Genomic DNA, 71,805 nt, shown 5'->3' on the forward strand with positions numbered 1-71,805 from the left:
TGTGATCAACTTCTGGCAGATGTGATCATAGAGTTGCACTGGAGGTCCTGGAGATTCCTAGAAAGGTGTTCTCTGAGGTAAAAAGAATAGTGTTTTTTATTTGCGGTTTTTCCACATTCACGGGGGGTCCTTCACTTCTAAACCTAGTGAATGTGGAGGGACCACTGTAGTTTAGTTTAGGAATATAGGCCCGATGCAGGAGGGCACTTTGTGGCGTGGCGGTGGTGATACTAGGGGTTAGGGATCACACACCAACCCTAGTATGGACTGTTGGCGTACTAATAGCGGTGTCTCATGTACACGGGTGCTGCCATTGCAACATAAGTGCTGTGCAGCGTCTGCACTGCACCGCACATCACTTACGTAGCATGTTTGTCAGTGGCGCACTCGCGACATCACTCCGATGCCAAAAAAGAACCCGGAAATACCGGGTTCTTTTTACTCTGGAGGAAAGCCACACAGTTTGGTGGCAGTGGCTTCTCTCCAGAGGGAAATAGGCCGCCAGGAGGCTGCCCCTTTGGGGCAGTCTGTACCATGCCATAGTTATAGATTTCATGGAGGGTTATAGTTTTATATGTTAAGTGTGTAATTGAGTGTTTTTTAACCTTGTTTATTCTTTCTGTTTTTTAAACTCATTAAAAAGATGTGTTTAGGTTTTAAGATGAAAATATGTTGGTATTTTCAGTCCGAGCCTTCCTGCCCCCCTCTGCAGGAATGCAGCCCAAAATAACGTATCTGAAATTTAATCCAGCCCTTTGTCTGAGGGAGATTCTCCACCCACATGAGTGGGAATAATGTGGCTCTCCAGACATTGTTACACTGCAGTTGCCATCTTCCTCAGTATTGGTTATGCTAGCTAGGGCTGCTGGGACTTGCAGTTCAAAAACATTCAGAGGGCTGCATTTCTGTGTCTGCTCTAAACCATACTTAACCAGCTCTATCTGCTTGTCTCTTAGTACAATGGATCCTTGTTATACGCTGGGGTTTGGTTCCAAGATCCCCCGTGTATAACAAAATCCGTGTATGCTCAAGTCCCATTAAGTATAATGACATAGCAAAATGGTGTCCCTAATAAAAAATGGAACAACAAGGTAAATTTATACTTTTTTGGAACATTTTCAAACCGTGTATGCTTGAATCCGTGTATAAAAAATCCGTGTATAAGAAGGGCCGGCTGTATGTCTGAACTTGGACGTACTGATGAAACAAATGGAATAATTTATTGCTTGGATGCTTATTAGCTGTGTGGGCGTGAAGTATGGTCATAGACACCCAGTATAGCAATTGTAGCTAAGATAATAAGGTCTGGTTCTGCTCAGATGTTTCCTGGAAAATCCTAACATGTGCCTCTTTGAGCTCAGTCAAAGAAGCTATGGGTGTAAATGTGATGAACAGATAAGAAGTATATTGCCACAGGCCTACTATTGGAACCAACTAAAATAATGATAGTAAAAGATTGATTTTAAAACCATATTTCCCTAAGTGGAAAGTTGTTCCATTTGCTGCTCCATTTTGTTGAAATTGTGGCCATCTGTGGCAAGATTACTGGACTTTACATTCTGTTGATACTTAACCCTCACCCCTAAAACTTAGTAAAGCATTGGTTTCTCTTTTTTATCTCTGTAGGTGTGTTAAACCAGGGTAAGGATTCAGTGCTAAGTTTAATCCAGTTTCTGATCCAGTTCAAGCCAAGAAGAGTCTTCATCCTTTTTAATAGTAACTAATACCAATAGAGAGAAGCATGGTAATACATAATAATGCTAGAGATAAGTGTTTCCTCTGGCTCTTACTGAGCCTTTTGACTTTGGTTCTAACATTGGGAACCTATTAACATTGATATATTGTATAAGTGTAGTAATTTTCGTCAAAAAATTGACCCAAAAACTCTGGGTTGACTTATCCGTGGGTCAGTGTAAGTACTGTATTTTTATTGAAAAAAGGAACCATCCCCTTCTCTGAGTAGAGTGGCAAAAGGTGAAAACTTAGTCTGTCCCAGGAGCACCCAAACAAAGCACTAATCCCCCTCTACTCTCTCCAGCAGCGGTGCTTCTGGCCTTGTTGAATGCCAAGACAGAAAAATGATGGCAGTAGCAGCTCTTTGGTGCTTCCCCTCAAGGGAATGCCAAGAGGAATTGGGTTTTGACAGATTTAAATAAGATATTTGTGTATGTCTGTCAGCTTTTCTGAGTAAAATCAGGCAAAATTACCACATTAAGTTAAAGGCTATAATCACCGCTTTGTCTTTTCATTCTTTTTGATACGTGCTCATTTTCTTGGCACTGCCTTAAGTTTTACCCTTGACTTATACACGGGTCATATCAAAATCCATACTTTTGACTCCAGAACCTGCCCTCATTTCATACATGAGATTGAGATATAGTCGAGTATATACATTACAGTACTTAAATGTGCAACTCAGGCCTTCACTGGATACAGCATCAAAGCAAAAAACATAGTCCTAAAAAGCCCAAACCAACATGTAATCACTGGGCCCCAAAAATACAAGTGAACAGGCAAATATTCAACTTGATGCCAAAAAGAGACCAATAGTGATACCAATCAGGCCTCCAAACGAAATGCAATTTAGCTTCTTCAGCCCTGTATGAAAAGCATGGGGTATTTGGGCCTATGTGTTGGAGAGTTGGATAAGGGGATGTAAGGGTCCTCTTGAAGAAGAGTAATAGTGGAGATGCCATGTTACAGTGGATCAGGGTTAAAACTAGCTAGAGACTTTCAGTTGTAGGTCTTAACACTCTCCTCACTATTTCTTCCTACTGCCCACTTTTGAGTTAGTCTCCAGTGTGGGAATTACAAAGGGTGCTAGAAATCTCTTGTCCATTATCTTCTTAATTAGAGCAGTACGTGTATCCTCTTAATTAGAGTAGTGAATATAAGTGATACATCAGTACGCAAAGGGATCTTGGAGCACCTATGAGATTAACTGAAAGAAAGAAGCTGGTAGCATAAGCTTTGATAGACTTGAGCCTACTTCTTCAGATACATGCTCATGTAAGTGATACATGTATTCTTTTCCATGTGTACACCCACATCTAAGAATTTGGCAGCCATAGAATGCTCCAGATGTGTTGGAGTATAATGCTCACAGCTCCTAACCAGCATAGGCATTGTGCACTGTAGTCCAAAAATGTAAAGGGTACCAGGATTGGGAAAGCCTTAAAAGAGACTGCTAGAATTTCAGTGTTGAGGGGGAGCACTGCAGTAAGTCCAAAGTGCAGTGAATATACAGATGCAAGAGGGATGCCCACCAGAGAGGAAAGGAGAGTTGCATTTAATGAATGCATTCTGAACTGGCTGGCAAAAACCAACTGTAAGAAGGGAGGAAAGGGATACAACAGGCTACTTATGTTCAAAAGAGAGCACCCTCAAACTTCTCTCCCTTTCTCTACAGGAGATCTGACCCTTGACCCTGAGACAGCCCATCCCAACCTAGTGATCTCTGAGGACCGAAAGAGTGTCAAGTTTGTCGAACAGCGCCTACGAGATCTTCCCGACAGCCCAAGGCGCTTCACCATATACCCCTGTGTCTTGGCAACAGAAGGATTTACCTCAGGCCGGCACTACTGGGAGGTAGAAGTGGGAGAAAAGACCCATTGGGCCCTGGGGGTTTGCAGTGACTCAGTAAGCCGTAAAGGGGAAATGACCTCTCTGCCAGAGACTGGTTATTGGCGGGTGAGGCTATTCAATGGGGACAAGTATGCTGCCACCACTACTCCCTTTACCCCACTCAACATCACCAATAAGCCCAAGCGAGTAGGTGTCTTCCTGGACTATGAGGCTGGCAAGCTTTCCTTCTACAATGTGACGGACCGTTCCCATATTTACACATTTACTGACACCTTCACTGAGAAGCTTTGGCCTTTTTTCTACCCAGGGATCCGTGCTGGCCGTAAAAACGCTGCCCCCCTCATTATTCGGCCACCCACGGACTGGGAGTGACAAGGGGACCATGTTCTGTTAGGATCAGCCCTCAGACACACAAAGTGGAGTTTTAACAGCTTGGCTTCTCAATGAAGGGGAAGCAGCAGGAAGCAGTAACTGGGGATTCGAGCCGCATCATCCCTGACCAGGCGAGATGAAGCAGCACAGAGGCATTGGAAAACCACACTGTTTTATTTTAGGCTTGGTTTTTGATTCAAGGAACATGCCAGTGGAGAAGGAAAACAGAGATGTTTGTTACAGCAAACAAAGATGTTTGTGTTTGTCAAATATACAGGAGAGACAGTGAAAAGCATATGTCCTTCTGTAATCCCAAACCTCTGAGTGGGGTTTTATATACAATATACAACTGCCCTGGTGGTTCTTTTTTTCCTTTTTTTAAAGCTATTGTCTTTGCATTGGCTGTGGGCAGAGCTGCTCAAAAATGTGTATGAATTAAAGGGCAATTTTATGTTCTGTTAAACAGGGCAGGTGTATGTTACATGGGCAGTTGAAGAATGTAATGTTACTGTGAAGGGCTTAGAATGAATTCATCATCTTGCATGTAGAGAGCATGGAGGAAAAATCTCATTTTCACTGTAACTTGTTTTTAATTGGCAACTTGGGCTGTACACAGACAGCACCCCACTGTAATCTTGTTAGAGGGTTGTATCATACCAGTGTAAGACACTAAAGGAGGCCATGCTCAGAACATCTCATCTGAAGCACCTCAGTGTGCTGTTTTGTGACTGTTGCTTTTGAGGCAGTGAGACAAATGCCTCATTGCAGTTGTCCCAATTGTAGAGCCATGACCAGCAACGATGTGGTTGGAAATCCAATATGTTAGTCCCCAATGGAGTTGTCTAGTAGGGTTCAGTCAAGAAAAATACACATCTCCGAACCCCTTTATTCACCTTCCTACATTGGCAGAAGGGCTGAACCCAAATGTGGGTGCAATGGTGCCTTTCATATAACCTCAACCCTCAGGCAAAATCAACAGCAACCCTACTTCCAACACAAAGAGACTTAATGCTGGTTTGGGAAGAGAGAACAGGGTCGGGAAGAAATGTTTCCTGCCCCAAAGTGGAGGGAAGTCTGACTGGCTTCACTATGGTATGATGTGAACCTGCTGGTTCAGTAGTCCCTGTGTAGCTAATGTTGCCTTAAGAAAACAACAATTTTGGTTTGTGGGGTGGAGGACAAGGAGCAAAGGAAGTGGTGCTGAAGATTGGGAAGAAAAGCAGTTGCAATTGAATGGCAAACAATATTTTGAAAAGGGGTGGATGGGTGGGTATGTATTTTAACTTTTATACCCTATCACCATTTCTTTGGCCCTGAAAGATATAATCAGTGAAAATTCATTGCAGTTTCTTCAGGGGAGGTCCAATGTATGATCTGGTTTAAAGACCACTAGTGTGTCCATTTTAATTAGCAAAGTTCTGTTCAGGCTGAGGGAAATGGAAATAAAGTGGAAGGAAAAAGAGGTTCTTAACCAGTTTTGAATTAACTGCATTGGTTGTATCTGTTTACAAAGATACTAATATGTCAAAAGACCTTGTAGATTCCTGCGTAGGTATTGAAAGGGTTAGTTACGAATTACCAGCCAACTGAGATTCTGAGTCTTTTGTGTTTAGAATTCCATTTTTAATAGAGTTCTCTTTATTTTTATAACCTTGATTTTCTTACAAAGCTGGTATAAACACTTCCTGCTACTAGATAGCCATTTTACTTGAGGTGTGTTCCCTTGGTCAGGACTGATACCAAAGGTTTCATGTTTGGAAGGCCCTGAAAGAGGCATCAATTTACTTTCTGAGGCTGTGAAGTACACAAGGGTTAGATCCTGATGTGCAGAAAGGTGTCTGACTCCTGGTAAATTTCAGAAGAGAGTCTGCTCCTTGCTAATCACCTGAGCTGAATTAAATGGAAGATGGGGAAATAGGGATGTGTGTAGTTGGAGCTCTTCTTCAGTAGCTGAAGCAGAGTTAAAGGTATGTGTATATGTAATTAGGATATACTTGAATGTAAGATATACATGATGAGTAAGAATTCCACCACCTTTTGAACATGGTGGTGGAAATCCCAACAGGATAATTTCAGTCCATCTAGGATAACCTCAGTCTGATACCTTCTGGATGTGTTTTGACTACAGTCCCCATCATCCCTATCCAGCATGACCATTCGCCATCTAGAAGTCACTAGATTAGAAATGGCTGCTTTAAGGGTTGACTTCAAGATTCAGTCTCAGGTTAGTTATTGGCTTTCCACTGATACACTGGTGGCTCTCATCTGAATTGCCATGACCACTAGACAAATGAGAATCCAGCCCATTAGGCCCAGCTTGCCTCTGCCTTCAAAATAGTGATTACTTCAAGTTGCACGATTGAATTGTGTGTGTGTGCGTGCATCTGTATGTGTGTGTCTGTTAATACAGTTGAGGAAGGTTGGTTTGAGTGCTTTGGATCCTTAAGCCTGGGTGGGCTGGGAGATTTTCAGCAATCCACAGCTTAGAGCAAATCACTCATGTTGTGGCTTGTAAAGTTATAAATAAAATATCCTGTTTTCATTGACAACAGTGTGTGTGTGTGACTTCCTCACCAATACCTGGCACCGTGAAAAGTGGGGGGATTCCGCTTAAAATTGCTGAGGCTAAGGGAGAAATCATGTGACTTTCAGAATATTGTTCAGCTGCAGATTTAACAGACTTAAGCAGCATAAAAACAGGGAGAAATGCTGAGAGTTGGAGCCCAGAAATACCTGGAAGTTCACACAGTTCTCCTACCCGTTCTAGGTTAAGGGCAAGAGAAATCTGCCCCTCTAGATGATCTGGTCTATAATTCCCATTATACCTTAGTGTTGGTCATAGTGGATGGGTTTTTTAGAATTGAAGTTTAAAATATCTGAACCCCAAAGTTTTCTGTAAGCTTGCTTTAGACACAGGTTTTCTGGGAATGTATCACATACTGGGGTGGAATGTGTGTGAATGCAACCTGCTAACATGTATTTTGCACAAATTAAATGGCCAAGTGCAGTCATGTTTCATGACAAAACAACTACATGGGTAATGGTTTAAATGGAGTTAAAATGCAGAAGGAAGACCAGTACTTTTGGGAAAACAAGACCCTAAAGAAATCCTAAATCAGCTCATTGTAACTGAGATGTCCTATGGAAGGGTGAAGACTTGCCTATCTGAAGAAAAGAGTGCAAACTCTGACAAAACAAATGCTAAATCTGTACAAAAGAACACCAAGAAGGAATTTGAATAGCCTATTGCTTATAGACTAAAGAATGAATTAAAATGAAAATGCATCAGAAATAGGAAACAAACAGAAAAGCAGTGGAGTTGTTCTTGTGACTGATGTAAAAGAATTGTCAACGTGAAGCAGGTAGACAAGGAAGCTGAAGGAAATTCTCTGCATCAGTTTATGGCCCCTGTTACAGACTGCCAAAATAAAGCTGCTTCGGGTCTCTTTGGAGGTATTCTATTTAAATGATGCATGCATCCTAAGAATCTGGAAGCTGCACCAAAAGCTGCACTCCGGTGCTTAGGAATGGAGTGTGGCTTTGGTGCGACCTCCGGACTCTTAGGACCCATGCATCATTTAAATAGCATACCTCCAAAGAGACCCGAAGCAGCTTTATTTTGGCAGTCTGTAACAGGGCATGTTTAAAAAAAGATGGAGTATCAAAATATAAAGTATCATTGCAATTCATTGTGTACTTTCAAGTCATTTTGGACCTTTGGCAACCTGAAGGTGAACCTGTCACGGGGTTTTCTGGAGCTCAGTGTGACTCACGCAAGGCTACCCAGTGGGTTTCCATGGCTTAACACAGAATCGAACCCTATTGAGTCTTGGTCCAATGCTCAAACCAATGCACCATACTGGCTGTTTATCTTTACAATTACCTCTAATGTATCACAGAGATACATTCCAAAAATAGCATGAGTGATAATGGCATTACCTGGCTTGGTATAATGAGTATTCACAATGGAAGAATGAAAGAAGATAACATCCCACGTGTTGTGCAGTGGTCAAAACCGAATTTAAAAAATAAAAATGTTCACCATAACACAGCACATGGGACTTTGTTTGAGTAATGGGCTCTAGTTATTTCAAAAATTACTTTGAAAAAAATAAAACAGTTTTTATTGAAATTCACATATAGCACATAAAACAAAAGAAAAGAAAAGAAGAAAACAAGGAAACACAACTAAAACAATTTCTACAGTAACCAAAAGAACTACTGAAACTCACAAAGTCTCTGTGAATCAAGATCAACTTGAAGGCAGTTAGCAACAACAACAAAAGTATATCTACAAATTGTGCAATTAAAAAGGGATGTGAAAGCCTAATTATATAGACTATCTTGACATACTTCTTTAACCCTAAAGAGATTTGGGACTCATAACAGCATTTTGAAAAACATGGCTAAATATGGCTGGCAGTGAAAATATTGAGTTCAGCATTGGGGATTATTAGGAAAGGACCTGCAAAAATTACAGCATGTTGTCATTATGTAAAACAGGTAGGCAACCTTTTTGAGCCGGGGGCCGGGTTGCTGTCCCTCAGACAACTGGGGGGCCCGAAGCCGGGGGGTGGAGCTTCCACCCTCTGGGGGCGTGGCTGCATGCCAGAGGTGGAGCTTCCACCCTCTGGGGTGGAGCTGCAGGCCAGGGGCGGAGCTTCCACTGAAGCCCCGTGGGGAGGAGGAGGTGTGTGCCTGCCCTCTCCTCCTCGGTCCCTTCCTTCGGCCGAACAGGCTCCAAGGGGCCCTTTCGGCCGAAGGGGAGGGAGGCCGAAGGGAAGGGCTTGGGCACCCGTCCCAGGCCCTTCCCTTCGGCTCTTCCCTTCGGCAGAAAGGGCTCCAAGGGCCATGGAGGAGCCCAGGAGGCGGCACGCCGCTTCTGCGGGCCCCTTCTCAGCCCGTGCGGCCCCAGGCCTCCCTCCAGAGGGAGAGGCCTGGGGCCACAAGGGCCCGGGGGGAGCCCGTGGAGGCAGGAGGCCACTTCTGCGGGCCCCTTCGTGCGGCCCAGGAGGAGGTGGAGGAGGAGGCGGTGGCCTTGGCGGCGGTGGCGGCAACAGCAGCAGGACCGGGCTGGGGCCGGTCCTGCCGCCTCTGTGGGCCGCATCCGGCCCACGGGCCGGGGGTTGCCGACCCCTGATGTAAAACAAGTACATCACACTCAAAATATTGAGTAGCATGTGATACCAGCTCATTATAGTACGGCAGAAAATGGTCAGCTCCTGTGGAAAACTTGGTTATCACTGTGCCAGGAATTTACTCAGCTTTCATTTTATTCAGCTTTCGTCATCTTAATAAAATACTCCTATGAATTACAGTTCTTCTCTAATAGGGCCCATTTTTTCAGTCAGCTAAAAAATCCAAGTAACTTCAACAACATCCCACTGTCACCCAATCCACGTTCTGTTCCATTTTAATTTTCTTCTCTGCTCCTAACATCACTGGTTGCCATTCAATTCAGCAGCTCTTCTGGTGCTATGGATCATCTACCATTCAGGTTTTCAACAATATCTTGCTATGTGAAGTTGAAGTTACTATCTTTTTGGTTCAAATGCTTGGGGCTGGCTAGTAGTGTGAGACGGACACCGAGATTGTAATGGCAACCACCTTGTCCTCATAAAATGAATGAGTTTAGCCTGATGTGTTCATTAAATCTACCTCTGTAGAACATTAAACGGTTGGGTGCCTTGCATGTACCTTCTGTTTGAACTTCAATAGATTCAATACATGCTTGACTGAAATATACCTCCATTCTTTATAGTCTCTGTAGAAGGCTGAGAGTTATCAAAAATTTTTACAGCATGTGATGGCACTTTTAAAAGCTACCCTGAGAGTAGAGGGGGTCAGTGCTTCCAGGACAGGTTATATTCTTGCTTTTCACCATGGGATGGTTAATATGGTCCCTCTTTTAAAGAAGAGAAGATACAGTACTTACATTGACCTGTGGATAAGTCGACTCAGGTTTTTTGGGTCAATTTTTTGACCGAAATTTCTAGACTTACACATGAGTAAATACAGTATTAGGTAATGTCTCCTGGCCTAACTCCCTCTAACTGCTCTGCCGTTGAGGACACAAGTATGACATTTCCAGCGCTCTCCCACCAGTGTGCATGGCTGTGATGAGGAATTGCAACAGGGGTCCTTCTGATTGTCACAGCCTTGCTCTCTAATGCAGTGGTTCCCCATCTTTTTTATGTCCCACACTCCTAAGAAATGTTTGATTAATGTCCGCACCCCCTAAAAAGGTAGTATCACATGTGAAGTCTAATTTCTAATTTTAGAAGCACATACAATATAAGTGGTAAACAAAATGAATATAAAAAAAAACTTTTAACGCCACATAAAATGCAAATATAAATTGAGCTATTAGATTCTAATTTATTCAGAAGCAATTGAGTGGTGACTTGTGACTCTTCACTCAAGGACACAAACCACTTGTTGCACACCTTGAAATGAATCTCTGCACTAATGGGACATGGCTAGTAACATCCTCCTCTTTTGCCAATTTCAATCAGCAACTGAACCAATCGCCATTGCCCAATTTGGCTGCTGACTGCTATTATTATTATTATTTATATCCCGCCTCTCTATCAGAGATAATCGAGGCAGTTTTAAGGTGGGCTGGGAATGATTTACAGCCATGGCAATAGTGCCACAATCATGACTACATAGCATTATTGAATATGGTGCAGTTACAGATCCATAATTCTGGGTTATAAACCAATAACTGCAATGTCAAAGACCAGCTGTAGAAAATGTGTGTTAATAGCCGGGGGCAAAATCAAGACAAGTAAGTAATGAGACATCTTAGGTATGCAAAAGGTAACCTGCTGGTAGTAGTAGATGTTATGACATAATATATTTATATATAAATATATGAGTGGGCTAGAGAGAGACAGTATGGTGGAGAGGTTTTAGTGTTGGACTACGACTCTGGAGACCAGGGTTCGAATCCCAGCTCAGCCATGTAAACCCACTGGGTGACCTTGGGCAAGTCACACTCTCTTAGCCTTAGAGGATAGCAATGGCAAACCCTCTCTGAAGAAACAGGGTTGCCTTAGGGTCACCATAAGTTCGAAACAGCTTGAAGGTACACAAAAAGAATGCTTAAAACACTTTAGATGCATTATCTCAGTGCTTGCCTCTGTGTTAGGTTCACTATGGGAAATACTAACCTTTCTCATAATCTGTATCAGAGACCTTTGATGGCAGGCATGGGACTGAAGAACTCAGGTCTCTTTCACACTTAACATTTATAGCATTTTTGTACCACGTTTAATGGCCATGGCTCCATCCCATGGATGAGCTCCAATATATGCAAGATCAAACCAGAATGACCAGTTTCCCTGCAGCTGCTGCCTGTGTTAAATTGCCATAACGAATAAGATATTCTTTCCAAAGTGTGGAGTGTGCTGTCATGAATACAAACTGGTATATGTGTGTTGAGCCCAAGCAAAGAATTCATTATGGAGAAGACAACAACAACTCTGTCATGGCCTGGGCTTTCTCCTTTGTGGCCTCAGCTCTGCTTTGCATAGGACTGGTGGGTAAGTTTTCATTATCATTGTGATTGATAATTATTGTAGTAATTAACTTATCAGCTATAGTAAGTCATTGCTAACTTTGAAATGGCTCCACCTTTCCTTTCTCTCTCTCTTCCATCCTCCTATCTGAAGAATGGAGAATGGGAGAAGATTTAGAGATGAGAGATAGCTAGTGTGGTGTAGTAGACAGAATATTGGACTAGGACTGCAGAAGAGCAGAGTTTGAATCCCCACCCATTCACGGAAACCTACTGGGTGACCCTTGGCAAGTCATATACTCTCAGCCTCAGAGGAAGGCAATGTCAACCAACAAATCTTGCCAAGAAAAAAACAAAAGTTGTCTTTGGGTTGCCATGGGTCAGAAACATCTTGAAGGTACACCACCATGATAGCCATCTTTACATATTTATAAGGATGTAATATAGAAGGTGGTAGTGAAGTTTTCCGCTGCTCCAGAGATTAGCACAGGAACCAATGGATTCAAATCAGAAGAAAGATTCCACCTAAATATAAGGAAGAACTGCTTGATCGTAAAGGTTGTTTGACAGCAGAAATGACTGCATAGGAGGAGGATAAACACACACACACTTTTTTGGAGGTCTTTAAAAACAGTTATCTTTTGGAAGTGCTTTCGCTATGCATTCGTACACAGAGACTTTGGTTCTCTTGTTCAGCAGAGTCTTCCAACTATGATTCTATAATCCAGAAAAAGACAAAGGAAGTCTTTTTGATAGACACAGGTATTCCCCTGGGCCAGCTGCTAGGGAGGGAAAATCAAGCACACTAAGCAACATCCTCAAAAGACATGGCTGCCACTTTAACTGCCCTGGTTCAGTGCTATGGAATCCTGAGCTTTGTAGTTTGTTGTGGCACCAGAGCTCTCTGACACAGAAGGCTAAATGTCCCACAAAACTGCAATTCCCAGAATTCCATAGCATTGAGCCATGGCAGTTAAAGTGGAATATTTCTGTTAGAATCCCCATTCAGTCATGGAAATCCACAGGCTGACCTTGGGCAATTCACACACTCTCAGCCTCAGAGGAAGGCAATGTCAACTCCTACAGCCTAGGCTAAGAGTCCACCCAGGTATTTGTTTTAACAAAGGACATGGGACTTAGCAGCTTTCTTTCCTGATGTTATTGGATCCTATATAAGCTGTAACCAGCACAGCTAGAATAATCATAGAATCTTATTGCTGGAAGGATCCGCAAGGGCTATTTGGTCCAAACTCCCATCATGTGAGAATTATCAGGGATGACAGGAGATGCAGTCTATCTTTTATCTGGAAGCCTACATGTCATGTGCCAATGACTTAACAAAAGATTGAGGTATGTGGAAGGGGGGATTGTCTTCACATACCTGGGCAGGAAGGTTCGCTCTATGACAGAGGGAGTTTCTAGCTGGTCTCAGTTGAAGTTTCCCAGTGCTTGGATGGAACATGCTACCATAAATGTATTCACCAATGGCACTGCCATCAAGTCAACTTTGACTTATGGCAACCCTATGAATGAGAGACCTCTAAGTCACCCTGTTATCAAAAGCCCTGCTCAGATTTTGCAAACTCAGGTGGTGACTGGAGACCTTCATAAAACACTCTGCTGTCTTTCCCTTCCACAGTGTCTAACAAGGAAGGGTGAACTGTGTTTATCGTTAGAATTAAATTCCTCCCTCTCCCCCTCTCCTCCTGAAGATCAGTGGAGTAATTCAAATTGCCTTGATTGAGATGCACAGAACTAAAATGAATGACTGAGGCACTGTTACTCTTATTACTTGAGCTAAAAAAAGTCCTGAATATCGAATTTCTCATTGAAGTACAGTCCTCCCTGCATTCTCATGGTCTTTGGACTTGCCTCCCGTGCTTATGCGCAAGGGATGAACGAAGGGGGAATTAATGGGGCATGCCCCTGTGCCTATATTCAAGCCAATAGGGCTTGAATATAAAAACAAAACTCCATTTTTGCAAGGGGGTCTGGGACGGCTCCCTCACGAAAAAGGAGGGGCAACTGTAGTGCCCACCTTGTTACTTCTGCAAATTAAGTAGCTGCAAATTCTCACACCTCAGTGGAACAGGGTCAAATTTTAGAGTTCATAAATACTTGAGTTGAGCAGAAAACCAAAAATTCCGTATGCAGTGGACCAGTGTCACATCCCTCATGTTGAGTGCTTTCCCACCTAGGCGTCTCATTTTTTGGCACTATCTCTTGTTGCATTTTCAATTGTCTCATCATAGGGTTTTCACACTAAAAGGCTTCAGGAGTAATTTACCATTCACCCCTTCTGCAAAGTACTAGCATGTTTTCTATGATGCCACTGCCATTGTGTCTAACTGATCCTCTGCCAGTGTCATCCTCCACTATTGCTGCTGCCCAGTAGCTGTTTGACACATTTCATCTGGCTCCTCAGCAAAAGCCTGTCTGACATGGCAAGCCCTACCAGCAGCACTGGTGCCATCACCCATAGCCTCTTGCCTCACAGGAGGAAGCAACACCAGCACCACACAAATGTAGTGCCATGGTGAAAATGACATATTAGTCTTACTTTTTCAGTAGTGAAGTTACATTTTTAAAATTACATTACAGGAGGGAAGGACTGTATTAGAAGGAGGGCTGTGTAATATTTGACAGTCATCTTTAAAAAGCAATTTTAGGTATTTATAGAGTCATACTGAATGGAACTGGTCAGTTTCTAGTCCATCCTCTCATCAGTGCTAACCTGTTGTCGTTTTAAGTAACAATAAAGGAAAAGTAATATACAAAGTGACACAAGTTACTTTTAAAGTATGATCATGGCTGATCATTTTTCCCGGTTCCATAATATGTTTCACAATGAATTCCTTTTTTTCGAAGTACCATTCCAAGCCTCACGCTTTTTTTTTTTTTAGTGAGTCTGAGATGCAAGCAGTGCCTCATGGAAATTCACAATATGGGGTGTGTCACTGGCATCAGCAGCTGCAAGGCCCAAGAATCATGTCTGGCTCTCATTATTCGTGTGAGTAAGTGCAACAAGACTCGGGCTCTTGTTTCATGTTCCTCCTTTTTGCAGCTCAGATCAGGTGAGGGGGATGATGGAATTTGAAATCCCACATTTGAAAGACACCAAACTGGAGAACGTTCCAGTCTGAACTAGAGTTGCTGGTGATAACTTTTACCTCAGTACTTAAAGAAACACCTCTCTCTACATATGTCTGCCTGAGAATTGAGATCTATTGGAGGGGCCCTCCTCTGTGTCCCACTAGTGGGGGAAATACATTGTGGAACAGCATGGGAGAAGGCCTTCTCTGCAGTGCCTTCCCTCCGTTGTGGAATTTTCTCACTTGGAAGTATGGCACCAATGTTGGGATCATTTCCATGCCAACTCAAAACCCGGATTTTTATTAAAGCTCATTGGCCTAACTGATTATGCTGCACACACCTTACAGTTGTACTATAGTGGGTCCTTGGTATCCTCTGTGGTTTGGTTCCAGGATCGACTGTAGATACCAAAATCAATGGATGTTCAAGTGCAATTATATACAATGACATAGCAAAATTGTGTCCATTATAGAAAATGGCAAAATCACGGTTTTGCGAAATCAACCGACTTTATTTCAAATGGTTTTAACCAGTTTTAAATTGTTGGCATTTAATTTATAAACTATTTAATATATTTTCAGCCTTTTTAAACTATTCTTATTATTTATTGTTTCAAATTTATTTATATTGTACGTCTCCCTGAGATCTTTGGATAGAGGGCTGGATATAAATATATCAGTAAAGAAAGCAATTTAAAAAAAGATGGTCAAGGTGAGAGATACAGTGTTAGAAAATGAAGGGGTTGCTCTGATGGCGCTCTCTTTCCTTCTCTCTCCTTCCTTAAAGAAAAAGCAGTGAAGTACCGTGTCTATGGCTGCACCACACCTGGCTCTCATCGCTGTGGAATGACAAAGATGCTCATTGGCCACACAGTCAGTGTCAAGTGCTGCTCAGGGAGGAAATTTTGCAACAGAGAACTCCGTTCTTGATAACCATTGGCAAAATGAACTATAAAACGTGTGCATTTCTTTTCTTTGGGAAAAATCTGTAATACACCCTTCATCTTTGGGGGCTTTGCCTCCCCCTTTCTATGTCTGCTTCCACATTTTTACAGTGGGCCCTTGTTATCTGCTGGAGTTTGGTTCCAGGACCTTCCCATGGATACCAAAATCCATGGATGCTGAAGTCCCATTAAATACAATGGCATAGTTAAATGGTGTCCCTTATGGTAGCACACAGTAAGTTCTGGTTTTTGGAATTTATTTTTTAAAATTGCATATTTTTCAAATGGATGGTGCAGTCTGTGGATAAAGAATCCATGGATATGGGGGGCTAACTGTACCATTTAAGTTTTGTGAGTTTTGTAGTTTTATACCAGTGTTCTTGAGTTCCTGATGGGGTGGAACAGAAAGATTGTTCTCCTAATGGGTCAAGGACCAAGGGTATAGTTATACGGAAAGGGGGGCAAAATGAGGGCATTACTCACACTCAGATATAAATTCTGCATCCCAAATAAGATTTCCCTTCAGCTCCCAAATTTCTAGCGTGAAACTTGAGCTGAGCATTTAGAAATATGGTTTTCAGCCAAACAAAGAAAAGGTAAACCAACGTAATGCAAACACAATTAATATAACAGTTCTATTGGCCATGCTGCCTGGAACTTCTGGCAGTTGAAGTCAAAGATGTCTGGAGGGCCAAAGTTTGGGAACAGCTGATCTACACTGTAGAAATAATGCAGTTTGACACCACTTTAAGTGCTGTCACTCCATCATGTGGAATCCTTGGATTTGTGGTTTTGCAAAGTCTTTAGCCTTTTCTGCCAAAGAATGCTCATGCCTCACAATACTACGAACCCCAGGATACTGTTGGATGGAGCCATGGTAATTAAACTGATGTCAAACTGCATTATTTCTACAGTGTAGGTGCACCTTCAGAAAGATTATTCAAACATTTGGAAAGGCTGCAACCACTACTGAAGAGACCTTCTCTGGTCTGGATCTAGATGTATGGCACCATTACTGTCTATTTGTAAATACGCTATTCCTGGGCAAGGTGACTGACAAATTCTTGGGCCTGATGAAGGCATTCCTGGATTATCACATGGCTAATCTTGAACAAGGTGCAGGAAAGTGTGGCCCATGAGCTGCATGGGATCTTTGAGGTCCCTGCCACTCCTCTAAACCAGCCCAATTTTATTTTTTAATAAGTAAGATTTTTGAATGAATCCCTTCCCCAGCTACCCAAACACAGAAAAAATGTGTTCTCAGATGTATTTAGCTTCCCCCCAGCACCCTCTCCAAACCCCTTTTTCAGTTAAAACTGACCCCCAAACCTGGCCTATGCTAGATGTGGTTACACTCCACCTGAAGATACAGATTTGCTGTTTTGGTGTACTTCTGCACTCATCTTTCAACCTCAATGCCAAGCCTCTGCAGACAGCTGCAAACACCTCTGCAAAGCCTTGTTGTGATCCTGTCAGTTGTCTGTCCCAGCACAACCCATGACCAGGTAAGGACTGGACATGTGTCACTACTACTTCCATTCCTTCTCTCCAGCGCCTCAGAAATGGCTGTGTTTGCAGCATGGGTTATGTGTGTGAGAGGCGGAGAATGTTCAAAGGTAGAATTTGGGAGGGAACTTGGGGTCTTCGCGATCATGCAAAGGCCATAAACATGAATTGGACTATTTACAATGTTGCCTCTCTTTTCCTTGTGTGCCTTGAAGTCATTTCTGACTTATGACTACCCTACATTGAACCTATCACAAGGTTTTCTGGGGCTGAGTGTTTGACACACCCAAGGTCACCCAGTGGGTTTTCATGAGCAAACGGGCAATTGAACCTGATCTCCAGTTATAGCCTAGTCGCACAAACCACATCACACTGGCTGTTGTGTAGCCCTTCCTAAATACTCTTGAAGGCTAAGCAGGGTTAGTCCTGGTTAGTACTTGGATGGGGGACCACCAATGCATATCAGGTGCTCTAGGCTATATTTCAGAGGAAGGAAAGGACAAACCCAAGTTCCTTGCCTAAGAAAACCATATGTAATCCATGGGGTCACAAGTTAACAAGCAACTTGAAGGCCACATACACATGATGTCATGAATCAGGCTTCTGACATCATAATTAATGAATAGGATGCTAGCCATGTTATTTTAAGGGTCTTTTAAGAAAGTGCTGCATTTTTATTTTTAATTTACTGCTCTGTAGGAATTCCTTGGATATCCCTAGCACTCTTCCAAAGTTTTTTTTAAAATTTAGGCCATGTTTTGCTGAGGTATCCTGTGGTTTGAAGAAAACAAATTTCCTCTTGACTTTAAAAATATTTTATACACATACACACACTCTAATAGACTGACAGTGCAAACATGATGTGCAGATGATCCCATGGTCATGTGGCTGCACAGAACGCAGTTACCTTTCCACCAAAATGGTACCTATTTACCTACTTGCATTTTTACATGCTTTCGAACTGCTAGGCTGGCAGAAAGTGGGACCCATGACGGAAGGTCATCCCATCACATGGCACTAGGGCCTCGAACTGCCAACCTTGCAGTCATCTGAATCAGCACATCCCTCTTAATATCATAAAGATACCAAATTCCATCTGATCTTGGTGGCTAAGCACTGTCAGCCCTGGTTAGGGCTTGGGGTGGGAGACTGTAAATCAGTGATTCCCAACCTTCCTAATGCCGCAACCCTTTAATACAGTTCCTCATGTTGTGGTGGCCCAAACCCACAAAATCATTTTCATTGCTACTTCATAACTGTAATTAAACAGGTGTTTTCCAATGGTCTTAGGCAACCCCCATGAAAGAGTCATTTGACCCCCAAAGGGGTCCCGACCCACAGGTTGGGAACCACTGCTGTAAATGAATACCAGGTGTTATAGGCTATATTTCAGATGAACAAACTGGCAAAGCTACCTCTGAGTATTCCTTGTCTAAGAAAACTGAAATCCACTGGGATGCCATAAGCTGACACTCATGTAAGATTATACCTTAGCCACTTGTTTAGTAACAGAGAGATGTTCAACTTTCAAAGCATGAACCAGCAAGTTTCCAATTTACAAGCAACACTCCTAACTCACACTAATAGTTTCAGAGCCTTCCCAGGCTAAACTGCAAAGGGGATGGCTTGGCACACATTGATGCCTTCATCCGCTAGGTGGTCTTTGTTGTTATACTAGCTACTGAAAGTCCACTATTCAGCTCAACATCTTAGATTCATCAGCTCTAGCTTAATGCTATGGAAGTAACGTCAACCTACTCTGGGCAATGGGAGGAAAGGTCCTTCATCCTTGGCAGAAGAGTACAGGTGAACAAGGGAAAAAACCCTATGAATCAGGTCAGGCTCCAAGCGTTTCTACCCAGTGACCACGAGGAAGAAGGCTTTCACAGTGGTGGACCATATTTTCTAACAGCTTCCTCAGAGGAGTTTATTAGACAAGGGAAATTGGAAGTATAATCCAATGGCAATCATGGGGTTTAACGTTATTGCGTGATAGACCACCACATGCAAATTCGGGCAATGGGAAGTCAGTCCGAGTGCAATCATGGGGTTTCATGTTATTGTGTGATAGACTACCACACGCAAATTTGGGCAATGGCAAGCTATTTTCGGGCAATGGGAAGCCAGTTCAAACGCAATTCGCATTCACGTAAATTCACTGAAGTAGCGAATTCATGTGAATGCGTTCTGGCCCCACTTTCTTTTCATTTGAAATTAAGAGAAATTCCTCATGTGTGATAAAGTCCAGAGACTCACTTGGTGCCATCTTCATGGGTTTTTTTTTTTCAGTGCCAGGTGAATTTTAAGGTTGTTTTTGTTTATGTGCTACTGTGTTCTAGTGGTTTGAGCATTGGACTCTGGAGATCAGGATTCAAATCCCTCCTCAACCATGGAAACTCACTTGACGACCTTGGGCAAGCCACACTGAAGGCAATGAGGAACCTTATCCAAATTTACCTTGCAAAGAAAATCCTATGAGAAAATCCTATGCTCTGAGTTGAATTGAAAACACATAACAATTGCCTTGGTATAGACTATAGTGTCTGTATCTTGTATTTATTCCAGGCTGAGAAAGGGCCAGTGTAAACTTCAAAAAAAGAATTTAGGAAATTGTTTTTAATTGTCCAGGACAGCACAGGAGGACTATTCCTATTTAAAAAATTTATTTAAGGAACCACTACACAGGAGAGCAGAAGATGTTAGAAGTACAGCGCTGAGCGAAAAACAAGCTACCATGCAAAAATTTGATTTTCAGATATCTTTTCCTGTTTGACATGGTAATAAGTTAAGCTAAGATTGAACTCTGATAATCACTCCAAAGTATACACCCTCTGCCCTGAAACAATATAATGAGAGTATTGTTTTAAAATTTGCTTCTAAGCAATTATTTATTGAAATCTGACACAGGATAAAATACTGTAGCAATGTGAGCCCAGGAACATTGAATATTCAAAGCCATAGGAAGAAGATATCATATAGGTAGGTGATCACTTGATTTCTCAGCTGAGCCACAAAGCTCCCCTCCACATAGCCTCTTCCAGTCTTGTCATTCCACCCTTCCCCTTGTGAAGAACCTGGCCCACCAAGCCCACCATGAAGCTTTTACTCTGTAGTGGATCTCCGCACTCATATTTTCTCTGTATATGTTGATTTCGTTCTGCCCATCACCGGAAAGAAAGGTCAGATTTTTCCCTCCACATGAGACCACCATTTTGGCATTGTCCTGCACGGTCTTTGGCTCTTGAGGCAACTCATCTAAGGCCATGTTGAGGCAGCTCTCCATCTCCTCCGAGCCATTCTGAGACTGCAGATCCACCAGTACATCTAGGATGCTGGTGATATTGAGTGGGAAGGTGTGGCACCCAAGCCTTGCCAGATGGACCTCTGGGCTGGCCTCATGATCAAATACATAATGCACCTTCTCATTGATCCAGACAACTTCAATGAGGTTTTGGCCCTTTCCGGAGAGAAACTCCTGCCTTGTTCCATTACAATGAACAACCATCCTGGCATTCTTCTTTACTATGTCCGGCTCCTGAGAGAACTGTTGAACAGCTTTATTCAAGCAGCTCCTCATGGTTCCACCGAGCGGTTCTTGCTGCTCAGCTTCCAGCAGGGTCGCAAGAGTAAGATTCTTTGGTACAATCAAGATGGCCCCAGTTCTGTTTGCCACATCTTCAATCTTGTTGACAGCCACTGGGTATTGCTGAAGGGACTGAGTGCGAGATTTGTATAAGTAACACAACAGACCCCCTATAAAAATAAGGATTCCAAGAAGAGTGAGAACAAAAATCAAGGCCCATGTTCTTCTTTTGACCTGGGGCTTGGTGGCCTCTGTCATTGTGGACTTATGGGAAAAACAGGGCACACCATATCCTATGCCCTTCTCTAAGGTACGGTATAAAGCTACTGAGCTTTGTGGCAGGATTCCCCAGAGTCTCTCGCTGTATGAGGGGTTCTGAACAGGGATGAGGACATTGTGGCCTCCATCATCCAGAAGAGGCTCAAGAAGGTTGCTGTCATCTCTCATCTTGGTGACCACTGTCAATTAAAAAAGCAGCTTAGAATTAGTGACTCCTGGGTCAGGCACCCCTTAGCACACACTCTAGAACTTCATTATTAGTTGATCTTGCAACCAAACAGGCACTGAAAAATACTTCTGCAGAATTTAGACATAATTAGATCAATCCTTTCTTGCCCAGCACTAAGATTACTCATTGAGACAGCCTGTTTTAAGTTTCACTGTAACCTAAAAAAATTATCTAACTGCTGAGACTAAATATATCCCAAGAATGTTTTTACTAGTCTTTTTAGATTAGTTAATGCCTTCTCCAGTTTGTTGTTGCTGTGTGCCTTCAAGACATTTCCAACTTATGAAACCCCAAGGTGAACCTATCATGGGGGTTTCTTGGCAAGATTTGTTCGGGGGGGGGGGGGTTTGCCCTTGCCTTCTCCTGAGGCTGAGAGAGTGTGATTTGCCCAAGGTGTCACCCAGTGGGTTTCATGGCTGAGCTGGGAATCGAACCCTGGTCTCCAGAGTTGTAGTCCAATGCTCAAACCACTACCCTACAAGTGAACACATATTTAAATCTAATGTGATTTAGTTGGACTACACTAGTCATGACTAACAATCGGATATAGACCACTGTCTCCCATTGACAGCAGACTGAAACTAAATGTTTTTGTCAAGTTCTACGTCCTTTACCACCTTCCCCATTCTTGAAGTAAAATGGCAGAAGCTAATCAATAATAATAATGATAATGATGTATGACAGAGTGGTATAGTGGGTTTAAGCGTTAAACTGTTACTCTAGAGAACAGGGTTGATTCTCTGCTTGGCCATGGAAACCCACAAAGTGACCCTGGGCAAGTCACACTCCCTCAGTCTCAGAGGATGGCAGTGGCAAACCTCCTCTGACCAAATCCTGCTAAGAAAACCCCATGAGAGGGTTGCCATAAGTCGAAAACAACTTGGAAGGCACACAACAACAACAAATGGTTCTAGCTGCTGCTAAATATTATCTAAGCTAGTTACCTTTTCCTTTCTCACATTCTTGGAGCAGAAGAGAATCCATAGGAAATTAATGTATCATACCCACTAAATAGTTTCATGCCCATATTTCAATACATAAAATAGAAAAACTGGAAAAAAACAGGGGTTAGGATCAGTGGCAATAGAGTTGAAATGCCTATACTTTTGATCAACAGGGGCTATGTTGTCACAATCTGTCACAATCATACAACCTCCCTGGCCTCTGCAATTATTGTGAGCTATCTCTGTTGTAATACAAAGTTTATTTTGAGAGTGCCTCTAAGGCCTTGAATGGGCAATAAAAGACTTGTCAGTTTTACGAAACCACAGATAGCCAAAAGGGGCCCATGAGAACACAATAAAATCCAAAATCCACAGGCAGTTGTAGTCAGACTTGTTTGCAGAGCTGTAGATGCACTTTAATGGCTTTAATGGTGCATTGTTTTGCTTGGGGTGAGGTAGGGGGTGATAATACCCTGCCTTTTAACAAAATTTTAAATGGTTTTAATTTTACAGATTGTTTAGTTGCTTTTTTAGAATAGCTTTTATATCTTTTTACATTCTTTCATCTTTTCTATCTGCTCTAGTTTTAATGTTTTGTAAGCTACCTACAGTCCCCATACAGGGAAAAGAGCAGAGTATAAATGAATCAACATCAGGTCAAATTTTTACACTTTTACATTTCTTTCTACACTTTCACATTTTAGATTTTTACCCTTTCACATAAACTAGCACTACTCTGTGGAAATTAGATGCACTATTATAAAATCAAGTAGAGACCAACATGGTATAATGGTCTGAGCATTGGAGTATGACTTCAGAGACCAGGATTCGATTCCCCGCTTGGCCATGTAAACCCACTGGGTGACGCTGGGCAAGTCACAGTCTCTCAGCCTCAGAGGATGGCCATGGCAAACCCCCTCTGAAGAAACCTGCCAAGAAACTTCTATGATAGGGTTGCCTTTAAGTCAGAAACAACTTGACAAGATGTCATAACCACAAAGGAGGACGAGGGGTAGGACAGTCAAGAAAAATGTAGAACATTACCAAATGAAGCCTAAAACACTAATATAAAGAGATCTTGCAGCACCTTTGAGACTAAGCCCTTATCTCTTTACATAATGATTTTCCAAACTAGGTCCAAAACACACTGCAGAAATAATCCAGTTTGAGACCACTTTAACTGCCCTACCTCAGTGCTAGGGAAATCTGGGAACTGTAGTGTTTGTGAGACATTTAGTCTTCCCTAAGAGCTCTGGTGCCACTATTAAACTACAGTTCTCAGGCTTCCCTAGCACTGAGATAGGGCACTTAAAGCAGTCTGAAATTCGATTAGTCCTGCAGTGTGTTTTGGACCTAACACGGCTATTATCTTTGAATTCTACTAACATAAATGTAAAACAATACTTCTTATCCTTGCTCCAAATCAGGGATGCCCAAACTTTATTCTTCCAGGTGTTTCCGACTTCAACACCCAGAAGCCCCAGCCAATTTGGCCAACAGTCAGGAATTCTGGAAGCTGAAGTCCAAAACATCTGGCGAACTGAAGTTAAGGAACTGCTGCTCCAAATGGAGGACATTTTGGAATGCCTCTTGGACAGAAGGTTGAAATTATGAACCTGTCCTGGAAAAGGAGGGCCTGGCTATCAGGAACCAAAAGGTCTCCACCATCACCGCAAACAAGCACCTGTGTGCATGTCAATATTGAAAGGAGAGGAAAAACCAGCTGTGCTCACCTGGCATTTTGCAGAAAGCCACACTCCACTATCCTTCCTCCCTCTTTTCCTTGCTTTAGAGGCAATGCCTTTTCCTTTCTGCTTGTTGCTGTCTATGATGCCTATGATGACAAGTGATGAGCAAATAAAGAACCCTTAGGCCAAGTCACACAAGCCTAGGAAGCAGGGAAGCCTCCAAGGAGGAGGCCAGGGAGGCTTATGCCAACCCTATCCTGGGCTTTTCTTGGCCTGACTTGGTTCAGAGGGGGTTTGTCCTTGCCTTTCCCTGAGGCTGAGAGAGTGTGACTTCTTGCCCAAGGTGTCACCCAGTGGGTTTCCATGGCCCAGCAGGGATCCGAACCCTGGTCTCCAGAGTCCTAGTCCAAGACTCAAACCACTACACCACGCTGGCTTGTTTTATCTAGTACTACCACTAACACTACGGCTACTAGTAATAATAACAATAACAACAACAATAATAATAGTAACAATAATAGTTGCAGCAAATCCTTCCACTCTCAATTACAAAACAGCACGTCTCGTTTCATATTTATTTTCCACGTACTCTGTCATTCCTGTCCTTGTTATTTAAACCAGATTATGTTTAAAAAACATAAAACACTGCTATTTTTAAAAACTAGTTATTCTCATACACACACACACACACACATCTGACTATTATTATTTTCCAGCCACTTTGCATTCTATTTTTCTATGTGTGTGTGAGTGTAACTATTTTCCAACCTCTTTGTCTTCTATTATATATATATATATTATTTTCCAACCTCTTTGTGTTCCATTTTCCCATATATATATATATATATATATATATTAAGTATTTCCCAACCTCTTTGTGTTCCACTTTTCCATGTGTATATATATATATATATATATGGAAATAAAAATATATATTGTAGCATTTTTGAGACCAATTGGAAAGGATGCCTCTGAAGAAGTAAGGCTCGAGTCTAAGGAAGCTCATGCTCCCAACTTTTCCTCTTTCAGTTCTACCAAATGCCTCTGGCTAGAGAAGTGGGCTCAAGTTTAGCAAAGCTCATGCTCCCAACTTCTTTATCTCAGTGAGTCTCAAAAGGGCTGCAAGATCCCTTGGCATCCTGATTCCCCAACACGGCTGTATCTTTGAAATCTATTTTGAAAACAGATTTATTTTGAAGGAGGGATCCCATCGTAATGGGATCCCTCCTCAGAGTCATGCAAAGAAGCTTTCTTTACCTGTGTGTCACTGAGAGCTGCAACCTCTACCTGCCTCCTTCCTTTTCCTCCTTTGCAGCTCCAAATGCAGGACCCGCCTCTTTTGCACGCAGGTCCCTTTGTTGCCTCATGCTAGAGGCCAAAATTACTCCCAGCCAATGGGAAGCCAGCCCCAAAGCACTCCCAGCCAATGGGAAGCAGCTCCAGTAATTGCTTTCGTTTCTCAGCAAGGGATGCGTCATGCAAAGCAAGCAGTCAGCTGCAATCTTGGAATTCTCTTAAATCTTTCCCCCATCTGCCTTCAGAGGCATTCCTCAGTTTTGTATCCTTTCACAGCATTTCCTGAGCTGTGATTGTCTGGCACCAACCAATCTTGCCCAGCTCCCCCCTTCACACCACAACTTGTGTGTAGGTGTTACTAGCTGTAGTAATTATTGGGAGTCAGAGAGTCTCTCCTCCTTTTCAAGGGAATAATGGAGGGGGGGGGGGGTCACCTCTTTTTCCAGTGTTTTTCAAGAGGTTTGGGAATTAATTTCAAGAGTAACAAATTTCAGCTGAGCATCCTTATAATTGGATTGGGCACATGAGGTGTGTCCTTTTCAGTATATGACATGTGCTTCCCCTTGGACTTCTTATTTCAGAGGTGGGTTTCCAATATCATATCTATGCAAATGATACTCAGATTTTCCAGAGTTTTGATTCAATGTTTGGAAGTCCATCAGACTGCCTTTGGAATGTTTCTAGGTGGATGACCACTCATCATCTTAAGCTGAATATGGACAAAACAGAGATCCTAATGTTTTAGCCTGACCACCCAGTAGCCCCACTTTCATGCCCTTCGTTGTGTTTACAGGGTTACACACTGGTCCCTGTCTTAGTTGCCAACAACATTGGAGTCCTGCTGGATGACTGTCCCTATGCCCCTTTATTGGGGCAACTGCTGTGGCATGTAACTTTCATCATCTGAACATCCGTAGGATTTGTAGGTTTTTGACTGTCCAGGCTGCCCATTTGCTTGTCCAGGCCTTGGTTATTTCACACCTGGATTGTATGTATCATTGAAAAATGTAAGATTTTCAGACAAAGGATTATTATTGGCAGTTCCACCAAGACATATGGCTCTGTCAAGGCTGTGAGCCTTGCAGGATCTGGCTCCGCATTTGTGGAACAGCCTTCCTTTGCATCTCTGGCTGCAGGAGGATCTGCTCTGCTTCCTTAAAGGGCTGAAGATCTTCCTCTTCAGACTTTATCACATGGGGGGGGGGGGGGGAGAATCGGGGGATTCAAAAGGCATTATCCAGAGAAAGCTGCACAATTTTTGGTGCGGCTTCCGGACTCTTAGGACACATGCATCATTTAAACAGCATACCTCCAAAGTGACCCGAAGCAGCTTTATTTTGGCCTGTCTGTATGGGGCCTATATTGAATATTTCTCACCTTGGACTATTCTGGAAATTGCATTCCAACAATTTCTGGAAGGCCACATTTCTCCCACCCGTGCTATATATTTAAAGTAGGGGTCCTGTGGTCCTTCAGATGTCATTGGACTCCTAACTGCATAGCCATATGTGGAGACTTTCAGATCCCCACCCCTGCTAAATATCCTAGCAATGAATTTGCTCTCAAAGGCTGCATCTGCACTGCAGAAATAATCCAGTTTGATACCACTTTAGCTGCCATGGCTTGATGCTATGGAATTATAGATTTGTAGTGTGAGATATTCAACCTTCTCTGTCAGAGAACTCTGGTGCCACAAGAAATTACAAACCGCAGGATTCCATCGCGCTGAGCAACTGCTGTTAAAGTGGTGTCTAACTGGATTATTTTTGCAGTGTGGATACAAGCTAAGCGTAGTAGATCTTTACATATCCAAAGGATCATCATCTATACACAAGATAGAGGGGGAAGGAAATTCACAAAATTTGAAGAATTTTTTAAAAATAGAAAAAGAACAAGTGAGGAGTGCCCCACAATAAGCATTGGACCTACCTAGTGACCATGGAAAGAACTCTAACTGTTGAGAGAAAATTGAAAACTAACCAGTGATGGTGGGAGTAGTATGGAGGCCCCTTGTAAGCAATTTCTCTATAGTAACATATCTGATCAAAACATTGGTGGATCCTTGAAAAATGCTTTCTGTTGTGCTACAAAGACAAAAAGACAGGTCTGTCACTTGCATGGCCATTTATTTTTTGACATCTGAACATGAAAACACGGGCATAATAATTTGCAACTGACAAGTGCTATACATGCCCTGAGAGGAAATAAAATACATTTAGATTATTATAGAAAGTTCCATGTGTCCTTTCCCACATATACAACCCCTCCAAAATACTCAGTCTGGCATAGGAAATAAGTTGGATCTACAGGACTAAGTACACCATACCTGAAGCTTTACCAAACTAACTCACACTGGGCACATAAATCATATATTTCCAGTCCAATTCCCACACAAAATGAAATTTGAGCAAGGAGGCATTTGTGTTTGTCCATCTCTCATCCATTTTGGTAGAACAATTGCAGGATATTAATGCAGAATTGTTTCTTATCATTTCCATTATCTTTTTCAACCCCAGTTGGTTTCATTCTCAACTTGGCAGAGTTCTTGGGTGAACTGAGTGAAGATACCTATTTCTTGTTCCATGGCTTGGAGTTTTCCTTCAATGGTGGACAGAGTCTTCTGCAGGTTATCCACAAGACCCTTCAACATGTCCTGGTTCCCCAATACCATTTGTAGGGTTTCTTGGTTCTTCAGGACAGCACCTGCCCATAACAAGATACACATTTAGAGCTGCATCTTTTCCCCTGAAGTGCACTTTTCCACCCACCCCTCCATTCACAGCAAAGCAAATTACACAAAGACAATGAGTGACACAAAGAGAGTGATTGACTCAAAACCATGCTAATAAACTCATAGCTGAATGGGAATTTGAACCTTAGCCTCTCCAGTCCTAAAGTCTTCAAATATAATTCAAAGGAATGTGAAATGTTTATTGCAATCAAATATAATTATAAGAATGTGTATGATTTATTGCAATCAAATATAATGCAAAGGAGTGTGAAAGATTTAACATCTCACCTCTTTCTAATTTGAATAAATAGGCTCTTGCTGAAGAAGGGAATCTCTATTCCACTCCCAAAAGTTTCCCCATCTACCCTACAAAGGGACCTGGCCTACACAGACTCCCCACCAGCATCATACAATTTATCCTCCAATCTCCACTGGGAAGACCAGCAAGAGGCAAGGGAATTCTTGCTGTTATCATTGGTCAATGATCTGATACAAAAGGGAATCATTACTGTTATTCCAATCACTGATCAGAGATAACAACAGGATGTTGACAAGCTGGAGCATGGCCAAAATGGTGAAAGGTCTGGTAACATGTCCTAAGAGAGGTGGCTTAGGGAGCTGGGTATGTTTATCCTGGGAAAGAGAAATTTAAGAGGGGACATGATAGCCATGTTTAAAAATTGGAAAAGATTTCATACTGAGGATGGAGCAACCTTTGTTTTCTGCTACTCCAGAGACTAGGACATGGAGCAATGGATTCAAAGCACAGGAACAGAGATTCCATCTATACGTCAGGAAGAACGTGCTGACAGACAGTAGAATATGCTCCTTGGAGTGTGGTGGAGTCTCCTTTATTTATTTATTTATTTTTATTTTTATTTTTTTATATTTTTTGAGGTTTTAAACACAGGCTGTATTGCCATCTGTCAGGAGTGTTTTGATTGTGTATTCCTGCATGGCAGGGGGTTGGATTGGATGGCACTTGTGGACATGGAAGTAAAGGCAATCATGACATTCATTAGTAAAAAAAATTAACATTAAAAGCACCAAAATCACAAGACCAGGGCTAGGTTGGTAACATGGTGCCTTATGTGATCAAATCCATTAATGTATATTTTTTGTCACCATGCCACACAAAAGCATTTATTTTCTGCTTAAAGAATCCAGGGCAAAGGGAGCTTGCAACACCTTTGAGTCTAACTGTGCAGAAGAAGTTGTGGCATGAGCTTTCAGGTACTTTGGTCTACTAGAATCCGGGGCAGCAAAGGATAGGGAAAAGGCAAGCACAAAAGTCCAAAGCTTTGTCCCACACACAGTCCAGTGTACTTATCTGTAGACAACTCCTGTGCCAACTTCTTTCTTTCAGTGAGTCTCAAAGGTGCTACAAGATCTCTCTACATACTGATTCTACAGAATAACATGGCTATATCTTTGAACAGACCAGTAGAACACAGGCTTGTTGACTGAACAGGGACTGCTTACCAAGCACTGTCGTGTACTGTTCTATGCTGCTGCCCAGATGTGTTGCAGGGATGGATCTCAATGGATAGGTTGCCATAAGTGGTTGTCGAGGTGGAGGAAGAGGAGAACAAGAAGGCCCTGGCTGCGTTGCTACATCTGTCATCTCTTGAGGGCTGCCTTTCTGTTCACAGTTAACAGTCTCATGGGCTACACAAAAGCAAATGTAAACATGACATGACTTACACAGTGAGGCACTTAGGTCATTTGGAAAACCTGGCAAAGTTTCTTTCCAGCTACAACTTCCAGCACTCCCTATCATGAATGCTCAGTGGCCATGTTGGCTGAAGAATTCTGGGAACTAGATTTCAAAAAGTAATTTTCCTAGGCTCTGGGGAAAAATAATTTATTTAATGCTCTTATGGCATACTGTTGGGGTCATCAATTACATGGGGCCAATCCTCTCTCCAAAACACCCACAGGTTGTGCACACCCACACAACAAGGCCAAATATAGGTTGAGTCTTCCTTATCTGGTTTTGGATTTTAGAATTTTTCAGATTTTAGAATATGTGCATATCCATAATGAAATAGCTTACAGATGGGACCCAAGTCTAAACATGAAATGCATTTGTGTTTCTGTACCTTATACATATAGCCTGAAATAATTTTTTGTGCATGAAACAAAGTTTGTGTACACTGAACCATCAGAAAGCAAAGGTGTCACTATCTCAACCATCCATGTGGACAATTTTGGATTTTGAAGTATTTCAGATTTTTGGAATTTTTGATAAGGGAGATTCAACTTGTACTCTGCCTCTGCAATTTCTCTTGAAAAAAATGGTGATATCACATCATGTTTTCTTGCCATTTCTGAGAGGTGATTCAAAAGCAAACTGTGGAATTTGAGAGGTAGTAGGAGATTCTGGGAGGTTATATGGGTGGGTTTGTTTAACATGCTTTTGTGCAGGGGGGGGGCTATTTGCACAGTGTTTGGACAAAATACACCCTCAAATCACACCAACTTTTGTTTCAAATTGAGGGGCTTCAAAAGTCACAGTACTGAGGACCTGAGGCAGCATGCAACCCATGGGCGATGCATTGCCCACTTCTGGCATACAGATTTTATTTTATTTTACTTTATTTTATTTCTATACTGTACCACCTTTTTCTGAATTGGACTCAAGGTGGCTCAGAGAGTGTGACTAGCCCAAGGCTTGGGAGTCTGAGAGAGTGTGACTAGCCCAAGGTCACCCAGTGGGTTTCATGGGCAAGCAGAAATCGAACCCTGGTCCCTATAGTTGTAGTTTAGAAGTCATAGTCCAACACTCAAACCATGACACCATGCTGGCTCTTTATGACTCTGGAGACCAGGGTTCAAATGCCAGCTTGGCTGTGTAAACCTACTGGGTGAGGTTGTAGAAGTCACACTCAGCTTCAGAGGATGGCAATGGTCAAACTCCCCTGAACAAATCTTACCAAGAAAACCAATGATAGGGCAACCCTTAGTAGAAGCACCTTGAAGGCAAACAACAAAAAAACTTTATATTGTATACTTTAAGTATACAATATAAATAAGCAATGTAAGAAACATTTTGCGGTCGGATACTAACCCTCACTGAGGTCTGCTTGGCCGTCTTCCTTCTGTGCAGAGCTCCTATCTCCCTTCTCCTCTATCCCTTCCATCCTCTAGCAGAGTCTGCAAGCAAAGAAATTGCTGCAGCCTTGTTACAAGATACTTAACTTCCTTTTCTGAGGGTTTCACTCAGGTCTGTCTTACCTGGGGGCCAATCAGCTCACAGCATTTCCACTGGCTGTGTTGGATGGTCACCTTGGGCTTGAAAGCAAAAGGGATCAAACATAGGATGAAGGTGGGAGCATTTTGTCTTCTCATCTGTCTTTCCTCCCCAAGGCCAGTCTATATTGTTATTATTATTATTACTGATTATTAATTGTTGTTTTCACTTATTTTTCTCTCCTTTTATTTTAGGACTACAGATTAGTGAAGAAGTCAAAGACCTAGGACTTTGTCACACGGAGGCAAATTGGAGGCAAACTGGTTAAATCCTGTGCAGAAACAGGATTTTAAAATCTGCCAAATACCCACTTTTGCGAGTCGTTTTTCAGACGTGTTGGCGTCAATGAGAAATAATGCAATATTAATCCGAATGCACAGTCGACAAAAACACACTCCTTTTTAGGTTATCTAATCTACTATTTTCTCCCTACCTCTCTCAGCTGTCTGACACTGAAGAAATAAAGCAGTTTGACACCACTTTGACTGTCATGGGTCTCAGCCTATGGAATCCTGGGATCTGTGCTTTGATGGTCTGTCAGCCAGGTCTGGTAGCCTCATCAAACTATAAATCCCAGGATTCTATAAGATAACATCATGGCAGTTAAAATGGTGTCAAACTGCAAAGTTTGTGCAGTGCAGTTACATACTTAGTTATTGCAGAAAATAAAATGTTCAAGTTTTGAAAAGTGAAGTTGTTCTTCCTTGGGTTGAAAAATCTGTTCCTGTCCTGGCTTTGAGCAGAAAGGTCAGAGGTGGCTTTAAAGTGTGGGTTGTGAGCCACATGTGACTTCCAGGGGTGTTTTGGTGGCCCCCAGGGCCCCCCATGAGTCAAAGATATTCCTTCATAATGCCTCCAAATGCAGTCTAGATTTGGAGGAGATTTCTACCACATTTGGAGACCCACTGGGCTGCCCAGGGGTCAAAACAATTTTTGCAAACATTTTCAAAATGTTTTTTTCCCTGCAGGATCAGGTGTGGCCCTTCAAGGTGTGGCCCCCTAGGCTTCCACAGTTAGCTTCTCCTGCTTTAAAAGCTACACAACAGTTACAAATCCAACAGGAAAAATGGGAAAGGCTGCATCGGTTGGATGTCTACCTTTTATCCATCTGCCGAAGGTCTCTTAACCAGCCAAAGCAACAAGAATGATCAAACCAGAAGTCTATTTTGATTTTCAGTTAGGCTTTATCTCTTTATAGAGATTCACCAACCTCAACAGTACATAATAACAACAACGATACTCAAATACAGTATTATTCCATGTTGTTCTTTTTAAGGAAACCAAATTCCTACATTTTTGACTTCCAGCTTAATGCATTCGCTTCAGATTGCCATTTAGTTATGGTGCACCAAATAATCCAAAGAAGCAAAATTGGCTGACAACATTGTAATGGGCACAGAAATGTAACAGAGATACCAAACACTTCCAAACCAATGACTGCAATTAATTGTTTGTTGGCAATGCTTTACAATTGTATCTTTACAGTAAGGCATTGGACCCCATAACAGTAAGGTATTACACAGCATTGTGTCCTAAACTGTAGAAAAGTGGGTGAAACTGGAATAAATGAGTGGCAACATAAGTGAGGATGTCACTCTCAGATAGATGTTATTTGTTAATATAACATCTTAATGAGCAAGATGAAGTATGGTTTTCACATATACAATAAATTTGTGAAGCGCATTGCTCCAACTCCCATTTTTCAAATGGAGAGCTAAGGAGAAAAGAGAGTAACTGGCCAAAGCCTGGCGTATCACTGAGGGAAGATTTAAAACCAAATGTCTTGAGTCAAAAGTACCTTTGAGCACCAACCACCTGTTTTCCCCAAGGTAGCTCTGTACCAAGTTTCAAAGCAAGGATTTTTGAAGATTTACTCAGAGGAAACTCCCATTGAGCTCAGTGGAGTATGCACCTAAGTAAGCACACACAGGGTTGTAGCTGATATGTTGGCCAGCTCTTGCAAAATCTTTTGTGTGGAAATAACAAAGGGTTTTGTGTGGCATTGCAAAGGCTCACATGTTGTTTTTGGAAAAAGCTTTTGTGGGTTCTAGCTACATCAAATTTGTTAAGGTACGGCAAGGCTTTTCATCATTTTGTTCTGCAGCACAATTAATCCCACCTCACATTCAGATTAATGTATAAATTCCTGAGTTATGTTGCATTGAAAATGATGATGATGATGATGATGATGATGAACTTCCTAGTGCTCATTGCTGTACTGGGCGATCTCAAAAAGGATTAGTGCATGTGGCTCCCCAAATATTGATGGAGTCAATTTCCTATCAGCTAGATGGCAATGATGATGGTCAGAGATGATGGGAGGTATTTAACTACAACTGTGAACATCCCTTGCTACTAGCCAATTCTGCTGGGTAAAGCTGATAGAAGGTGCATGTTTCCTTCAGGGCCAACATGGCACAATGGTTTGAGTGTTGGAATACAACTCTGAAGACCAGGGTTTGATTCCTGGCTCGGCCATGAAACCCACTGGGTGACTTTGGGCAAGTCACACTCTCTCAGCCTCAGGGGAAGGCAATGGCAAACCCCCTCTGAACTACTCTTGCCAAGAAAACACAATGACAGGGTTACCTTAGGGTAAGTCGGAAACAACTTAAAGGCATACCACTCACACATTTCTTGCCTCTGAATTTAACCGCTATATCAGGGACAGAACATATATGTCTATGGGCCCTTTCACACTGCCCCATTATAGCACTGTGATTCCACTTTAACTGTCATTATTCCATGCTATGGAATCTTGGGATTTGCAGTTCATGATCAGGTACTTAGAATTCTAGCCCTAGAGCCCTACTGCTTCAGCAAACTGCAAAGGCCAGGAATGATGGGGCCTATGCAGTTTTGCTCTTTAAAAGATGGTTATAAAAAGGCCATGGAGTTTTTAAAAAAGGAGATGGTTAACAAATTATAGGAAATGTTGTTATTTATGTTCAGGTTAAAATGTAAGGAATATTATGTTACAAATCTTGTAATTTATCGCCTGAAAATAATTAATTAATTAATTAATTAATTAATTCATGTGGGAATAGCCAGGGACTGATGAAGGGTTGAGGGGGCTGTTGTCTCCCAGCATTTGCTGATTTGGAAAGTCATCACACTGCATAATCATGGAGCCAGACCTGGAAGACTGCCTTATAAAATACTGGGCCATCAGTCCATCTAGCTAAGGCTTGCCTATTTCTGATAGCCCTTCCATCGTCCCTGGCATCGTCTTTTCCTGGCCTTGCTAGCCAAGATGCCACAGCCTGGACCTGGAACTTGCTATGTACAAATCACAATGTGCTATGATGAATCTCATCTCCACTACAAATTTGTCACAATTGCATCCTCTTCTAAGACGAGCCTGCTGGCTACAAGTATATAAAATGAGCCTATCTGCTACAAACCATCCTCTGAGGTTGAGAGAGTGTGGCTAGCCCAAGGTGGATTTACATGGCTTTAAGCTCTTCTGAACTGGGATCTTGAGGGCCTTGAATATGATGCTCTCTGCAGACCCACATCATGTTGGCCCTGCCTCTTTGGGCTCAAATGGTCTCACGTGCTCAGAGAGAGAAGACAGGTAAGTAGAGGGACCAGATCCTGTCTGAGCTTTGACCTTGGATGGAAGACCACCAACAAATACTAGGTGCTGTAAGCTGTATTTCAGAGGAAGGAGCAGTGTGGTGTAGTGGTTTAAGCATTGGACTATGACCCTGGAGACCAGGGTTTGAATCCCAGCTCGGCCATGTAAATCCACCTTGAGCAAGTCACACTCTCTCAGCCTCAGAGGATGGCAATGGCCAAACCCCTCTTATGAAAAATGCCAAGAAAAACCCCTGATATGTTCGCCTTAGGGTCGCCATAAGGTAGAAACAACTGGAAGGCACAGAACAACAACTGCCAAAACCACCTCTGACTAGTCCATGCCTAAGAAACCCTATGAAATTCATGAGGTGACCATAAGTTGACAGGCAACTTAAAGGTGTGCACACATACCCTGTTTTTTTTTTTTTCTCCTTTTGTTGACACTGGTTGTTTCTTTAGAAGGTACAGGCTTGAGGCCAGTGGTAGAATGCACCCATGCTTTTATTATTGGGCAAGCAGACCAATCTCTCACAAATAGACATCAGAAAGATAGTACAGGTTGAATCTCCCTTATCTGAAATGCTTGGGACCAAAAGCGTTTGGGATTTCAGATTTATTTTATTTTAATCATTGCATATACAGTACATGAGGTATCTTAGAGATGGAACCCAAATCTAAACACAAAAGTCATTTATGTTTCGTATACACCTTATATACATAGCCTGAAGGTGATTTTATATACAGTATTTTTAATAATTTTGTGCACGAAACCAAGTTTGTGTACACTGAACCATCAGAAAGCAAAGGTGTCACTATCTCAGCCACCCATGTAGACAATTTGGGATTTTAGAATATTTTGGATTTTGGAATTCTGTATAAGGGAGACTCAATTGTATTTAAAACAAACAGTGGAAGAATAATTTGCCCTCCCAGGGTATTCTGTCGCTGATCTTATAGTTTTTGAATAAAGAAACTGCAACCAGGCTCGGGGCAAGGGCAGAGTTGAATTACAATTTATTAAGATGTTTCATCTGTTATCAGAGCTTTGAGTGATAAAACGATTCTCTCAAGGAGTCTGTTCTGAAGGTGAATGGATGGCACCAGTTAAGAACCCACTGTGTGCAGATAACACCTCTGTTGTTTCACCTTGTAACAAGAATCCTCTTGGTTAGTTCCACCTAGAGGAGACTCATTCAATCAATTGTTGTGTAATGAGTCAATACACAAATAAATCCCACTGATTCAATGGGTCTTCTCTAGTCAGGTGTAGCAATAGAATTTAAGCAGGTACTATGTGTTTGCTGTAGAAAACATGCAAGCAGTGTCAGTGTATCAAAAAGATGATCATGTTGGTTTGTTTAGCCAATTTCAGAAACATTTCACATTAGATCTGAAGCTAGAGGATTGTCTTGCGCTAGGAGTATGTAAGCATATTCAAATCTTACTCAGCCGTTATGTTTATTGGTTGACACTGGTGCTGTCACTGAGTTTACAAGGTTCTGTGAGGATAGAGGGATCTGGCTGAATTACCTGTGTTCATTCTTACCCAGTGCCAAGATGTTTGTGGCATCAGCAGAGCTTAGAAAAGTTACTTTTTTGGGATCATGACCCTCAGAATCCCTCAACTAGTGTAGCCACAAGTGAAACATGGTCAGTACTTTCTTTCTATATCAAGAACTCGCTGAATGAGTCTGTTGTAGTTGAGATTAGCAATTGATTTTAATTTCCTTCAGACCTCTCCATCTACAATTTTGCCTCTGGTCATTTATGTTGTACACTGGTAATGGTGGTGGTGCTGGGGATTATGTTAGCCTGTTGCATGAAAAAACAATGAAGAGTTTTATGGCCCTTAAAGGTTAACAAAGGGGTTTTCTTAGCTTTGCATGTATATCCAAAATTCTGGGTACAGGTTGAGTCTCTCTTATCCAAAACTATTGGGACCAAAAGTGTTTGGGATTTTGGAATATTTGCATACACATAATGAGATATCTTAATGGGATCCGAGTCTAAGCATGAAATTAATTTATGTTTTGTATATACTTGATACACACGTAGCCTGAAGGTAATTTTATACACAATATTTTAAATAATTTTGTTCACAAAACAAAAGCTTGGGTACACTGAGTCATGAGAAGGCAAAGGTGTCACTACCTCAGCCACCCACATGGATGATTTTAGAATATTTTGGAATTCTGGATAAGGGGGACTCAACCTGTAACACTTCAGGCATGTAATGATCTGTGCATGTGATAATAAATAGGTTCACTCTTAAGGTGCCATTACACTCTTGTTTTTCCTGCATGAAACTCCCTTTGCAAGGCTGACACAGGTCATTTTACTACCTGAGGCAAATGGCACATTGCCCAATAGTATGACCAGTCGTGTTTGTTTAGAAGTTATTTCATTGCATGTGTGGACAGGAGGTACTAAAGGAAGAGCATGAACTTTTGGCCTAATTTCATGCCAAAGGTGAGTGGAGGTAATCCAAAATGACAAGAGGATGAATAGAGGAATCTATCTGTTTTACCAGAACAGAAGGGGGGGAGATATAGCTGTGTTAGTCTGTAGAATCAGTACGTAGAGAGATCTTGTAGCATCTTTGAGACTAACTGAAAGAAAGAAGTTGTCATGAGGAGCTTTCATAGACTTGAGTCTGTCTACTTCATCGAATGCTCATGCTACAAAAGCTCATGCTACCAACTTCTTTCTTTCTAGTCTCAAAGATGCTACAAGATCTCTCTACAGAAGAAGAAAAGCGATGGAAGGAATGGGGGGAGCCTTCGGTGGCTAATGAGTTCACATTTTTGGAGAAAGGTTTGCTGAGTGGGGAGGGAGAAGGAAACAACTGAGAACTCGGCCCAGCCAGGGCAATTTTCTGCCCTGCCTACCACAGGAAGCAACTACCACAGGAAGCAACAGATTACCCCAAGGCTACATCTGCACTGTAGAATAATATAGTCATAGTCGGAAAAGATCCCAAGGGCCATCTAGTTCAACCCCCTGCCATGCAGAAATACATAATCAAAGCACTTCCAACAGATGGCCATCCAGCTTTTGTTTAATAACCTCCAAAGAAGGAAACTCTACTACTCTCCAATGCAGTGTGTTCCACTGTCAAACGGTTCTTACCATCAGGAAATGTAGTTTAGACACCACTTTAACTGCCATGGAATCCTGGGATTTGTAGTTTGTTGTGGCACTAGAGCTCTCTGACAGAGAAGGCTCAATGTCTCACAAAACTACAAATCTCATAATGCTATAGGACTGAACCACGGCAATTGAAGTGGCGTTAAAGTGCACTATTACTACACTGCAGATGTAGTTTGAGAGAACTCAGCCCTCAGGAGGGGAATACGAGAAAGTGCCTCCCTCCAAACCCCCAAAGAGTGAATTGCCCCCAGAAGTGCAATTCAACTTTAAATAGATGCAATTGCCCAGTCCTGATCTAGACAGTCACAAGTTCTCTGCCTTTGAGTTAACAATGCCATCAAATAAAAGTGGCCAGGCCTCAACAGCTGCACCTTTTACAACAGTTCAAGATAGAACTACCAGCAATCAGTGTTTTTCTCTGTGTTCTAAACATTTGCAGCACCTGATGTTTGCATATCATATAAGCTGCTGTTAAAGGCACAAGACAGCAGATTATTTTTCTTCTGCTGATCAGTTGGCAACTCTAATTGTTGCCTCCTGAGCGGACTGAGTAAACTGTTCCCTGCTTTCATTCTGATTCATATCCCACACACTGTGGGTCCAGAAAAGAGTCTGGATTCTTGAGCTGATTGTGGGCGAGGACTCTCCTTTAAAATGTATTCTCAGTAAACCAAACATCAACCAGAGTTTTCAGTTTTTGTGTGTCACCAAGTCATTTCTGATTTATGTTGATCCTAACAAAGGGTTTTCTTAGCAAGATTCACAGTGAGTTTGCTATGGCCTTCCTCTGAGGCTGAGAGAGTGTCACCCAGCAGGTTTCCATGGCCGAGTGAAGATTCAAAACCTGGTATCCCAGAGACCCAGGCCAGTGCTCCAACCACTATGCCACACTGGCTCTCTAGTTTTCATCTAGAGCCTAGGAAAATACATTGCAATCAAGATTTGATGGAGGATAATTTAGAACATGAGTGGCAATCATGCATGCCTCCAGATGTTTCTGGACAACAATTCTCATCAGCCCTAGCCAGGATACCAATCAGTTAGGAATGCTGGGCGTTGCAGTCTAAGAACATCAGGAAGGTTGCATGACTACTTCCCAGGCTGAAAACTATCAAGGAATACTGATGGTCCAGATTAGATTTCCACTAAGGTAGCAGTGGGCAATTTGCAGCCTTCCTGATATTAGTGGACTGCACCTCCCATCATCCTTCACTATTGGCTAAGTTGGCTGGGGTTGGTAGGAGTTGCTGTCTTACACCTGGAAGTGCAGATAGTCCCCAAATCTGCACTAATATATCACGTGATTATAATTCTGTTGTCAGTTATACAGACAATAGGAATTTGTTGATCAGTGCTGAGTTTGGATCTAGACATCCTGTAATCAAATTAATCTCCTCAGTGGTCTCATGCTGTGGCTTTTGGACAGGTCAGCCTTTTCTTGGTATTCTGTCCTGGGATGATATCCCCCCAAACTATATATTCTTCCAGCTGCTCTCTTTCTCTACCCACTATAGTGGACAAATGCCAACTAGAATTGAAATTTGGTGAGGAAAGGGTGGGGAACCTTTGGCTTTCCAGATGTATTGTACTATAATTTCCACAATACTTTACTATCAGTAATGCTGGCTACAGCTCTTCCGAATGGGAACGAACAGTTCTACAGTGTCACATATTCCTCTCCCTGGGTTAGAAGATGGAGATTGCAGAATATAAAACACAGAACATAAAGCTGCCTTACATAGAGTCAGAAATGTAGTCCACCTGCTTTCATCAGTCAAGATCCCTCCAAATGTTGGGACCATGACTCCCATTAACTGTACCTGACATGGCCAATGGTCAGTGATCCCTGACCAGCTCCAGTCCAAAAAAGTAATTTTCCAAGCTTTGTTCCAAATGTAACTGGACTTAAATTCCCATTATCCCTCATCTTTGGTTATGCTGGCTAGGGTTGGTTGCTTTTGCAGCCCAGTAAGTCAATTTGAGGACAGTTAAAAACAACAACAATTTGGAGGGCCAAATAATTACCCATCCCAGTCAGGGATTATAAGAGTTGTGGTTCAAAACATCTTCAGGAACTCAGACTGAGAAAGGCTGGCCTTTATATTAATTAGTAGTGGCTCTCGGGCAGCTCTTCCACACTGCAGAAATAAAGCAGTTTGACACCACTTTAACAGACGTGGCTCCATCCAGTGGAATCCTGAAATTTGTAGTTTGCTGCGGTATTCAGCCTGATCGATTAGACAGGTTTGGTGCCTCACCAAACTATGAATCTGTAGAATAGAGTCATGGCAGTTGAAGTGATGTCAACTGCTTTATTTCTGCAGTGTGGAAGAAAAAAAGGTAGTTGGTGTATTCTACCTGGGACTATACCATCTCAGAATAAAGGGAACAGAAATTCTTATATCTCCAAATTCACCCCACATCAAAAGTATGTGGGAAGTGTTCTCATAAGAAGCAAGGATGCAAATACAATATAGCCTTCGCCTTACAGCTCAGAAAATTTGATTGAAGGGTGATGGTGGTGATAGTGGTGATAGTCTAACTCCACACAAACCCATTATGGGGGATTCTGGGAGACACAATCTTAAAAAAAAGTTTCCCAACCTCTGCTTCTTGAGAATCACATACTAGCTTTCTGTAGGCAGGATTGTTTTTATGTGAGTCACAGAACAACAAAAGATCCCACCTGGCTGCACCTGCATGGCAGAATTATTGCAGTGTTATGCAGTTCTGGGATTTGTAGTTCTGTGAAATATTTAGCTGCCTCTATCAGAGAGCTCTGGTGCTACAACAAACTACAAAACCCAGGATTCCATAGCATGAAGCCATGACAGTTAAACTGGCGTCAAACTGCATTAAATCTGCAGTGAGGCAGCAGCCCGAGTTCTGTTCCACTCAAAGATGTCCCTTCCCTACCTCTCAGCCCATTTGCAGTGGTATCATCCCATCAGGAGTGTGCCATGTGCTTTTTTCAGAATGGTTGCGTTAGGTCTGTGTCTCAATCTAGAGGACAGTCCACCCCACCCTGCCAACAGCTTGACCGTTTAGTTAGGAGGTGGGAGGAGGCTGTGCCCACCCCTCTTGGGTGAGTGTGGACAACCAGCCAGAACTGCTTTCTCCGAGTCTCCATGTATCTGGAGGCAGGAACCCCTTCATGCCCCATCCCCTTAGGCCCCCAGCTGGGGCAGGATTGGGGACAATAGGGCCTTGGAACGGAGCTGATGCCTCCGGCCACATAGAAGCAACTGAAGTGGTGACACTCCTGTCTGCCTCACTCCACCAAGGTGGCATGAGAGAAAGCGAAGGTTCAGGGACAACAGGAACCATTTCCTTGGGATGCTTGACTTGAGAGAAAGAGGAGGAAGCACTTCCTTCAGTTCCTTCCCGCATGCCTCCCTTTGGGGGCCGGTCAGCAGCATGAGTGCGCTGGTGGCGGTTGCGGTGGGAGCTGCGACTGAAACATTTCCCACACTCGGGACACTGGTAAGGTTTCTCTCCCGTGTGGACCCTCTGGTGCCTCTCCAGGTGGGAGACAAAGCCAAAACTCTTTCCACAGACGGTACACTCATAAGGCTTTTCACCCCGGTGGGTCCTCTGGTGTGTGAGGAGCTGAGCACTGACCACAAAGCGTTTCCCACATTCCTTGCACTTGTGGGGCTTCCCGCTTGAGTGAGTCCGCTGGTGCTGGAGAAGGGTGGAGCTGACGCTGAAGCTTTTTCCACACTCATTGCAGCGGTATGGCTTCTCCCCAGTATGGATCCGCCGGTGCCTGTCCAGGTGGGAGCTAACGCTGAAGCTTTTACCACAGTCGCCACACCCATAGGGCTTCTCTCCCGTGTGGATCCGTCTGTGCCTTTCCAAGTGGGAGCTCCAGCTGAAGCTCTTCCCGCAGTCGGGGCACCGATAGCGTTTGCTCTCAGCGATGTGGGATTTTTGGTGCTTGACTAAGGATGCCAGTTCCCCAAAAGTCTTCCCACATTCAGTGCACTTGTGGGGCCGGTCAGGAGAGTGCACTCGCTGGTGCCTCTCCAGGTGTGAACTGACGCTGAAGGCTTTCCCACACTCCTCGCACCGGTACGGCTTTTCACCCGTGTGGATCCTTTTGTGCTTGATCAGGGCTGAGCACCAGCTGAATTTCTTCCCACACTCTGGACACTGGTAAGGCCTTTCCCCTGTGTGGATCCTCTGGTGCTTCACCAGCGACGAACTCTGCCCAAAACCTTTACCACAGTCAGAGCATTTGTAAGGTTTCTCACTACAAAGTGGTGGTGATGGTGGAGGTGGGGGCTGAGGGGCAACCTTTTTGCGACTACACTCAGTGCATTTTGTGGGATCTCTTGCTCCAATTGGTGAGGCCTGGAGATGCTGGAGGGTGGCTGCACTGAGGTAGAAATTTTTGCCACAGTCCCTGCACTGCTGTGGTTTCTCACCCGTATGGATTCTCTGGTGCCGGTAGAGATGGGAACTGCGGCTGAAGCTCTTCCCGCAGTCATTGCACTGATAAGGTCTCTCCCCTGTATGGATTCGCTGATGCCTCTCCAGATGAGAAGTGAAGCTGAAACTCTTCCCGCAGTCAGGACACTCATATGGCTTCTGACCCAGGTGTTTCCTCTGGTGAGCGGCAAGGTTGGCGCTAAGGTTAAAGCCTTTCCCGCAGTCCTCACACTGGTAGGGCTTGTCGTTAGCGTGAGTCCTCTGGTGCTGGACCAGGGTTGAACTAACAGTGAAGCATTTCCCACACTCTTTGCACTGGTATGGCTTCTCCCCCGTATGAATCCGCCGGTGCCTTTCCAGGTGTGACCCAACACTGAATGCCTTCCCACACTCCTTGCATTCGTAAGGTTTTTCTCCTGTGTGGATCCGCCGGTGCCTCTCCAGGTGGGAGGTCCAGCTGAAGCTTTTCCCACAGTCCTCACACTTGTAAGGCTTGTCACCCATGTGTGACTTGCGGTGCTTGGCCAGTGCCTCGGCCTCAGAAAAGCTCTTCTCACAGTCATCACACTTGTGAGGCCTCTCATCCAGGTGGAGTCTCTGGTGTCGTAAGAGGTTGGACTTCTGGCTGAAGCTTTTGCCACACTCAGGACATTGGTGGCTTCTGTCACCCCCTTGTGGTTTCCCAGGGAACAACACTCCTTTGGAAGCACTCAACACCTGAAGTTGTCCCTGCTGCTCCTTTCCTTCTGTTGTTGAACATCTCAGTATTGTCCCTGTCAACGGGGTCTCTCCCACAATTGGCATCTCCTCCAAGGTGCCTCCTGCCTTGCTGGGTGTTTCTTGCTGAGATATATCCTCTTTCTTCCTTCCCAGCTCAGCACCTAAGGAGACAAAACAATGCAGACATGAGCTGCCTTCTACCCATGCTTCTTTTTACACAGTGAATTTACTGGAAGGTAATTATTTTCTCATTTGGAGCTGCTGCCACTTCTCAAAGATGAGGAAAAGTTACCTTTCTTGTATTACAACTCACAGTATCCCCAGGCCAGCATGGAAGTTACAGTAGAATAAAAACCATTTTCTCAAACTGTTGCATTTGTATTATCAGAAGGAGCTTTGGAAAGTTACTTTTTTTGCATCACCCTTTCCCACAATTTCCTTGATTTGCTCCTCTCCCTTTCAACACTTGCTGAAGCAGAAAACAAGCTAAGCTTTATCCCCTTTGAGGAATAGAATCCAGATTTCCTTAAAGTTGCAATTCATATAATTGTGATTTAACAAGAAACCTTTTTCTGTTTTTCTCTGTAGCAGTTTTTAATCTTATTGTAAACTACACTGAATCCCTGTTTTTTTGGGTGGGGTGGGAATCCAGGAAAAAAAAATAGACTTCATTTTTTTAAAAGGGGGAGGTTCCTTACATGGTGGGGTATCAGTTGACACTTCGCTTCTCTCAGATTCCTGAAGGTCTGGAGCCCATGGGTCTTCCCCTCGGTCCATCCAGGAGAGCAAGTCAGGTTTGGAAAGTGGAAATCCTGTTGATAAAACCAAATTAGAGCTTCAGTACCAGAAGAGTACGCAAGTACTCCCTTGTATGTCAAGTTTCACTGACCTGCATCCAGGGGGGAAAAGGTCCAGAGGGAAAAATGTCTCTCTGGGCATCTCGAGGTCCTCCAGATCCCTAGAGACCACCTCTTTAGGGATCTGGAGATCCTCCAGTGTGACTCTATGTCAATATCCAGCAGAAATATAACGTTTGCCATCATGATTCTCGCTATCTGCAGTATGTCTAAGCACATATCTCCTCTACAGACATGGGGGTTGGACTGTATTTAGAAACAATCCTCATTGGCTTCACAAAGCATATGCAGTTCAACTATGAGTTTTTCTACTACAAGATGTGGTGGTGCCCACCAATTTTGATAGCTTTAAAAGGTGATTAGATAAATCCATGAAGAATATGGTTGTCATGGGTAATGATGGCCAGATGCTACTTCCAGGAAAACAGAGAGCAGGGCTCTGAATGCAAGTTGCTATGGTAGATGGGTGTGCACATGTGCAGTTTGGGGGCTCAAATGGAACACTTTGCTGGGTATTATGGGAAACAGGATGCTGGACTAGACAGGCCTTTGGTTTGATCTAGCAGGGTGAGATCTTACCTTCTTTGATATGTGAATATGTAAACAAATATACAAATTAATATATCCCTGTATAATTGATCTACCCACATTCTGCAAATATTTCCAAACAGTTCAAAAATGCACCATGTCAAAAAAAGTCTTTCAAAAATTAGAAGCCCTCTTTGCAGCATTAGAATGTGGGTTTCTTGTTTCTACTGATGAGGATAATTAGATACAGTTTCAGTTTTGTTTTGGATGACGTGTAGTCACACATGTGATTTCTACCTGATGCCAACCCTCTCCGGTGGGATTCAGCCAGTGCAGTGATCCGAGGCAGGCTGATTGCCATCTCTTCTGCTATCAAGAAAGAGTTGAGAAGACACCATTAGAACACAAGGCAGGCTGGTGGGCTTCTTTTGCTTTGAACTTGACGAACTCAGTGCCCTTCTGTCACCACATGGAAGCATTATCTTAAGATACAGCTGTCCTTCAAGTTAGAAGCTGACAACTTCAGTGGATCCAAGGGGCCAATTTTGAAAAATGTCTGTCCTAGTTATGCCTTTTCTGGGGCACGGCAAATATCACCACAGTGGTTCATGCATAAGTTACCTCCTATTTAGACTACTGTAATGTACTCTGTGTGGGACAGCCTTGAAGAGTATGCAGAAGCTATAACAAGTAAAGTCAGCCCTCAGTATGCATAGATTTTTTTTTATCCATGGATTAAACCATCCACAGTTTGAAAAATATTTTTAAAATGTATATAAATTCCAAAAGAAAACCTTGATTTTGCCATTTTATAAAGGGACATCATTTTACTAGGCCAGTGTATTCAATGGGACTTAAGCAGCCACGGATTTTTGGTATCCACAGGGGGTCTTGGAACCAAACTCAAGCAGGTACCAAGGGCCTACTTTACAAAATCTGGCAGCCAGACCTATTGTTGGGGCCATATAACACCTGTCTTACAGGAACTGCACTGGCTTCCAATGTGCTTCTGAGCACACAGTTTAAGGTGTTGGTTTTGACCTTTGTTGTTGTTGTGTGCCTTCATGTTGTTTCTGACTTACAGTGATCCTAAGGCAATGCTATCACAGGGTTTTCTTAGCAAGTTTCTTCAGACGGGGTTTGCCTTTGTCATCCTCTGAGGCTGAGCGAGTATGACTTGCCCAAGGTCACCCAGTTGTGACAGATCCTTACCCAAAGAGATTAGTGTCTCATAATTCTCCTGCATGATATTCCGGTAGAGATCTTTCCAGTAAGAGGTCCTGCGTATTCATGAAATTCAATTTTTACCTTGGAGATCTCGGGCATCTGGGGGCAAAAAAAAAGAGCCTGTCCATTAGAATAACTACCCCTGGAGCTTTGCTTCTAGATTTGCTTGCAAAACCCAGATTTCTTTTAAGTATTGCTTTTAAAAACTGTAACCATGTTTGATGTGCATGTAAAACAAGCCCATGTAAATAATTATGCTTAGCTTTAGAAAAACAGAATATAATATGCCGCAATTGGCAAATATTTAGCATTGCCATAATTTTTCCACTAATCAGATATAATTTGGGGTGGGGGGAGACAAATGAGGCTATTATATCAAAAATCCAGTCTTAAAATATTGAAAATTTAGAAACATCAAATTCAGACTTAGAAAGGTTCAAAATTACATTTCATCCCAGAAACAAAGATCCAAGGAAGACATTCTGTTACAAATTTCTTGTTAAATTCCATACTTCTGTAGACATCAGAATTTTTTTATATCAGGAGATTCCAAGATGCCTAGGTAAACTTCTCACTGATGGCCAGAGCTTGGAGGAAAAATCACATAGATGTGCTGCCTGGAGGATTCTGGGAAGTGTAATCAAAAATATGAATTTCCTCCAAGCTCTCCTAATGGCCTAGTTCTTAATTCATAAGATGTAACCTACACCAAGTCCTTGGAGTTTGGGGAACAGCAGCTAAACATTTTGAGCCAAAGTCAACCCCCCAAGCATGCTATCTCCCCCTGCCCTGTTACAAGCCAGGAATAAAAAGCAGAAATGTAAAAAGAATAGCCTTTGCTGCCATAGGACTTGCCAGTAGTCACTCTAAATCCCAGAATGGGATGCAGCCTTCCAGATGTTGTTCATTTGCAGCTCACAACATTCCTCGTCATTAAACATATCCAAGGGTAACCGTGTTAGCCATACAGCAAAGTATAATCACATCGAAAATCCACAAAACAGCAATATATTTATTGGGACAACCAAAATGCACAAAGTATATGATGCAATCTTTTGAATCTCCATTGACTTCTTCGTTAGGCAAAGATGTTAAAATCATATAGGAGGGGAAAAACTCACAAGCCTACATTCTGTCCAGATGTTGTTGTTCTCAGTTAAGACGGTATGGAAGATATATCCATGCACACAGAAGCCGTTCCTTTTGTCCATGTAGGCTCTGGAAGACAAAGAGTCTTAAAGTCCAGGAAATAAAATTTAAGCACCATTAGCAACACAAAAGACACCATCCCCCTCCTGTATGATTTTGAATACCTTTGCCTGATGAAGAAGCAGTAGTTTCAAAAGCTTGCATTATGTATTTTGTGCATTTTGATTGGTCCAATAAAGGTATCGGTCTTTTTGGATTTTGAATGTTATTGTACTTCCTCACCATTAGTAATTGTTTTGTGCTGGAATTGGGTGGAGTTCCATGCCTCCTAAGAACATGCCTTGGTGGTGAACACAGACACATGTTACCACTACAAGATAAATTATTGGTAAAGGATGCCACAGATGGTATACAGAAGAGAAACCCATTCCAGACCTTTTGCTGATGGGATCCAGCATCCTCTACAAGCAATAGCAGAACTAGGCTTCTAAACAACTAATTCTACTCAAACTGTGAAGTCGAAGGCTTTCACAGCTGGCATCCATAGCTTTTTGTGGGTTTTGGGGGCTATGTGGCAGTGCTCTGGAGGAGTTTATTCCTGACATTTTGCCTACATCTGTGGTTGGCATAACCCACAAAAAATCTACCCAAATCTCCCTTTCTGGAAAACCATATCCCATGATTGGATATGGGGAAACCCTCGGCTGGGTTGCAGCCTTACCCCTAAAGTGAAAGCAAATGGACTAACTCCAAAGGGGTAGAGTTAGTCTGGAGTATCAGTATGCAAAAAGATATTGCAGCTCTCTGACAGAGAAGGCTAAATATCTCACAGAACCACAAGTCCCAGAATTCCACAGCAGGGAGCCAGTCAAAGCCATGTGAGAATGTATTAATTCTGCTGCATAGATGCAGCCTTGGAATCACATTGGTATACCCTGTCTGATCTTGGAAACTAATCAGGGTCAACTCTGGTTGGTACTTGGATGGGAGGCCGCCAATGAATACCAGGTGCTGTGAGCTTGTTTTATTATTATGATTATGATTATTAACCTTTATTTATAAAGCACTGTAAATTTACACAGCGCTGCACATACAATCTTTTTAATTGGACAGTTCCCTGCCCTCAGGCTTACAATCTAAAAAGACACGACACAAAAGGAGAAGGGAGTGGTGGTGGGGAAGGGGATGAGGGCCAGCAGTTCTTCTCTACCTCTGAGGCCTGGATCAGGAGTCTTAATTTCAGAGGAAAGAACTGGCAAAACCATCTCTGAGTATTCTTTGCCTAAAAAAAACAATACTCTATAGGATTGCTATATATCAACAGGCACATACACACAAACACATACATTGTATTTGCCTTTTTTGCTGCCACATCATGCCACTTTGGATTCAAGTGCAATCTCTGATCCAGTATAACGCTGGGATCTTTTTCTCACATCATTATCATTATTATTACAGTGGGCCCTTGGTATCCACTGGGGTTTGGTTCCAGGACCCCTTGTGGATAGCAAAATCCGTGGATGGCTCAAGCCCCATTAAATGCAATGGCACGGTGAAATGGTGTCCCTTATATACAATGGCAAAGACAAAAAAAGTTTGCTTTTGGGATTTATATTATTTTTTTAATATTTTCAAGCTGTGCATGGTTGAATCTGTGGATAAAGAACCCGTGGATACAGAGGGCCCACTGTACAAACATAATAATAATAATAATAATAATAATAATAAGTTTTTATTTTTATCCCGCCTCTCCCGCAGGATCAATATTATTATTATTATTATCATCATTATTATTAATGTTAGTACAGTGGGCCCTCTGTATCCAGGAGTTCTTTATCCACAGATTCAACCATTCACGGCTTGAAAATATTTTTAAAAATTAATATAAATTCGAAAAGGTACAAACATTAATATTATTATTATATTATTCCCACCTTGTGAATTTTGTTCTGTGGGCTGCCTTATCCATAGACTGAAAGGCAGTGTGGGCATAACTGGAGAGAAACAATACAAATAAAGAGCACAATGCTATCTCTTGGGCTTCATTAATATAATGCAGCCAAACAGAAGCCCATTCCTTTAGGTCTGGGGTTCACAAAACAGAACTGAGCAGCATTCTGCTTTTCACCTTCCCACCCCAGAAAAGAAACCACTCTTGGATCAAGCTGATGGTGAACAGAAAATATATTGCAAGAGAAGCTTCCAATATTATTTTATTTTATTCTTTGCACTGAGAAGATAGATGCCTGTAGTGGCTGCAAATCTGGAGCATGCATGCATGCATTAAAAAACAAAAACAAATCCCATGGTGCATTTGTTTGCAGAGATCCCACCAATCCCCCCTCCCCACCCTCCATCATCTTTGGCTCTGGCATCTTGCACCAAAGAGGAACAAGGCTTGCCGGAAATGGTGAGATGACAGTCTGCAACAGTCCCCACCTTGCTCTGGCAAAGCTGGTGTTAGGAGGGGAGGAGGAGAGCTTTCCCCAAGGCTTGGCATGATGGGTGCCAGCCTTGGAAGGAGCCTGGGCTGCCCCTCCTGGGCTGCATCCGAGTCACCCAGGAAGCTCAAGGCAGAGGAAACACACACAGCCAAGAGGAGGGAAAGAGAGGACTGGCAGCTGGGGGGTTTTCCTCCCCTTCTCCTGCTTTCCAAAGCCATACCCAGAGCCCTCTGGTGGCTGCACAAAAGGAAGCCTCCTGCTCCTTCTGTGGGATCAACAGGAGACCTACTGAAACAAATGACAGTCCTTGCACATGGGGAAGCCACACTTGCCCACAGGGAATCATTGGAGAACACTTGCCCAGAGAGAGTCATTGGAGAATACTTGCCCAGAGAGAATTATCTATGGATTCCTTTTTTGGTGTTAAATGTTTTAGAAACTCAGCTTCTGTGTTCTCTATGAGCAACTACTCTATTATCCTCTATGGGCAAGTATTATCCAATGATTCTCTCTGGGCAGGTACAGTGGACCCATGTTATACACTGGGGTTTTGTTCCAGGATCCCCCGTGGATAACAAAATCCGTGGATGCTCAAGTCCCATTAAATATAATGGCATAGCAAAATGGTGTCCCTTATAAAAAATGGAAAATCAAGGTTTGATATTTGAAGTTTATACTTTATGAACCTTTTCAAACCATGGATACTTGAATCCGTGTACAAAAAATCAGTGTATAAGAAGGGCCAACTGTATTCTATTCTCTATCAGCAAGTATTTTTTCAATGATTCTCTACGGGCAACTATTCTCCTATTATTCTCTATGGGCAAGTATTCTCCAATGATTTTCTATGGGCAGGCATTCTCCTCTTATTCTCTATAGGCAAGTATTCTGTTATTCTCTATGGTCAAGTATTCCCCAATGATTGTCTCTGGGCAAGTATTCTTCTATTATTCTCTATGGGCAATTGTTCTATCATTTTCTATGGTCAATTATTTTCCAGTTATTCTCTCTGGCCAAGTATTCTCCTATTATTCTCTATGGGCAAGTATTTTCCAATGATTTTCTGTGGCCAAGTATTCTCCTATTATTCTCTATGGGCAAGTATTTTCCAATGATTCTCTGTGGACATCTATTCTATTATTCCCTCTGGGCAGTATTCTCCTAACCTTCTTTCTCTTTGGTGTTACTCATGTCCCTGCTTCTCTTTAAGGATTGTTGTTATAAAAACATTCTGTTTTAATTGTCTCTTTTGTAAGTTTTTAACTGCATGAATTAAACACAAAGATATAGCTGTGTGAGTCTGTAAAATTAGGATGCAAAGAGATCTTGTAGCAGCATCTTTGGGTTTAATGGAAAGGAAGATGTTGGCAGCAGGACCATTCCTAGACTTCAGCCTACTTCCGCAGATGCATTTGGAGTTACTGTGAGCCACTTTGAGTCCCAATGTTGCAGGAAAAGTGGGATACAAATGAATAAATAATAACAACAATACTCATAGAAATATAAATTCATGATTCTTAGTGCTGCTCAAAATGGAGGCCATTCTGAAATTCCTCCTGGACAGAAGGTTGAAATGGAGGACATGTCCTGGAAAAGGAAGACCTCTGGTCACCCTGTTTAAGTGCGGTAGCTCCATCCTATAGAGCCCTGGGGTTTGTAGTTTTGCAAGGTCTTACAAATCCCAGGATTCTGTAGGATGGAGCTCTGGCAGTTCAAGGGGTGTCAACTACATTATTTTGACAGTGTAGATACACTCTTCAAAAGGTGATGAAGCGGAGACAGTAGACCCGGGGATCCCTTGGTAGAATTGTCTGCAGCAGATATAGCCAATGTGGCATAATGGTTTGAGTGTTGGGATACAGCTCAGGAGATCAGAGTTAGATTCCCTGCTTGGACATGAAACCCACTGGGGGTGCATATGGCCGCTATCAGACAAGGGAAATTGGAAGTATAATGCAATGGCAATCCGAATGCAATCATGGGGTTTAACGTTATTGCGTGATGGACTACCAGAGGCAATTTTGGGAAATGGGAAGTCAGTCCGACTGCAATCATGGGGTTTCACGTTATTGCGTGAGAGGTGATCACACACAATTTCGGGCAATGGCAAGCTATTTTCGGGCAATGGGAAGGCAGTTCGAACACAATTCGAATTCACGTAAATTCGCTGAACAAGCAAATTCACGTGAATGTGTTCTGGCAGAATTACTCAACACCTTCTTTGCCTCAGTCTTCTCAGAAAAGGAAAAGGAAAAGGATGCTCAACCTGAGGATAATGGAGCAGAGGACAGAATAGGGGAATTTCAGCACAGAATAAGTAAAGAGATAGTTCAGGAATCTCTTGTTAATCTAAATGAATTTAAGTCTCCAGGACCAGATAAACTACATCCAAGAGTATTAAAAGAACTGGCAAATGTAATATCGGAGCCATTGGCAATAATCTTTGAGAACTCCTGGAGAACAGGAGAAGTCCCAGCAGACTGGAGGAGGGCAAACGTTGTCCCCATCTTCAAAAAGGGAGAAAAAGAGGATCCCAACAGTTATCGTCCAGTCAGTCTGACATCAATACCAGGAAAGATTCTAGAGCAGATCATTAAACAGAGAGTCTGTGAATATCTAGAAGGCAATTCCATAATCACAAAAAAGCAACATGGGTTTCAGAGAAACAAGTCATGCCAGACAAATCTGATCTCTTTCTCTGATAAAATTACCAGCTTGGTAGATGAAGGGAATGCTGTGGATATAGTATATCTTGATTCCAGTAAGGCCTTTGACAAGGTTTCCCATGATATTCTTGCAAACAAGCTTGTAAAATGTGGACTAGAGAATGCAACTGTTACATGGATTTGTAATTGGTTGACTTGCCAAAGCCAAAGGGTTTTCAACAATGGCTCCTTTTCATCCTGGAGAGAAGTGACCAGTGGGGTCCCACAGGGCTCTGTCCTGGGCCCAGTGCTATTCAACATCTTTATCAGTGACTTGGATGACAGAATTGGGGACATACTCATCAAATCTGCAGATGACACCAAACTAGGAGGAATAGCTAATACTCCAGAGGACAGGAACAAAATTCAGAATGACCTGAATAGACTAGAAAGCAGGGCCAAAGCTAACAAAATGAAATTCAACACGGAGAAATGTAAGGTACTGCACTTAGGGTGGAAAAATGAAATGCACAGATATAGGATTGGGGACACCTGGCTGAATGAGACTACATGTGAAAGGGATCTAGGAGTCCATGTAGACCACAAGTTGAACATGAGTCAACAGTGTGATGCGGCAGCCAAAAAGGCCAATGTAATTTTAGGCTGCATCAATAAAAGTATAGTGTCTAGATCAAGAGAAGTAACAGTGCCACTGTATTCTGCTTTGGTCAGGCCCCACCTGGAATACTGTGTCCAGTTCTGGGCACCACAGTTCAAAAAGGACATTGGGAAACTGGAGCGTGTCCAAAGGAGGGTGACTAAAATGGTGAAGGGTCTGGAAACCATGCTCTGTGAGGAACGACTTAGGGAGCTGGGGATGTTTAGCCTGGAGAAGAGAAGGTTAAGAGGTGATATGATAGCCCTGTTTAAATATTTGAAGGGATGTCATACTGAGGAGGGAGTAAGGTTGTTTTCTGCTGCTCCAGAGAACAGATCCTGGAACAATGGATGCAAGCTCCAGGAAAAGAGATTCCACCTCAACATTAGGAGGAACTTCCTGACAGTAAGGGCTGTTCGACAGTGGAACACACTCCCTTGGAGTGTAGTGGAGTCTCCTTCCTTGGAGGTCTTCAAACAGAGGCTGGATGGCCATCTGTCGGGGATGCTTTGATTGAGAGTTCCTGCATGGCAGAATAAAGGGGTTGGACTGGATGGCCCTTGTGGTCTCTTCCAACTCTACATTTCTATGATTCTATGATTGGTGGAATGAGTCCCACCAGATGGGTCCCTTTCAGGGATTAAGAAAAAGAGCCCTCCCTCCAGTCCATCTGCCTTGGTCCAGGCCTCAGAGGGAGAGATGAATGTTGGACCTGATCCCCTCCCCCCATTCCCTTCTCCTTTTGCGTGTGTCTTTTTAGATTGTAAGCCTGAGGGCAATTATTATTATTAAAGGCAGCATAAAAATGAAATAAATAAATAAAGTAAAATAATAAATATGAAATCTGACTGCCTTGGGGTGATCTCTCTCTCTCTCTCTCTCTCTATCTATCTATCTATCTGAGCCTTTGCACTGCAGTTCTACACCTTCGCCACTAGATGTCTCTTAGTGCTCACAGGTCAGCTAAAGATGATGCTGTGTTTATAGATTAAGAAAGATCTTTCCTTGGAGGGTGGAGACATGAGACTCAGGATGTTTCTGAAATGCAGTCCCCATTAGTCCTAACCAGCCTAGACAATGGAGAAGGAGGATGGGGCTTGTAATCCAACAACATCTGGGGATGGGGATTATGTTCCCTATTCTTCCTAATTTAGTCCCTGCTATGTGGGAGCTTTTCCATCCAATTGGCTTACAGTGCAATAAATGGACATCTGTTACTTTTTGTGTATGAATTACAATTGTATTAAAAAGTAATGTTCTGGCTAAAAACAATGGATAGTTCATCAAGGGACTGCCTACAAGCTATTTGACTACAGAGACTGAGAAAGGCAACTGGTTCTACATCCCCAAGTTAACATCATGCCTCAGGGGGATTTTTCAACCTGCAATTTCCATTTTGCAACTACAGATACTATGGCTATAATACCTGATCCCAATTATTTTTGAACTTTTCTGTTCCCTTCTGCCCACCATCCCATGATGCATAATGCCCGACATGATGAACAACAGAGAACTAGAGAGCCAGTATGATGTAGTGGTTTGAGTGTTGGACTATGACTCTGGAGGCCAGGGTTTGAATCCTGGCTCGACCATTTACACCCTTTCAGTTCCCCATGGCAGCGTGACTTGTGATGCCAATGGCGCACTTGCAATGTCACAAGTGGGCCGGGACGTGTGGACGCTAGGCGTCCGTCACATCAAAATGGCAGCACCTGTATATACAGGGCACCACCATTTCCCACCCCCAGTACGTACTAGGGTTAGCCTAGTACGTACTAGGGTTAGGGAGCATATAAATGGTGCACGCTCCCTAACCCTTTTGCTCCTGCTGCCACACTACAAACTGCAGGTCTGTAACGCGGCAAAGAATGTTATAGTTTTTTCCTCTTTTACCTTCATGGTTGAAGCATAAACTTGGGTTATGATTATACTGATGGATTTTTCCTTAAGCCTCATTGAAACTGTGACGCAATCTCCTTTCTATGCCTTGAAGTTACCTTTTACTTCTTCACTTATAGTAGCCCCCTCATCAATGACATGTGCCCAGCATCCATCTTTTATACACTTACCCAAAATGTGTAAGGGCTAGGATCCCAAGTGTTTTCCTCATATAAGTTTAACATCTTGGGCTGCATGTTTGTCTGAGCCTGTATGGTTTAGAATTCACTCAGACAGAGGCCTCTGTTATAACAAATAAACATTTACTTTATTGAAAGCCATTGACAAGAATGTAGCTTAGGTGGAATAGTTCAAACGTCGTATGATTACATTAAGATAACCGTTGCAGGAATTTCACAATTTCCTATTTATAATCTCAAATACACTTTCTTTCCCAGTCAGTATCTTTCTCTCAACTCAATTCCTTTCAGCTCCTTTCAGCTCTCCTAAACTTCTTTTCAACTCCACTCAACTCCACTCACTCAGTCACTTACTCCTTCCTTTTATATCTACTCCTCCAGTGCAAACCTTCCCTCACAGTCTGCCTGAACTGTGATTGGCTGTCAGGAAACCAAATCTCCAGTGACTCCATCACAGATACTATTTGGTGAGACTTTGCAATATATCCCCTGACTGCTTCGGTTACATCTTTCCTCATTATTGTTACCCCATTTCTTCTTAAGATATTCATTTCTGGAGTAAAACACTGTAATTATCTGACCCAAAATGTCCCATTACTGTCTGCTTTAGCTCACTCATCTGAAGTATTGCACAGTTTATAAGTTCCATTGCTTGTTTTACAAGGTCCAGCTTCCCTTGATTCATGCTTCTCACATTCCATGATAGACCTGCCATGGCAACCGCACACCACAGCCCTGATTTTGCCTTTCCACAGCACAAAAAGGAGCTGCAAAAAGTGGCTCCTTTCTGTGATGCAGAAAGGGCACCGTAGCTGCCAGCGCCACAGCTTTATGATGCTCTTTTGCCAGAGGAGCACTGTGACGTTGCCCGCCATGTGGTACAGCATATGGCGTCATGCTGCCATGAGGCTGGTCTGCACAGGCTATCAATCACACAGGGGGAAAATCGGCAGGTTAAACAGGCATTTTCTGGGGGCATTTGTGTGATTTTCCCACACATTGCACTTAGAGAAGACTTATCCCAAAAAGAACTAGGAATACTTCAGGAACAAATCATTTACAGGATTTCCCTGTGAATGATTTGTTGCTGGAGCATTCCTGCTTCTTCCTGGGATAAGTCCTCTCTAATCGTGTGAAAATCTTAGCTGCGATCATGGAACTGTCCCCAGAAAATGCCTATTTAAACCCTGATATTCTCCGTTTGATAAAGTTAAAACTGTGTGAAAAAACAGTGATGCATTTGAGGAAGCAGACAACTTTCCCCATCTGTGCCTCAGATAAAAGAGAAGACAAAATGGCTCCTCCGCTGATGGGTTTTTTTAGGCAGGCAGTTCAGACTTGATTTCTGTTTGTTGTTTTCAAAGTCTGTGACTTTTTTATTCATTAATCTTGCGGCATGCTTTGTTAGCAGTGCCCATTTTAGTGTTTTCTGGTTCTATGACTTCTTTTTTGTTGTTTAAATATTGTTTTAATTATACTCCATCTTGGGGGCTTTTACAAAGATCAAAAGCCCAAATAACATCTATGTTTACCAAACAAAAATGCATTCAAAAATAAAATAAAAAAATAGTATTTCTACTGCTCTGAGAATGGATAAAATGATGAGCTGAAGGTACATATCCATGGATTTTTTATCCATGGATTCGAGCAGTCAAGAACTGAAAATATTCCAAAAAAATATAAATTCCAACAAGTAAGCCTTGATTTTGCCTTTTTATATAAGGGACAGCATTTTATTATGCCATTGTATTTAATGGGACTTGAACATCCACGGATTTTGGTATCCATGGGAGTCCTGGAACCAAAGCCTGGTGGATAGGGGCCCGCTGTGTAATGAATAAAATAAATACCAATACAGTACAGTAGCAGAGAGAACTGGCAGGAGACAGCATAAAACTATCATAACTAATAGAGTTTTCCCCCCTCCTGGCAAGTGCCTATGCTGTCAACAGGGCCATATCAGTGGCATTAAGGACACAAAGAAGAAAAAAGATGGATCTGTGAAATCAAAAACAGATCCTCTAGAATTCATATGATTTTCCCAACACTTGTCAAATACATCATGGCATAAAGTTTCCACAAGCAAGACATCCCTTTGCTAGATTCATCACCACCCTATGGATCTGGCCATATTTTATCTCTTATTATCATCCTCTCTAGCCTCACCCAAATCTTTACTATGCCCACTCCCTGGTTGCAGTGGAGTGGTTTGAATCTTGGACCAGGGTTGCATCTACACTGCAGAACTGCTGCAGTTTGACACCACTTTAATTACCATGGCTCCATGCCATGGAATGCTGGGATTTTAAGTTTGGTCAGATATTTAGCCCTCTCTGCAAGAGAGCTCTGGTGCCACAACAAAGTACAAATCCCAGAGCTCCATAGCATTGTGCCATGTAAAGCCGTGTCAAACTGCACTAATTCTGCAGTGTGGCCTCAGCCTCAGCTTCAAGGAGAACAGGTCTGAAATCCCAACTCAGCTGTGGAAACCTTCTGGATGACCTTGAGAAAATCACACTCTCAGCCTCAGCGGAAGGGAAAGGCAAACCCCCGCTGAACAAATATTGCCAAGAAAACCCCTTAATAGGGTCCCCTTGCGGTCGCTGTAAGTCAGAAACAACTTGAAGGGACACAACAGCAACTCTGATGTATTCTGGTGACAACAGTATCATGAGATTTTCTTGGCAGGTTTCTTCAGAGGGGGTTTGCCATTCCTCTGAGGCTGGGGGAGTGTGATTTGCCCAAGGTTACTCAATGGCTTTAATGGCTCAGCAGAGATTGAAATCCTGGTCTCCAGAGACAAGGTCCAACACTCAAAACACTATTCTGGCTCTACTCAAAATTAAGTCCCATTGCATTCACTAGAGCTTACTCTCACAAAACCTAGTATTCACTTATGAGCTTGGTAAATTTACTGCTTGGGAGCACAGCTCCTGGAGTTGTCTAGCCAGCAAGGCTACTAGCAATGCTGGCTGAGGGATTCTGGAAGTTCTAGTCCAGAAATGTAACTGAGTACAAAAAAAGTACTCAGTGAGGCTTACTTCTAATTACTGATTTACAGGAGTGTGTTACTAGCAAAAGCAATAGCAAGTACATTTCTATACCACTAATCGGTGAACTAAGCACTCTTTAAATGTTTTACAACTCATTCTACTGACCTACAGAAGGATGCAAGGCTGAGTGGACATTGGATTCCCTGGGATTGTGGCTGTGAATGGCTGCAGTATAAGGCATTTAACCACTGCACCATCAGGGCTCCCTACTTCACCTCCTAGGCACAATTCTTATCCTATGGAGATTCAACTTGGAGCAAATGCTGCCAAGTACAGTAGATTTACTCCTGCGTAATAAAACCCACTGGGTGATCTAGGGCTGGTCACATTCTTTTAGCCTTAGAGGATGGCAATGGCAACCACCCCCCCCCCCCCCGAAGAAACCTGCCAAGCAGACCCCATAATAGGTTTGCCTTAGGATCACCATAAATTGGAAATGACTTGAAGGCACACTACAATAATAACACCTCTATAGGTGTGAGCTGCAAAGCTGTTTTCTCCAGATGATGTCAAATCAGATTTTAAATTTCTAGTGTTTATAACAGAGCAGACTAGCTAGATCAGTTGGCAGAGATTCTTAATTGCAGAGTTGTGGATTCAAGCCCCACTTTGGCCACATAATCATTTACATTTGCTGCTGTGTTTCTTAAGCTATATTTGTTACATAGTCAAATATGGGTAAAGTGATTTGAATGTTGGACTCCAGGAGACCAATGGTTGAATCCCTACTAGACCATGGAAATCTTATAATGACCTTCAGCAAATCACAGCCTCAGAGGAAGGCAATGGCAGACCTCCTCTTGCCAAGAAGACCCTGTGATAGGGTTGCCATAAGTCAGAAATGACTTGAAGGCACAGATGTATTCCTAGATGTTGTTTCTGTAATTGAAAATTTGGTACCTGAGGCAGAAGCAACATGGAAATGATAGGATGGTTTTCCTCTACCACAAAAGAAGAGCAGTTCAACATGTTTCAACAAAACTTTTATTCCAAACACACACTATGTACATGTGAAATAAAACCACTGAATCAGGCAAAGCTCACATAAGTAAAACAATATTTAAACATCCCAAAGACCACATGAATGCTTCATCCAAAATGCATTGGGGTGATTTTTTTTTTCTTTGACCACCCTGCACTTTTGTTACAATTCCCATTTCGGTGGCCAAACTTACAGATCGATACTTCTTGAACATGCTTGGATGGGGGATAGTTGGTGAGGCAGGTTTATCTGCTTTCCCTCCTTTCACTCTGCTTTGCTGTTCATGCATTCTCTGTAAACAAATCCAGAGACAGCTGCTGTTTACCTTGCCTGTTGTAGGCAGGCAAGACATCTACAGGAGGATTGGTTAGAGAAACATCTTGTACAAGGCATTTTGCCTTCTCTGCCAAAGTGTGCTGGTGCTCCACAAAACTACAAATTCCAAGATTCTGTAGAATGGAGCCATGGCAGTTCAAGTGGTGTCAAACTGCAGTATTTCCAGACTGTAGATGCACCCGAGACATTTTAAAAGCAGCTGAAAAGTGGGATGACAGAGGATTAACCTGGAGCATCCCTGCCAAATCGGGAGAGTTGTATTACCATCTTCTTTCCTACAACAACTTGCCTACAACTATTTGGGTAGCTCTGGGGTCAGAGGTGGGCAGAAGTTAGATCTAGATCGATTGGCCGATATCTAGGCAGTTGCAGTAGATGACCAAGCTTAATTGTTTAATTATGGCAATCACAAAATAATTCCCTTATAAATAATTATAACTGCTAAGATGAGGGACAGGAGGAGGAGGACCTCGTAACTACCAGGAGTGGATTTTTGTGGCGCTCCACTAGTCAAAATCAGAGCTGGCTAGGGCATTCTGGAAGTTGCCAACGAAGCCACACAGTAGACCCTTGGTATCCATTGGGTTTTGGTTCCATGACCCCTATGGATACCAAAATCTGTGGATGCTCAAGTCCCATTAAATACAATGGATAGTAAAATGGTGACTCTTATATAAAATAGCAAAATCAAGGGTTGCTTTTTGGAATTTATATATATATTTGAATGTTTTCAAGCTGTGGATGCTTGAATCCCTGGATAAAGAATCCGTGGATATGGATGGTGAACTGTATGGCTTTTCTGAATTCAAATCAAAGCAAACTGTTGAGCTCAGAAATGTTTGCACTGCTCTGGTGGATCAGGATTCTAGTCAAAATTAAAGACTAGATCCTGCACAGCTGAAGTTGGCCTGCCCTAAAGAGGATTAATTAGTCCTGTCTAAATGGGTACACGCAGCTTTGTCATCATGGCGATCCTCTTTCTATTTATAAGGCATCGAAAATGGCTCAGCAATTCTGTATAACATGTGCTCAAAATGCAATTCCTTACTTGCTGGCTTTCAGTCTAAAATTAGGTAGGAAGTGGTAGATTTCCAACTCGATCCTGGGTTGATTTGAAATTAAGTCCTTTTGTGGCGATTACTCCCAGCTCCAGGTAAGTATGCATAGGGAGTGCACCTATGAGAAATCATAATTGTTTCACTAGGGCAGGCCAAGACCCAAGGCCCATTTAATCTCTCTTATCAGCAGCTGGATGCTTCTGGCCCTTAAAAACAAACACAATCGTTTAAAAAAAGAGGGTGTGGAAGAAACAAGCCCTTTTCCTCTATAACATTTATGGTTGCCAGGTCTCAGGGCCTGCCCCAGAGTCTCCAGATTTCATGGGTTACCTCTAAGGAGGAGACAAGGGTGCATATTCTCTAATTTTGCTGGGCTCAGTTTAAGACAAGAGGGAAAAGTCATGTGTACTCTGCAGCTCACCCAGTAGACCAGCAGTTTACAACTGTTTGTAAGGGTTTAATTGATTTGCTGTGGCTTGTAAAGCTTCTCTAGGGAGTCTGTGGATTTACTATGTATTTATTTTATTTTATTTTATTAGTCCAATTAAAATAGTAAAAAGTTTTAAAAATTACAACATACAGAATTTAAAACATATATGTTTAAAAATAATCTAAACCCGACTTTGCAAATCGGCCAGCTGAACTCACTTTGGGTCTGCTCTGATCTACATTTCTACCTTCTAGCTAGAAGCAAGTAGACTAGATGAAATGTCCCTTGTCCCATGTCTTCCATGTAAGAAGGCATAATACAAGTTAGGTCTCCCTTATCTGCAGTGCTTGAGACCAGAAGTGTTTGGAATGTCAGATATTTATTTATTTGTTTATTTTGGATTTTGGAATATTTGCATATACATGAGATATCTTGGAGAGGTCCCACCCTGAAATTTATTTATGTTTCATATACACCTTATACACATAGCCTGAAGGTAATTGTATACATAACATTGTAAATAATTTGGTGCATGAAACAAAGTTTGTGTACCCTAAACCAATTTGGGCATTTTTGAATTTTGGAATGTTTTAGATTTTGGAATTGCAGATAAGGGATACTCAACCTGTACACCCTCATTTAACTTTGATTTGGTATAACAGTCACTTTAGCTAACATTTCTCTTAATTTCCAAAAAGGAAAGTGCGCTCTCTCTCTCTCTCTCTTTCTCTCTGAATGACAAGCTATGAGCAACTGTGAGGGGTAGTACGTAATGCATAATACTTAATGACATCACCACGGCTGTCCCTCGATCTCAGGGTTCCCCCCCCCCCGGAAACCTCAGGGTCTGGGATGCTCCTGAAATGGCAACCCTAATCATAATGTTTCTTCAGCTATCAGATGTAGGGGATTGACAGCTCCCCTCTGCCATGTGCCAGAGATGAGTACCATACTCTTTTGTTTATTTATTTTGTTTCTATGTGGCCTTTCTCCTAGAAAGGGATCCAAGATGGTTCATAGATAAAACTGGCAACCATCATTCTTTCCTGTAAGCTCTCTGGGGATTGGCAGCAAATGGCTCAGGGATGGGCACCAGTCCATGAACCACCACTCCTTTATAACACTTGTAATCCTATGTAATTATCATAGGCCCAGGAGGGGAAATCTGTGGCCTTCCAGATGTTGTTGGATTGCAGTTCCCAACATCCCAGGCCAGCATAGCCAATGCTGAGGATCGATGCGAGTTGCAGCTCAACTAGAATTAAGTGATAATTTGCAGGGGTAGCTCTGTTACTAAATTTACCATTTAGTAAATTCAGACAAAAAACCACCAAACAGTGATACCTTTATTGGCCAACCGAAATGCAGAATATACTTGTTGCAAGCTTTCGAAGCTCCACTGGGTCTTCATCAGGCAAGATGTTACATGCCAAATAGGAGAAAAATTGGAGATGTTAGTAAGATGTCTGCATTTTGTTGTTTCTGTCCTTAGTTAAGATGGTATGGAGAGGGTATCTTTAGCAGGCTGGCCCCTCCTTCTCTGGCCATGCAGCAATTGGGCAAAGTCCAGGAAATTTAAAATCCATCTGCAGTCCAATTTCCTGGACTTTGTCCAATTGTTGTATGGCCAGAGGCAGAGGGGCCAGCCTGCTAAAGATACCCTCCCCATACCATCTTAACTAAGGACAGAAACAACAAAATGCAGGCATCTTACTAACATCTCCAATTTTTCTCCTGTTTGGTTTGTAACATATTGCCTGATGACAAAGCCAGTGGAGCTTTGGAAGCTTGCAACAAGTACATTGTGCATTTCGGTTGGCCAATAAAGGTATCGCTGTTTGGTGGATTTTTGAGTGACAATTTGTTCCATATCAATGCCGTTTTCCATAGCCTAAATGGGGTGGGTGGGAATGGTGCAGCTGTCTAGATGTAGTTGGATTGTAACTCCCAGTAACCCTAGCCCACATAGCCAATGGTGAGAAATGCGGGAAGCTGCAGATTGACAGCATCCAGAAGGCCACTCAAGTACCACCACTGATCATTCCCAACTAGAAAATTCCCTTTGAATTGAAGTTAATGTGGTAAATTCTGGAATCTGAGATCCTACTCCAAAAAAGGAGTTTTCCCTCAGTGAGGTTAGTCCATGGTTATTCCGATTTTGGTGAGGCTGCCCTTCCCTAGTCTCTGGCCCTTGTTATAATTATCTTCATCCCTCTCTCGCTGTTCCTCCTCTGTTACTTATTTTGCTCACCTTGGGTTTTGTTCTGTTTGCCTCCAGATGTTCAGGGCCTCATGAAGTTTCCCACAGACAAAAAAAAAAAAAAGGCAACAACTGGCAAGATCAAAGAGACCTTTCTGGTATCTGTAAATGGAAAGTGAGAAGGCAGGGGCTTTTCTGTGCTTCAGCTTTCGCTGTTGGAGATCCAACCCTTGGAGAATTCATGGGTTTGGTAAGTATGAGGGAGGTATGTGCAGGGAACCCTGTTCTCTGCAAGGGGAGGGTGCACTGCAACACAAACAGCTTGCAAGTGCAGGTTGTAGCAGTAGGATTGAGCATTAGAACGGCATAAAGATGCAAAATAGCCCTAATATTTAAGCCTTAAAGAGGTGAACAAGTAAAAAATCAATTCAGCTAAAGCAAGGTTGGGCTGTTGTGATCCTCCAGATGGTTTTGGCTCATAACTCCCATAAGGCAGCAAAGCAAACAGTCAAGGATAATGAGAGATGCGGTCCTAAAAGATCTGGAATGCCACAGCTGTATACTCCTAAATGAAAAGGATCTTCATACAGATTTGAATGCCCAGCAGATTTCTTTTACAGATCTCTCAGCAATTCTCAGTCTTTGGTTCGCCAGATATTTTGGATTTAAAACCCCAGAATCCCTAGAGCTTCTGTGAGGTGGTTTATTTGAGTGCTGGCATGTGTTACAGCTGAACTTGCAGAAATGCATATCGATGTGGATCCATACTGTGAATAACAAACCCGTAATGTGTTATTGAGGTCATGTGCCTTTTACGCGGCTTTCAGCTTACACATGATGCATGAGCCCCATTATTTTCAATGGGACTCCAGCATATGCGCTATTTACCTTATGCAGAGGGGTCTGAAACGGATCGCCTACGTAAGGCAAGGGCGTACTGTATTGGCAAGGCATTCTTTTCAGACATGCCTGCAATACTTATGACACTTCTGCACCTTTGTAAATGAGCTTTTTTGCAATCTTATTAGTTAGATTAGAAGGCTGACGATAGATTCTGTGTACATTCTGTCCAATTTGACATTGTAGGCTCATTTAAGCACCAGTTCATTTCACCATCACATATAGAAATACCTTCTGGCACTGTGTAATTTGTCGGTTATTTTTGGCAAAAAGAAACAAAACATCTGTCCTTCGAGCCGGAATCGAACCAGCGACCTAAGGATGACTTTGGTAGCACACTACAGTCCTCCGCTCTACCAGCTGAGCTATCGAAGGAACAAGCCTAAGGTGTGCTGTCACTCCTTTTAAGTTTGGGTGTGGCACCAGTTAGGTGTGGAACTAGATATTTAGTTGAATATTTCCTTTTAAAATCCTCCCTAGCCTGATGTTTCTCAGCCAACAGAGCAAAAACCTAAAACAATGGGGTGGGTAGATGTGTTCCCAGGACACCTCCTTAACATCAGGTAAACAGAAAGGACAAACACTGGCTCCATTGAGATATGTGACACTTTCAAACTGTCCCTTCCCAAAGGTCCCCCGGGGTAAGATGTCATTGGCTACATGAGATGAAATATATTCTTCAGCATCCCTTTTGCTTTTTTGCTTGTAGTGGGTAACCTGGTTTGATGCAAGGCCAGAGTGGGCACATTTTGGGGTTGGAGGCTAATATTGAAATCCATTTCTATGACATAGGGACTTCTCAGTGACAGTCCTTAGGATCTGGAAATCCCTTCCTATCGAGGCTGGAATGGCCCACACCTTGCTGGAAATGGAAAAAGAAAAGGAAAACAGAGGTCACATTTTTATTATTGAAAATGCAATAAAATGGTAGCTTTAATTAAAATTCTGCTTCCATATCCTGAAGGTAAACAGCTATCCGTTTCTAAAAGGAAGCCTTGTCCAAATTCATAATGAACAAGGCAAAATCAGACTTGTTTCTTTGACAGCTCACTTGGTAGAGTAGCGTAGTATGGGATGTTGTTAAAAGGCATTCATGTGTTGCTAGTTTGAATCCAGGCTGAAGAAAAAAGTTGTTTCTCAAATAAAAATCACATATTTTTGTTTCTCTCAGGAAAAATGCATATGGCCTGGAGAATATTACAGTAAATTTTTCAAGGTTTTGAGCAAATGTACTAATTTGGCATTGAGATTAGCAAATTTCCACTCCTTTTGAATTTCAATTCCTTTTTCAAATGACTGTTTGTGAATTGGGTGCTGATAATGACAACATGAAAATAAAGGTGTTCTATTAATCACCGATGTCACTGGACTTATCTGAAAGGTATTCACCTGATTACATTCCAGTAACAGCTTGAAGTTGGAACAGTCTCTGAGGCTTGCAGGGCATGGGGGGAAGAGACCTATCAGTATTTTCAACTGAAAGTGTGGAAAATGTAGTCTTCCAAACAGGGTGACCAGACGTCATAACTGCAAAGGAAGAAAAGGCACCGCAAAATGTAGAACATTCAAGAAAAATGAAGGGCATGACCAAATAAAACTAAAAACACTACTATAAATGTAAATTCATGCTTTTTAGTCATACTCGAATGGAGGACATTTTGAAATTCCTCCAGGATAGAAGACTGAAATGTAGTTAGTGTCCTGGAAAGGAAGGACTGTCCTCCTAGGAAAACAGAAATTTGGAAGGATCCAGACTATCCCCCTATTTTCAGTGAGGACAGGATGCCAGATTTCTCAAAGGGAAACAGCAAACATGGTGTTATTCAATGTGCTTCTTAATAATGCTAAAAATGTGAAACATTTTGGAATTCTTCCTGGACAGAAAGTTGAACTATATGTACAACATGTCCTGGAAAAGGAGGACATCTGGTGGCCCCAAGCAAAATGAATACACTGCCCTTCCAAATGACTCACATTCCCTTGGAATTGTCTCCTGCCCCTTCTCTTTGGATGCCTGAGCTGCATTTCTAAATGCTCAACTGAAATGTTAAGTTACTGCAATACTGGAAACTTGGAGATTGAAAGAAATTTTTTTGGAGGGGGGCAGAATTCTTATTTAGGGGGCCATGCCCTCATTTTGCCCTCCCCCTATAGCCGTATTCCTAGTTATGGCATGGTGTTTCCACAGAGTATGTGCATTATGCAGTTCTGCTCGTGGTGGAGAGTGCCAACTGCTTACAGCATTGTTTGGCTTAGTGCAGGTTGACAGGTTAGGGCTTGGTTGGATCAAGTAGCAGGATATGGGACCCTGCTCCTCCAGGGCAACACTGGCTCTGATTTAAAGCCAGGTGCAGAGAGCAGAAAAGAACTGCTTGACACAGGCTCACTCTTCCTTTTTCCCTCATACAACTATCTCTGATGAGCAACTTCGCTGTATATCTTTTTCCTTAGGAGTTGAGCCAGCTGGCATTACTCAATTACTATTTTTCCACTGCAGGGCAAGAGTACTGAAAACAAACAATAAAACCAGGTGGGCCAGATAGTGCTCAGTTGAACGATCCAACATGTAGTTAAATATGTAAATAACTGACATGATCACCTGTGTGTTTTAATTTTTGCAAATCTCCCGAGCCTTGCATCCTTGTGACCTAGTAGGTACAGCATACATGGTAAATCCAGGAGAAATTAGGACAGGAGAGGGAATCATACAGCCTTCCAAATGTTGCTGGACTGCAGCTCCCAGAACTCCACCCCATTGGCTATGTTGGCAAGAGCTGCTGGGAGATGCAGTTCAGCAACAGTTCAAGGGCATGATAGAACCACAAAATTAGAAACAGCCAACCCACACACCCATGAAGGATCTGTAATGCAAGATAAAGCTGTGGTATTCCTTGCTATTGGCTGTCCAATCTCTGCTTAAATTCAATTAAATTTTTGGACTATAAATAAACAGAATTGAATTTAATCCAACATACAACTCTGGAGACCAGGATTCAGTTCCTCGCTTAGCCATGAAAGCTACTGGGTGACTGTGGGCAAGTCACATGCTCTCAGCCTCAGGGGAAGGCAATGAGAACTCCTCTGAACAAATCTTGCTAAGAAGACCCCATTATAGGTTCAACTGAAAGTTGCCATAAGTCGGAAACATTAAACAAGAAACCTAGCACATAAACCTTCCCTGGATTTCCCTGCCACTCCTCATAGCCTCCTTCCCCCAGAAGAGAGGTGTGGTGTTAGTGACTCATGGCCTGGAGACCATGGACTGTTACTTAAACTTTTTTTCACTGCCCCTGCAATGGGAAAGCAAGCAGCAAGTCAAACTGGATGCAATCAGCCAATACTCCAGCCAGAAACTAAATCTTGAGGTTGGACACAGTTGGGTTGAGTCAATAGGGTTATGAAGTGGCCAAAAACCCCAATGCAATTCTGGACTGCATCAACAGGAGTATAGTGTCAAGATCAAGGGAAGTAGTAGTACCCCCTATATTCTGGTTTGATCAGATCTCACCTGGACTACTGTGTCCAGTTCTGGGCACCACAATTCAAAAAGGATGTTGACAAGCTGGAACATGTCCAGCGGAGGGCACCAAGACAATCAAAGTCTGAAAACCAAGCCTTATGGGGAACAGCTAAATATATTTAGCTTGGAGAATAGAAAAATTAAAGGTGACATGATAGCATCTTTAAATATGTGAAGGGATGCCATGTGGAAGATGGAGCAAGCTTGTTTTCAGCTGCTCTTGAAAGAAGAACATGAACCAATGGATGCAAACTCCAAAAAGAAAAAAGAAAGAAAGAAAGAAAAAGAAAGAAAGAAAGAAAGAAAGAAAGAAAGAAAATTCCACATAAACATTAGAAATAACTTTTTTACTGTTCGACAGTAAAATGGACTGCTTTGGAGGGTATTGGATTCTCCTTCTTTGGTCTTTAAACAGAGGTTAGATGGGCATCATTCAGAAGAGCTTTAGCTATGTAGTCCTGCATGGCAGCAGGTTGGACTGGATGGACCTTGTGGTTTCTTCCAACTCTACGATTTTGTGGTTCTATGAAGTAATGGCCATATGCACTTTATTTCCCCTACATGAAGAAGGTGAGTGAGGAGTAGAGGGAAAGCCAGGTCCTTGGATGAAGGGTCATACCCCTGCCATTTTGACAGGAGACATCAAGAGCTTGGCCATCTCTTGCACACTGGGGCATCAACAAGGGAGAGAATCCCAAAATCCCTCCTCTGGGGTTTAGCTACATGGGGAGCAGAAGGAAAACATTGCACCCCCAATTAGGAATTTTCACTCCTTGAATGAAATTGTTCTTTAGCCTACAAATTTCTACCTTTGCATAGAGTAAGACCTTGAAAATCATGTTTCGTGCCAAGAGAAAGGTGCACTACAAATTTAACCAATTAATTACTTAATTCGCACCTTGAAATCTTTTATTTGCTGTGTTACCATTCTCGTGGTCACCTGGCCTGCCCCTTTCCTTTGGATGTTTACAACTGTATTTCTACATGCTTGACTGATAGTTTAAGTTACTGGACTGCTAAAAAATTGGGGACTGAAAGAAAATGTTGCAGGGAAGAATTCTTAGTTGATGGACAGTGACCTCATTTTGCCTTTCCATAGTTGCCCTCTCTTTCTCATGCCAAATTGGTTCCCTACCTTTGATTTAGATTACGGGTGGGTTGCATATGGGCTCAAGGCTGGTTTTGTGGCACTATGCACCTCTGGATTCTTGGGTTTGGGTTTTTTTTAGCAAACAAAGGTAAACTGACATTCCTGGAAACCTCCAAGAGTGGTGGTTAATCTTTTAAGCAGGTTGCTCATGGGACTCTCCTGCAAGATTTAACAACATAAAACAAAGAGTTTTTCAAAACCCAGAAGTATACATGTCCTATATTCTTTACCCATCCCCAAGGATCTCATCAATTCGCAGCCGTTTGTGTTTTCCAACCAAACATCTACTGTTTTAATGAGTCAGGTCTCGTGCTCATATTTATACAGGTGCACCAACTCTTTTTCTGAAGCAGAGCTGCTAATAAACAAGCGGACAAGCCTTCCCCTGGGGGTCTTAGGTAATTGCTCTCATGATGTTTCCTCACAAATATATCAGTTGTGAGACACTGGCTGCAGCACACAACTTTCTCTTGGTCAGGATTTCTCTGTTCAATTCTTCAGGTCAGGGCCCTCCAGACTTCTACTCTAAACTTGGAAAAGTTACTCCTTTGGAGCCCAACACTGAGAATCCCTGTGCCAGCATGCAGGAAGGGGGATTCTGGGAGCTGTAATCTGAAAGAGTTACTTTTCCAACTTTGTAACAGATGCATCAGAGAAGAATAAAATTAGTACAATTCTTCAAACATTTCTGATCTCTCAGAGGTACTTTTGTACTCATGTTCCTGAGGCATCTTGTTAGCTACTGCAGGAACTGAATGTTGGAGTAGGTTGTTGTTGATGATGATGATGTTATTGTGTGCCTTCAAGTCATCTCTGACTTATGGCAACCCAAAGGCAAAACTGTCACAGGGTTTTTTGGCAAGATCTGTTTAGTCAGGGTGTGGCATTCTGAGGCTGAAGAGAGTATTACTTGCCCAAAGGTGATTATCACACGGGGACGGCATTAGGACAGGATCGTTCCCGCATCCTTATCCCGTCTTTGTGATTCCGCAAAAGGCTTTCAGGTCAAAGCGCTATTGTGCCATCGTTGAAACAGCATTGTATTAGTGTGAACTCCCTTTAATGTAAAATACCAGGCCATGCCACTCCAATGATGGGACAATGATGGGATCTGCACGATGTTGTTTGAAAGTCTTTTGTGCAACCATGGTCAGTCACACTTTCCAGATGGGATAATGTCCAGATAAGCGTGACATCGTATGGAAATGTTCTTACAATCTCACTACGAGAACAGAAAAGGACAGGACAAGGATGTTTCATCCCCTGTCTGTTAATCTCCTATGTCATCCAACAGGTTTTCATGCCTGAGCAGGGATTTGAACTCAGGTCTCCCAGAGTCTAGTCCAAGCAACTTTTTAATGATGCTTGTTTTTAATCTGTATTTTGATTTAACCTGTATCATGAGGTATGTTGTGAAAAAAGTAGGGTAGATATATATATAGAGAGAGAGAGTTACACACACACACACACACACACACACACTAATATAATAATTAGATTGTAAATATTAGGCCAAGAGTTCTCAGAAAAACTCCTAGGTCCTTTTCCACTGGCAACTTCCATAACATGTTAAAAGAAGAGGTAATTTACAGTTATTAATGATTCATCAGGGAAAACTCTGATCCTTTTTGCCCCAGGTGGCAATCTTAGCCAGCAACCATGTGGGAGGTCAAATGGAGACTTACTGGGATCCCGCAGGAGATTGGTATGTGGATTTGGGCCTGAGGCGCTTACCCTACAGTCATAGATAAGAGCTAGTGGTTTTATTCCCATGGGAATGTGCTGCAGAACTGGGCCAAATCCCTACTTGACACTTGCAGAGCATAAAGCTCCAGCAGCATACTTATGTTAGCGATCTGGAGAGGAACAGCTATGCCTTCTTCCTTGGCCATTTAAAAGCATTCAGATGGCAATGGGTCACACCTCATGGCTACTCAATATCCGGGGCAGAGTTGTGCTTTGGCCCTGCCCAGCTGCTCTTGCGCTGCTGATGAAGAGGGAACAGCTGTTGCCCTCCAGACCTTCACAAGAGCTGTAGCTGTGCTTTCTCCCCAGATGCATAGCTATTAGATAGCGTCGGGGTATGTGTCTGTCCTCCTGGACACTGGCTGAATACTGGGATGTGCCCCAGAATCATCCAACCTGCTACTTTGCAGCAGAGTAAAAGGCATTGTGCAAAGAGGTACTGGATATCTCCTTGCACAATACCTGGAAAAGTACTTATACTGGTGTAACCACCATAGTAACCACCAAGAGAATTCTGGTCTTAGAGAAAAAACTGAAGCTAGGCTCCTGGTAAAAAAACTGAAGACAGAATATGCTGGCTGGGGGAATCTGGGAGCTGCAGAGCCACAAATATTTTCCCCCAAGCTCAGATAAATGTTATAGCTCTAAATCTGCTTCTGAATCAAGAGAGTGACATCAGTGCCTTCTCCAGTCTTGTTACTTTCTTACTGGTCATCCATAAGTCACCTGCTGGGATCTATTTTGTTAGAGCAGTTGGGAAAGGAGTCAGATGACAGGACTCAGAAAAGATGAATAGGAGAAGTCACATCTGCTAGGTTTCTTGATCATGCAGCAGAATTAAAGGCAGAATATCTGGTTTTTGCATCTTGACTACATTGGCAGACCAAAGCAATAGAACAAAGGGTACAATTTGACCAGCTGTGTGGGCAGGGGCAGACCTCACGTTTGCAGATGTGAAATTTGAAGATAGAGAAATTGGAATCTGGTGGAAAAGACATATACTTAGTATGTAAAAAAATGCTGCACCCTGGAATTGGTTTTGAGTGCTTACAATGAATGGAGCTGACAGTCTTTTTGTACAAAAATCCATGCCTGATTGCTCTACATTTTGTTCATTTCAGCAATATAATTTACACATGCAGATGAATAGACATTTGGTTGCTGCTGTTGTGAAACAATTGGAAGTCTGACATCCTTGTCTGTATACTGCAGATCACCCAGAATTCTACCAGTAGATTCAGGTCTTCTTTTTGTCCATCTGTGACAAAGTGTGCAGGGTTTTTTGACAGCTTGCTATCAGCAAGTTGGCAGTCATGAATTGTACATCTGGGGTGTCAAGCTAGGTCTCCTCTTCCCATCAAGAATTACTTCTGGAACATAATTTTAAAGTACTAGAGGTAGTTCTCAACCAAGATATGTGGTTCCTTTACTTATCCAAGCCTCTCTATATAAAACGGATGGTAAAAGAACGATACAAAGCTATAAATAACACCATAAAGCACAGGTATTCGTATCATTATATAGTTGTATAATGCAAGTAATTCTCTTATGCTCATATAGCAAAATACAAGTACAAGTTGACTCACCCTTATCCAGAATGCCAAAATACTCCAAAATCCAAAATTGTCTACGTACAAGTACAGGTTGAAGTGGGTTGACATACTGACACTTTATGGTTCATTGTATACAAACTTTGTTTCATGTACAAAATTATTGTGTATAAAACTACCTTCAGGCTACATTTTTAAGGTGTATACAAAACAAAAATAAATTTCATGTTTAGACTTGGGTCTCATCTCCAAAATTATGTATATGCAAATATTCTGAAATCAAAAAAAAAATCCGAAATACTTCTGGTCCCAAGCATTTCAGATAAGAGAGACTGAATCTGTATAATAAATTCATATTTCATATGCAAAATGTAGTAAAATATT

The 71,805-nt window shown here is 42.4% G+C and overlaps 3 protein-coding genes and 1 non-coding gene across 9 annotated transcripts in view; 1 reads left to right on the top strand and 3 right to left on the bottom strand.

Moving 5' to 3' along the window:
- Positions 1-6,500, top strand: part of TRIM39 (tripartite motif containing 39) — a 45,928-nt gene extending 39,428 nt beyond the window's left edge. For 4 of the 5 annotated variants that reach the window (XM_089515894.1, XM_089515884.1, XM_089515912.1 and 1 more), the window contains exons 9-10: positions 1,627-1,641; positions 3,410-6,500. In XM_089515894.1, the coding sequence (XP_089372020.1) occupies positions 1,627-1,641; positions 3,410-3,957 (563 nt within the window). In that variant the 3' untranslated portion in view covers positions 3,958-6,500. The remainder of the gene's footprint in view (positions 1-1,626; positions 1,642-3,409) is intronic. The other variant, XM_089515922.1, reaches the window with a different exon arrangement.
- Positions 6,501-19,673: 13,173 nt separating this feature from the next.
- LOC149321121 (uncharacterized) lies at positions 19,674-25,100 on the bottom strand. The gene is made up of 2 exons (XM_089491819.1): positions 25,002-25,100; positions 19,674-21,062 (listed from the first exon to the last, which is right to left on the bottom strand). Exon 2 carries the CDS (start codon positions 21,049-21,051, stop codon positions 20,068-20,070), a length of 984 nt encoding a protein of 327 aa, XP_089347945.1. The 5' UTR covers positions 21,052-21,062; positions 25,002-25,100; the 3' UTR covers positions 19,674-20,067.
- Positions 25,101-27,294: 2,194 nt separating this feature from the next.
- On the bottom strand, positions 27,295-45,590 carry LOC149321122 (uncharacterized). 2 transcript variants are annotated; one of them, XR_016277415.1, is made up of 7 exons: positions 45,508-45,590; positions 44,593-44,664; positions 43,609-43,722; positions 40,673-43,071; positions 30,842-30,927; positions 29,254-29,439; positions 27,295-27,743 (listed from the first exon to the last, which is right to left on the bottom strand). XR_016277415.1 is itself a non-coding variant. In XM_089491951.1 (4 exons), exons 1-4 carry the CDS (start codon positions 45,539-45,541, stop codon positions 40,805-40,807), a joined length of 2,487 nt encoding a protein of 828 aa, XP_089348077.1. In that variant the 5' UTR covers positions 45,542-45,590; the 3' UTR covers positions 40,412-40,804. The 2 variants fall into 2 exon arrangements, 1 of the variants encoding a protein (XP_089348077.1); XM_089491951.1 differs by lacking the exons at positions 27,295-27,743; positions 29,254-29,439; positions 30,842-30,927 and having other exon boundaries at positions 40,412-43,071.
- An 18,152-nt stretch (positions 45,591-63,742) lies between these two features.
- TRNAY-GUA (transfer RNA tyrosine (anticodon GUA)) lies at positions 63,743-63,830 on the bottom strand. The gene is given in 2 exon segments: positions 63,743-63,778; positions 63,794-63,830. It is a non-coding gene; the product is annotated as a tRNA-Tyr (tRNA).
- Between the last annotated feature and the right edge of the window lie 7,975 nt (positions 63,831-71,805).

This window comes from Sceloporus occidentalis, unplaced genomic scaffold, assembly GCF_023333645.1.
Source record: "Sceloporus occidentalis isolate IW3139 unplaced genomic scaffold, rSceOcc1.0.p SCAF_1, whole genome shotgun sequence".
NCBI lineage: Eukaryota > Metazoa > Chordata > Lepidosauria > Squamata > Phrynosomatidae > Sceloporus > Sceloporus occidentalis.

What these genes read in the sequence shown, in the direction of transcription:
- LOC149321122 (XM_089491951.1), bottom strand. Translation starts at nt 45,541, where the DNA reads ATGCAGGAGAATTATGAGACACTAATCTCTTTGG. An exon ending in CCGGAGAGGGTTGGCATCAG is followed by an intron (nt 43,723 to 44,592) that starts GTAGAAATCACA and finishes TTTTATCAACAG; the next exon opens with GATTTCCACTTTCCAAACCT. An exon ending in GTCAACTGATACCCCACCAT is followed by an intron (nt 43,072 to 43,608) that starts GTAAGGAACCTC and finishes TTGTCTCCTTAG; the next exon opens with GTGCTGAGCTGGGAAGGAAG.
- LOC149321121 (XM_089491819.1), bottom strand. Translation starts at nt 21,051, where the DNA reads ATGAGAGATGACAGCAACCTTCTTGAGCCTCTTCTGGATGATGGAGGC.